This window comes from Eublepharis macularius, chromosome 16, assembly GCF_028583425.1.
Source record: "Eublepharis macularius isolate TG4126 chromosome 16, MPM_Emac_v1.0, whole genome shotgun sequence".
In the NCBI taxonomy this organism is placed as follows: Eukaryota; Metazoa; Chordata; class Lepidosauria; order Squamata; family Eublepharidae; genus Eublepharis; species Eublepharis macularius.
The window spans coordinates 19,024,268-19,096,108 of NC_072805.1; the positions used below are offsets into that span (position 1 = coordinate 19,024,268).

Here is a 71,841-nt window from a genome sequence, read left to right on the forward strand (position 1 = left end):
ACTAATGGCCATTCCCCTGCTCTTCTACAATCTGTTCCCTGCAGCAACCCCATCTGGGTGTTGGTTTTCTTAAAAATTCATTCTGGGTTTACCTGCAGCAGCCTTCTCCTCAGAGAAAGCCAGACAGGTGTGTGCAGGTATGTTGATACACATCCATAGCTCAGGAGTGGCTCAGATGGTCTGCCTGGCATAGAGAAAGTCCCCGGTCCAATCCCTGGCATGTCCAGTTAAAAGGATCAGGGAGTAGGTGATGTGAAAGACCTCGAACTCAGACCCTGGACGGCCGCTACCCGTCTGAATAGACAAGGCTGACCTTGATATGTGATAATTTCATATATTTACATATCTGGAGCTTTCTGATCTCCTTTGGCCTCCACAAGCACAATTCATGTGGCTTGCTCAATGGCACCGTGCCGGGATTTGAACTCCAAGACTCAGATGTATCCACTGGACTTCACCTCTTGCACACATGAAGCATAAACTCAGTTTATTAAGTTGATAAACTGCCAAGCTCAGGTTGTACATAAATACCCACAGAAGGCACGTCTGGCTGCCTGAGCCTTGCCTAATTTCCTTCCACAGCAGCCGCACCAGGCCAGGAACATGTATAGCTGCACGCATTCCGCCTCCAATCCCACCCACATTTCACACCAGGGAAGCCCAGAAGGTCTGCCCAAGGACCCCCCCCCCCCCTCTCATCTGAATGCAGAAAGCAAGATGTTTTCACAGGTTTGCTGATTTGGTAGAACTCCTTTGGATCCCTTGAGTCAGGGTTGTAATTGCAAAGTATTTAGAAGGCTTTCGTGAATGGAAGGAAGGAAGGGTGTGAAGGCTGGTGAGACAGAGAGGAAGCAGCCAGCCAGGGACACCCAAGGAAGGAAGGGTGCCAAAGGTACGCCTCTAGCAGAAATCTCTCAGCCCTATTCTGTGTCCTTCGAGTCAGTCACATACTGCCTATGTGTTTCAATTCTTTGCAGATATAAGCACTGGCTTAAGACATAATAATAACAACATAATAATAATATTTGATTTATATACCACCCTTCAGGGCAACTTAACACCCACTCAAAGTATGTTTTTATTATCCCCACAACAATCACCCTGTGAGGTGGGTGAGGCTGAGAGAGCTGTGACTGAGCCAAGGTCACCCAGCTGGCTTCAAGCGAAGGTTCTCAGGGCAGATACCAAATTCAATTATCAGAAGGCTGTTCTGCAAAAAACCACAGGGTTACCCTTTTCAGCCAGAGATTACAGTTGTATCGTAACATCTGTGCCTTCTAGGAGCCCTCCTAGAAGCTGGACATGAGTCACCCACCTCCCACGCAGAATGTAAGTAGATAGGCCCCAGGTGTAAATGGGGTGCCTGTATGGGGTAGTGAGTATAACCCTATTTAGCTTTTACATTGCACTTGTACGGTAGACCAGTGTGTGCTTTTCCATTTTGCAAATGGGGATTGAAACTGAGGTCGAGAGAAAGTGGCTTGCCTTAGACCCCCGAGGGAGGTTCACGACTGAGGGCCAAGCTACAAACGACAAATGACACAGGTTGGACACTTGTCAGCTTCCCTCAAGTTTTGATGGGGAATGTAGGCGTCCTGGTCTTGCAGCTTGGCTCTCCAACTGCTGTCCAATGGACTTTTCAACTGCCACTTGTCTAACATTCCGCCAAGCTGCCTACATTTCCCATCAAAACTTGAGGGAAGCTGACAAGTGTCCAACCTGTGTCAGGCGTCACTTGTGGTCTGGCCCTGAGCGTCTCTACACGAGACCTCTTACATGAGGACGCTCAAGTGTAGGGAGATGCAATGTTAGCTGGGAGGCGTATTTCAAAAAGACAGAGCCACAGGCTCGATTTCAGCTCTCTACACAGAGCCGGCAGAGATTGCTCCTGAGAGGGTTTGTTAATTTGACAGAGCCTTGACAGAGCCTCCTAGAGGCGAAGATGACATTAACAAACCCTCTCAGGAGCCATCTCTGTGGCTCCCTGTAGAAAGGTGAAACTGACACACTTCAGGACCCTTGTGTAAGATGTCTCCATAGAGACTCTGAGGCAAGACAGGAACCAGGGGACTTTGGAGTTGTAGTGCTGTAGCCCTCAGGACAGAGTGGGGAAACGGCTGCAGCCTACATAGTGCCAACGGCGTTAGCTGAACATTTATAATACAAAATCATATACAAATATATTTATACACACAAACAAACAAATACATATAGTAAGTGACCCCTGAGGGGATGGGCTGTCTTCTCAGAGCTCTTTTCTCTGGGATTTGATCTGCCCGATCTAGGAAGGCAGTTTCATTTGAGCACTGATCCTATGCACGAGGCAAAGATGAGTTGATTGAACAGATTTGTTCAAGGTTGGGGGACTCATTTGTCCTCATTTCCCAGCCCCCTCCATCTTAAAACAGGACCCAATTTCCCTCTCCCTGTCTTTCTATGGACTAAGTTTTGGCTCAGTACCACAAAACAGCCAGGAAAGCCAGCACTTTGGAAAGAGCCATTCCAGAAAGAATCCAAGCTTCGCTCCCTATCAGGCCATCAAATCGATCATCAGGGCCTTTCAATGATTAATCCGTGTGCCTTTTGCCACAGAATAGAGCCAGTTGGGTTAGCTCCTCACCAAAGAGAGAGCGAGAGCTGCACATTATCTGTATTCTCCACACATAGGTCTGACTGTCCCAATCATGTCATGGTATATAAGCAGCCAAAACCACGCGTCACCAGTTAGATTAAGAGGGCCCCCAAACCCAACATCTCTGCTCTGTTTCCTTACTTGGAAATATTCCTGGCGCCCTGAACCTCTCATCTCTCCCCTTGCTCCTGTCAAAGGACATACCTGGCTAAGTCCTTTAACTCCTTCCTTTATTTTAAGGCTGGAGGAAAAAAAAAAGCATTCTTGTTTCATTTAAGCTTCTTGCCCTGTGATTAATGCCAGAATATGTTCCAAAAACACACTGACTCTAAACTAGGGAGCGGGGCTGTGCCTCAGTGACAGAGCATGTAGCATGTAGAAGGTCCTTGGTTCAATACTGGTGCCTCCAGTTTAAAAAGACCGGAGAGTAGCTCATGTGAAAGACCTCGACCAGAGACCCTGGCGAGCTGTTGCCAGTCAAAATAGACAAGACTAACCTTGATAGATTAACCATCTCAGTGAGAAGGCACTTTCATGTATATCCACCCGTGTTTGTATAGCAGCTTAAGTTCTCAGCTGCTCTGAAGTCCTGTGGATCTCACCCTTTGCTTTCTGACTACTTTAGGATTATTTGGAGACCCTGCCTTGAGAACTGGACTTTTGTCTGGCCCTGCCTCTTGCCTCCCCTCTTGAGTGGAACTCTTGCACAATGTGTGGGTACTTGGAATGCAGGACTCCTCTGAGTGGGCTTTCTAGCCTTGGGTGTTACCACCAAACGCTCATGTTATTTTGTCGCCTTGAAATTGGCTAATTCTCCAGCCCAGATCATTACATTATTCCCCACAACAAACCCTGCTTTCTGTTTTCACTCTGTTGGATTCTCCGTACTCTTTCCAATCTTGTAACGGTGTTTTGCCACTTTGTCAAAGTTTACTGCTTATGAGGGTCACTGCCGCACAGGGGTGCTCTTGAAGCCAAATGTAGAACCTAAACCAACAATTCCTTGTTTAGAGTGAATTTGGTTTCAGACTGGAAAGCTGGTCACTTTCATGCTGTCACGTGTTGAGGACACACACAACACAACTTCTGGCCCTAAACAATAACAGAGGTGCCCACAGCTTTGTGTCCAACGTGCCGACTTCAGAAGCTTTTATGACACCAGAGTTTCATCCCTGGTAAACTTTGGTTTTGCTCATCAAATCCTTGTTCCCCTTCCAGAAGTCAGAAGGGGTAGGATTCGGCTTGTTCTGCCTAACATAAACATGAAATAATATGGACTGAGATAAGAGATATTGTGTTTAGATTTCAAGGGAAAGCTACCCTGGGTGATAATAGGAGCCATTCAGCTATGGAGGAGGTATTAACTGGATGGAGAACAAAGGAGAAATGTGGGTGAAGGTGTGGTAACCGCACTAGGTGTCTTGAAGCAAACAGTTCTTATTGCTCTCGAACATGTGAAATTTGCACTTCTGCACCACACATGCTTTACGGGGCTGGTAAGTACGGCGGATCTTTGCCAAGTATTCTTCTTGACGTATTCCATCTTGTCTCAGCCACCAAGCTGTCATGCTGCAGACCGGAATATGGCTGCCTTGATGCCTCTTTTTCAGCCTCCCCTGCAGCTCCAAGGCTGGCAAAAGAAAAATTCTCCTAGCTGAGGTCAAAAGCCGTTGCTGCAATCAAGCAGCTGTCCTGTCCCAGCACCGCAACTGTATTATCTCTCAACCGCAGCCGAAAGGGTCTCTTTGACTGCCAGGTGCTAAGGAACCTGGATCTGCAAATCTTCGTCTTCATCCAAGTCACTGGTGCCTTCGCCGGGGTTGTCGGGGCCAAAACGTGATGCGCGGATCTTCCCAAAGAGGGGGATGTTCTGCTGTCGGCGAAGCCTGTTTGGGAGAGACAAAAGGGACCAGGGCACATAAGCAGGAGGCCAAAGTGGCACACAGTTCCTAGCACTGTTTTTACTGGTTTTGTTGCTCAACCAGCCCCCTGTCCAGAGGTGTCAAACACAGGATCTAGGGAATCTCATCAGGTCCTTTAGGAAACCCTTTCCACGCTCCTCACAAATCAATGAACGGTCTTCAGGGCTTCAGGGGGTTGGGGTGGCTGTTCACTAGGGCATGCCACCCCAACCCCCTTTTATTACTGGTAGAAATTTGTGTGTATCTACACCCCAGTTTTGTAGCTTCTGGGGTCCTCAAGATACTACAAGGGAAATGATGGTACACAGACCTAGGGGTGCGCACTGAGAAAATAAATCAGTATTATTCTGATTTGGGTATCTGGAATACTATATATATATTCAGTGTTCCCAATATTAGGATTCAAAAATACTGGTATAGTATTCAGATTTAAATTTCATTTGGAATTCTGAATATATTTAGCTCCATTATTCCCTATGGAGAAATCTTTCAGGGAGCTGGAGGGACCATTTTTTTCACCATAATTGCAGGGGGCTTAGTCCATCCTGCGCACTAAAGACTCTCCATTGTTTCCTTTGGGGGGGGGGGACCCAAGACTTTCTCCAGGACACAGGAAGCCTTAGCCAAGCACACAACAGCAACCAATGACCAAAAGCCTCCCAATACAAACAGAACCAACAAAGTCCAACAGAACCAGCATCAAACCAGAGAATCCCATCAGAGCCAATGTCAAACCAGAGAGTCGCCACAAAACCAAACTGAAGCAAGGGGCACTCTTACAAGCCCAAAAGAACTAGTGTCACTCAAAGATGCCAAGCAGAACCCAGAGGCAATGCGAGCCCAACAAAACCAATATCGAATCAGAGCATCCCAGCATCTAACATAGCAAGCCAGTAATAGCAAGGTATCAGCTATACCTAGCAATGGCCTATCGCAAACAAGGAACACAGACACAGACGCAGTACTGCTGCCTCCCCCCCCCTCCTGTTGCCTGGGAAGCCTGCAAAGGGGAAGGGGGGGGGAACAAGATGCTGCAACCTTTAAAATGAGATTCCCAGATATCCCCAAATATATATATAGATTATTTGGGAATGTAAATACCAGTTGATCCAAATACACCCGAATAAGCCAGATATGACTGAATAATACCAAATAGGTATTATTCAGCTATATATTCTGCTCAGGAATACCAGATCACATACCCCTACAGAGAACATGTTTTAGCAGTCATATATCATCTATACCAGATAGGTCACCAGAGTGAAAGAACAGTTTCTAATGTCCCCCAATTTTAGTAGCCAGTTGCAGTGAAAGGTGAGTCAAATTCTTCTTCTTCTTCTTCATTTGGCAAATTATTATGGGTGCAGCATCTGCTGGATGGCAAATTTGGCCTTTGAGCCTATCAAATTTTATTCTAACACTTCTGGAGTCTGTTCAGAGGATCAGATTATACCATCTATTAGAAGAGGCTTTCTAAATGTCTGTCTTTGTTGCTTCAGTAATGTGACTAGCTTGCATTTCATTTCTCTGTCTCTCAAAATCCTTGTGTGTCCCTGAGGTGGGATTGATTTCCATTGCACTCTTTCAACCCACGAAACCCCTCTAAGAAAGCAAGACCAGAGAAGGGGCAGGGTTTTGTTGGGCTACCCCTAGCTACTGTAAATGCAAAATTATACCCCTATCTTGTGGGGCAAGAACTTAAAGAGACTGAAGCATTTCCTTCCTACCCTAACCCAGGGCCATAGACATCATTTTTGCTTTGAACATTCATTCCTAAAGAGTCATCCTGTGTAACTTGAAGGCTTGCTTCAAGTTTGTTTGTATAATCACAGGTCCCCTGAGGAACCAGCATGATCGCTACAGAGGTTAACTAAACATCATGCAGAAACTCATAGTATCACCCCAAAATAGAAAAGAGTCCAGTAGCACCTTTAAGACTAACCAACTTTACTGTAGCATAAGCTTTGGAGAGTCACAGCTCTCTTCGTCAGATGCTTTCCATGGTCATATAGATCCAGAGGAGTTAGCCATGTTAGTCTGTAGTAGCAAAAATAGAAAAGAGTCCAGTAGCACCTTTAAGACTAACCAGCTTTACTGTAGCATAAGCTTTTGAGAATCAGTTCTCTTCTTCAGATGCATCTTCTCTTCTTCCGATGAAGAAGAGAACTGTGATTCTTGAAAGCTTATGCTACAGTAAAGTTGGTTAGTCTTAAAGGTGCTACTGGACTCTTTTCTATTTTTGCTACTACAGACTAACACGGCTAACTCCTCTGGATCTATAGTATCACCCAGTGGTCCATTTGGGGGGTGCGCTATTTAGAACGTACAAGTTGATGCGTGTGTTTAACCGTTCCCCTGCACTTCAATACTCAAATCCAAACTGTTCCTGTCTTCTCATCTGCTCTCCTTCATGTCATCAAGCTGCAAACGACTTCCGGTGACCCCGGCAAGGGGCTTTCAAAGCAAGTGAGAAGCAGAGGTGGTTGGCCAGTGCCTTCCTCTGTGGAGCTTTCCTTGGTGGTCCCTCCCTGACCTTGCTTAGTTCAAGACAGCTGACGAGATAAGGCTATACCATGCCGCCTTCCCTCCCACTCTCTTTCATGCTTTACTCTCTCCAAACTCACACTTGGAACCCTACGGACAGGGCTTTTTTTTTAGTGGGAACGCAGTGGAACGGTGTTCCAGCACCTCTTAAAAATGGTCACATGGCTGGTGGCCCCGCCCCCTGATCTCCAGACAGCGGGGAGTTTAGATTGCCCTCCACGCTGCTGAGCGGCATGGAGGGCAATCTAAACTCCCCTCTGTCTGGAGATCAGGGGGCGGGGCCACCAGCCATGTGACCATTTTCAACAAGGGCAATTTAAACTTTTAAAAACTCCCCCCTTGTTCCAGCTGACCCAAAGTGACGTCATTGTGCGGTCCTGAGTTCCACCACTGAGTTCTCTCTACGGAGAGAAAACAGGCAGAGGAAGGTAGATTTGGGGAGGAGAAATTACAGGGGTGGGGGGGGTGAAGCACACACGTCTACCTCGCTACTTCATACCGGCTCCACCTGAAGCATATTTTCTGTAACAACAAACGCAATTGTGTTCTACTACACTCCTGCGTGGGTAACATTACTTTATCTCCCACCCCAATCCATTTTTTACCAGTTTACTGCTGACAGCAAGCTTGCATGAAGTTATTATAACAGAATGTCCTTTCTCCTACCGGCTAATCACGTCAGAGTTTCTCCCTCGGTATGAGACCCCCCCCAGAAGAGTTGAGAGAATATCGGCAGATGCTATGTACATTCTCCACTCTCGCCTCCGCATTGTGTAGAAAACTGTTCTCAGAGATAACCCCCCCTTTGGATTAGAGGTCCCAGCTGGAGTTATTCTGGGAGTGGCAATTTTGCTGATAATCGATATTTCATAGATTTCCCTCTGCCTTTGTTTCACTCGAGACTCTCAGCAAACTAACTTTTCCCCATTAGCGCCCAGCAGATATAAATAAATCTGTTCCCTCCACTTCATGATAGTCGTCTTCCTTGCTTAAACTTCATCCGACTAAGTGGGTTTTCCATGCTGATAAAGGCAAAATTTGACAGACAGTCCCCCGGCGACTGCAAGCAGCACTTAGTAGACTTTTTGATTCAAGCAAGCAAAGTTCGCTTAAAACCTTTTTTCAGATCCAGAGTATTTAATGACAGGACATTAGTATGTGGAATCTTTTATCAAGGACAGGGCAGGCTGCGGGTCGAGGGGCTGAGCTGATGGAATTGTCAGTACCAAAGGCTGCTTCCACACGGAGAATGTTGTCCAGTTTTGTGACCGAATCAGAGCTGGTTTTTTGCAAATCTCCATCTACTGTCATTCCCCCATAGCTCTCCGATCATCTTTTGCCCAGTTTCAGTACAATTTGTCCCAAACCTGCTTTGCTGTGAGCTTCCCAGGTAAATCAGTCAAAATGGATTTTGCCCATCGTGTGGATAGGAAGGTGTGGATTTCTGAAGCACCCTGTTCACAGAGGCACAATTTTCCCTCCCTATCCCTTCACGCCCACTATTTCTGTCCATGCCACCAATGGACTACTTCAAAGTTGTTAACACTATAACAACGTGGCCAGACAGGGCCTCTTCAGTGGTGTGGTATGGGGGAGACAACAATGAAAACATGGAGCACCCCGTGTGGGTGCTCTGTTGCCACTGCAAATGCAGAAGCAATGAGTGCACGACAGGGAATTGTCCCCATATGGAAGCAATGCAGCAGTCTCATTCATTCATTCATTCATTCATTCATTCATTCATTCATTCATTCATTCATTCATTCATTCATTCATTCATTCATTCATTCATTCATTTTCATTCGACGTATACCCTGCCCTTCCCGCGAGTGGGCTCAGGGCAGCTTCCAACAAAACATATTGTTAAAATACAATAAAACATTATCGCAGATAGCATAAAGTCCAATATTAATACACAGTAATACAAACAGCATAAAAATCCAGGTGCCACCAAACAAATCAGGTCACCATCATGAGGTAACTCCAGGGTGACTGCTACAGGAGGGTATGGCGGTCAGAAGAGGAGACAAAATGCTGACCCCTAGTCAAATGCCCGGCAGAACAGCTCTGTCTTGCAGGCCCTACGGAACTGTAAAAGGTCCCGCAGGGCCCGGATCTCTATTGGGAGAGCATTCGACCAGGCCGGGGCCTGGGCAGAAAAGGCCTTGGCCCTAGCTGAAGCCAGCCGAACGTCCCTCAGGCCGGGGACCACCAGAAGCTGTTTATCCGCAGAGTGCAAGGCCCCGCGGGAGGCATAATGGGAGAGGTGGTCCCGTAGTTATGCAGGTATACTAGCTCTCCTCTTCCTCGTTAATAACATAAATGCCATTAATCGTTATTTGAATACTAGCAACTGCATCTGTGGATTATCTGTATGGCTTTTCAGTGATGCTGTGCACAGGTATTCATAACCAAAAGAGGCTTGCAACATTCTCCTCTCCCCCATTTTCCCCCCTCACAACAATCCTGTGAGGTAGGTTAGGTTGAGAGCATATGACTGACTCAAGGTCACCCAGCGAGCTTCCATGGCGAGCTAGGAATCAAATCTGGGTTTCCAAGATCCTAGTCCGAGACTCCAGCCGCTTGTACATACATACATATAAGATGTACTTATTAGAACAGCTACTAAGCTTACCGTTAAAAAAAATACTTCTGAAGCAACTTTTTGGCATTTAGAGCCAACTGTGTAGTAAGTAGTAAATAGAAGATGGTTTCGATCTTATTAGGTAGGCAAAACAGTGTGTGTGTGTGGGGGGGAATGGCAAGCATTAACCAATGGCTATTGAATAAAGAAGAAACAGGTGATGGTACAAGCAAAGGTGAAGGCTAGGAAGGTTCTTTGTTGAAGAGTTGAGTCTTGAAGGGGGGCTTGCAAAGGGGAAATGGGTATGATTTGAGTAGCAGAGTGGGAAAGACTTTCCCAGAGGTAATAGCAGGCACAGAGATGGGGACACGAGGTGGTGATCTCGGGCAATGAAGAGAAAGCAAATAGACATGATGAGAAATGATAAAGAGATGATATTGCCAGAGACCGAGCAGTACTAGAAACATGTATTAAAAAATTGGGAGGTTTCGCACCAGCAGCAGGCAGAGCAGTTCTCAAATCAGGTGTACTTTTTTTTAGGTCTGCCAAAGAGGCAGGGGTACACAATCTCTCCATGCTTTCAAAACAAGCATAAATGTAGTCAGGGCTCATTTTGAGGGGGAACGCACAGGAACGCAGTTCTGGCAGTTCCCCAAAGAGGTCACGTGTCAGGTAGCCCCGCCCACCTGACTCTCGGCCATTTTAGGCCCGTTTTGGCCTGGATTGGGGCCGAAATGGCCCGGATCGGGTGGTGATGGGTGGTGGCGCACTCTCTCTCTCAGCAGCGGCCCGATCCTGACCATTTTGGGCCCCTTTTCGGCCATTTTCATCCCCTTTTCCCATTTTGGGCCACATTTCAACCCTGACTGGCCAGGATTGGGTCCAAAACAGCCAGGATAGGTGATGTCAGGGGGTGTGGCATATGCAAATCAGCTATGCTAATGACACTCCCAGTGATGTCAAGGGGCATGGCATAGTTATGCTAATGAGTTACACTAATGAGTTCCCCCAGCTCTTTTTCTATGAAATGACGCCTGATTGTAGTGCTGATGATCAGTTGGGGTGAAGTCTCTGCACTCCTGCTGTTCCCATCTCTCAGAACTGGAGAGGGCTGACTCTACAGAATCGGGAGCCCAGGTGTTTGCCAGCATCCCCAAGACCGTGAAAGGGTCACACTGACTCTGCATAGGGCACTCAAGAAGGTCAGAGGCAGCCGGAGAGTCCTTGGCTTGGCGACTCTCTCAGCTTCAAAGGCTCTACGGAATGCATCTGGTGCAAACGTCCCCCCAGGTTTAGGAGCTGACACTGAAACAGGTATTCAGCGCTGCCTGCTCAGCACCATTCTGCAAGGCAGGGTCAGGGTTGCAACTAGACTGACTGAGCAGTAGGGATGTTTTCCTTCCCTGGACCAGAAACCAGCTCAGGCACTGAAGAAGTGGGAAGCAAAATAAAATACCGGTCATCAGGGCTTTTTTTCAGCAGGAACGCAGTGGAACGGAGTTCCGGAACCTCTTGAAAATGGTCACATGGCCGGTGGCCCTGCCCCCTGATCTCCAGACAGAGGGGAGTTTAGGTTGCCCTCCGTGCCGCTGGAACTGTGTGGAGGGCAATCTCAACTCCCCTCTGTCTGGAGATCAGGGGGCGGGGCCACCAGCCATGTGACCATTTTCTCCGAGGGCAACCCGCTGAGTTCCACCACCTCTTTTCCCAGAAAAAAAAGCCCTGCCGGTCATGATACCAGCCTGCCCAGCAGATAGAACTGCACCGGACCTCTAGTCTTAGTGGATCCTTCAAAGACTGATGGGCCTTGGGCAACTGCCCATTCTTACCAGGTGTTGGTTCGAGTAAGGCCACTCCCTGGCCAATGGGCATCCTGGATGGCAAGCTTCCTAGATCAGTCACATCCAACTCCTACCAAGTCTTGCTTTTCCTTTGGAGACTCTGAACCTGGGAGGAGCCTGCCCCCCCCCCCAAAGCCTCCCAAATAACCCCACTTCCATTACCCACCCCCCAAACCCTCCAGCCCTTAATGCGGGATAAATTATGCAAGATACATAAAAATATTATAAATAAATAAAAAAGGAAACACACCCATAAAAGATTTAACTTTTTTTTGGCCCAAGAACTATTTCACAGTTTAAAAACTCCCCTTTCTTACAGGAGCACATAAACTGCTTGTGCGTCGAAATCGCAGGTCATAGCCCCTCTCTATACTGCCTTGGTCAGGCCGCACTTGGAGTATTGCGTGCAGTTCTGGAGGCCTCATTTCAAAAAGGATGTTGGCAAAATCGAGAGGGTGCAGAGGAGAGCGACGAGGATGATCAGGGGTCTGGAGACTGAGCCCTACGAGGAAAGGCTGAGGGCCTTGGGAATGTTTGGTTTGGAGAAGAGGAGGTTGAGGGGGGACATGATTGCTCTCTTTAAATATTTGAAAGGCTGTCATTTGGAGGAGGGCAAAGAGCTGTTCCAGTTGGCAGCAGCGGGTAGGACCCAAAACAATGGGCTTAAATTACATGCACAAAGGTACCGGCTGGATATTAGGAAGAACTTCTTCATAGTCAGAGTAGTTCAAAAGTGGAACCAGCTGCCTAGGGAGGTGGTGAGCTCCCTTTCACTGGCAGTTTTCAAGAAGAGGCTGGATGAATATTTGTCAGGGATGCTTTAGGCTGATCCTGCACTGGGCAGGGGGTTGGGCTAGATGGTCTGTATGGCCCCTTCCAACTCTATGATTCTATGAATTAATTCCTTCCAAAATAAATGACTTTAGTACTTTTTAAAAACAAAATACTTTTATTTTCTGTCTCTGCATTCCAGAAGTCCAGCTCTAGAAAACACCCCAACTTCTACCTTACGTGTTCTGCACCAGTACGTTTTCCCGATAATATGGAACTCTAAAATCCAGAGAAAATTAGCAGAGGAGGATTTATTTATTTACTTCATTTATACCCTACCTGTCTCACCAATGAGGACCTCAAGCAGCTTACATCATTCTCCTTCATTTTATCCTCACGACAACCACCCTGAGAAGTAGGTTAGGCTGAGAATATTTGATTGGCTCAATGTCACCCAGCAACCTTCCATGACAGAATGGGGGTTCACACCTGAGTCTCCCCGATTCTGATCCAACACTCTAGCTTCTACACCACACTGGATTTAATTAAGCTTCTTTTGGTATCTGATCATGGAATACCCTGTTGGTGGAGGCATAAGGTGTTGGTTTTTAAATGTCTTCTTATATCCGTTTTTTAAAATCCATTTGTTTTTTTATACTGTTACCTTCCCTGAGTCCTAAGATGCGTTGGAGAAGGCAAGATATTGAAATATTTAAAATAAATATATAAATATCTGTTGACCTATCTGCTACCTCATTTATACCCTGCTGAATAAATCATTTATAGCACAGAGAATGTGGAAAAAAAGTAGAACACATTTTTGTGTCTTATTTTGGGGATCACTTGATACAATGTTAACAAGTGAAGCGGCATAAAATTCAATCAGGTACAAACTGGTTTTTGGTATCAAAGGAAAAAGAAAAACAAAAGCCGCTTGTACTGTAACTGCAGCTTAGCAAGCTTCTGTGTAGTCAGAACTATAAGCTGTCCCTTTAACAATTGGTACTCATGGGAATTGTAGTCCCCCCTCCAATATAGAAGTTTATTGTAGGTCTTCTTGTTAGAGTGTTAAAAGTTGATGGTCCTCTTCCTCCTTTTGTTCGGCTACTTACCCTCGCAAGTAAGGATGCAAAAGCCATCATGAATTTACCGCTAGTCCACGAATAAATTTGGACCAATAAAGATGTACTTTGCTTCTGATTGAACCATGTCTTGTTTACTGGCTCCAACTGTAAGTAAGGATTCCTTTAAAATCTGGGTTGAAAGAGGCAGCGCATTAAAACTACCTGGAAGTCAGCCCCTCCTTTCAGCTGCTTCCAGAATACCGCTTCTGTTTTTCAACACCTGCCATGCAGACAAGGTGGCCTGGTCTGGTCTTGCAGATACTGCTACTCAAGCAGTTAACCCTTGTGGTTGGCTCAAGACAATTTAGTGCTCAAGCAGAATCGGCAAAGGTGCTCCAAGAGGTGCATGTTGAGATCCTTTGCTGAGTCCCAGAGGTTTCCGTGAGGCTTTGCTACATTGCAAGGGACCGTGAGGTGCTGCTTCATTGTTGCCTTGGAAAATACCACGTTTCCTTGGTTGCTTATGAATTTGGACCTGTCCTGGTCAAGTTTCACAGCTCCTGGATTCGACACCAGGTTATGAGTAACAGGGTAGGCAGCAAGACCCTTAGCTCCCTTCATTGGGAGGGGAGGGCTCATTTGTATCATCAATGGAACATTCTCAGCATAATTAACCCCGATCTTCCCAGCATTCCGGTGAAAAAAATTATGCGCCAGTTTTCCAGTACAAAGCCATGAAACCTGAATGGAGCGTATAATGATTTCTGCTACTTTTTACAGGAAAAAGCATGAATTATTTAAAGAAAGAGGGTGGTGGGATTTGCTAGGGAGGGAGGAGGAAGAGGCTCCATTATTCTCATATGATTTAATGGCAACATCACCAATAAAATAAGAAGATAAAAATAATTTTTTTAAAAAATAAAAAAGCTGCCTCCTCTTCAAAGGCTCTTTGGACGGCGCTGGATCGATTTGTCTGGCATGCATCTCAGCATTTTATTGCTAGAGAAGCACACATGCAAATTAAAAAAAAACTTTTAAAAGGCAATAAAATGAAAGTCTCTCTTAAAGGCACTTTGCTGGGCATGTCACTCTAACCCCATCCCAACCCTTCATTTCTCCTGGAAAGAGATATTGCTCTCTAGGCAGTTTTTTTGGCGTGGGAAATTGGAGGCGTCCTTCTTCGAGAGAACTTCATCGCCCCCCAGTGGCAAAGATGAATGTGTGCAAGGAACAGCCCCCACGGACTGTCCACTACACAGCCTCCCAGTGCCATTTTCAGTCTCTCTAGACCTCAATGTGTGTGTTTGTGTGTGTGTGTGTGTGTGTGAGAGAGAGAGAGAGAGAGAGAGAGGTATTCCAGTCCCTTAAATCACTTTGCCTGCAGATGAGAATTTCAACTGCAGTATTCCAAGTCTATTTGTCATTGAAAATAAATAAATCTAGCCCTTCCTCCAAGAAGTTCAGTGCGGTGTATATGGGTCTCCCCTTCCGCCATCTTATCCTCACAACCACCGCCTTGTGAGGTAGGCAAGGTTGAGAGACCAAAGCAGTAAACAGCTGTACTTAACTCATGGTGGTGGATGAGAATACCCTCAAGTTATAGCTGATTTATGGTGACCCCGGTGGGGTTTTCAAGGCAACAGACTAACAGAGGTGGTTTGCCATTGCCTGCCTGTGCAATCCTAGTCTTCATTGGAGGTCTCCCATCCAATTACTAACCAAGACCAACCCTGCTTAGCTTTTGAGATCTGACGAGATCAGGCTCACCTGGGCTATGCAGGCCAAGGCATACTGACCCATGCAAAATCCAAAACAAAAACCAAAATATGGTCCCTTTCATTAGGGCAGACAAAAATGATACAAAACATTGCACAAGCTTTTGAAGTTACCAGGCCAAACATTACAAAAGAAAAGGGACTTTTTTTTAAAGGAGAGGGGAAAGCATATTTTTTCCGGTCATGAACTTAAGCCTCAGTCTTGTCAGCATTTGCTGTTCGATGCCGACAGGCTGGAGATTTTATAGCCACTGGTGCATTTTGGGAAGAAAGAGCAAAGAATAGAGAGCCACCTCATTTGAAAAAATAAAAGTCCAGCAAAGACCAAATACCACACTCAAAACCCCTTGTGAGAAGCACAGTTCTCTTTGCAGCTGGACAGAGGCAGACTGGTTGACGCCCACCCAGTGAACTTTATGACAGAGTGGGGATTTGAACTCGGGGGGTCTATCTGGCCATAGTCCAACATTCTAGCTGCTATATCACACCAGTTCTCCATTTCAGCCTCCAAAAAGACAGCTACAATAGCTTCGAAAGATCGGCTGCCTTGTTTTCAGTCCCCTTTCTCATATTCAAACTGCATGCTGGCTTGGTTGTTGTGGGTTTTCCGGGCTGTATTGCCGTGGTCTTGGCATTGTAGTTCCTGACGTTTCGCCAGCAGCTGTGGCTGGCATCTTCAGAGGTGTAGCACCAAAAGACAGAGATCTCTCAGTGTCACAGTGACACTGTGCCAAGACCACGGCAATACAGCCCGGAAAACCCACAACAACCATCGTTCTCCGGCCGTGAAAGCCTTCGACAATACATTGCATGCTGGCTTGTTTTCATAGAATAGTCTTTGTCATGTTCCGACCTGTCGGTGTCTTTCACATACAGAGCAACAAGTCACCTTAAGTCCAGCCTATAGATGTTTTCTTTAGATCTTAAAAGCCAAATTAGACCCATTAGAATCGTAACTGTTCATGTGCAACAGTGAGTGTGTGTGAGAGTGTGTGTGTGTGTGTGAATGGAGGTGAATGGCTTTTACATCCAAAGAGCAACACAGAGGAAGAGAGATGATCAATGGCTTCTCCGTTCCAGCTGAAATACTGGAAGTTAAGTTTGAGCTGTAACTTACAGCTTTGATCAGAGATAAATCATTGCCTACTTTTTTGGCTAACTGGAAACCCCTTATTGACTTTCTGCGTGAAACGAGGAAAAATGATTTGATGGTTTGTGAGTTTGATTTTTAAGAAGATAAATCTGGGGAAAAAATAAATAGAAGGGAGGCAGTAGCGGAAAAGGGAATTTTGGAGAGATTAAAATTTAAAGTATGATGTTTGCTAAAATTAGGTAAGTGTTGTAGAGAAAAATGGAAAATGAAATATGTATTATTGTTTTCTTTTATTTCTAATTTCTGTTTTTTCCCCTTTTCTGTATGCTTCTTTCACTATTTCTTTCTTTTATTTCTTTGCCCTTTCTATTGGGCTTTTAATTCTATTAATAAAATACAAAAAATTGGAAAAAAATATTGGAAGTTAACTGGGATGGGGTGAAATGCCCAGAGAGATGGAGGTGGGAAGGCACAGCGGAGGAAGTCTATTTACACCCTTCTAAGTTCACTAAAGTCAAATGGGCCAGACTCTGCTTAGGATTTTATTTATTTATTTCATTTACGCCCCTTCTTTCTCACCAATGGTGACCCAAAGTGGCTCCTCTCTCCCATTTCATCCTCACAACAATCCTGAAGGGTAGGTTAGGCTGAGAGTGTGTGGCTGGCCCAAGGACACTCAGTGAGCTTCCACAGGAGAGTGGGGATTCGAACCTGGGACTCCCAGACCTTAGTCCAACACCCTAACCACTACACTACACTGGCTTTTAGGATGGCATTTCGATTCTACCGGTTTGCACGTTTACGCGTTTTGTTTGTTGGATGTCACTTTGCAGATCAACTCTACAATCAACCCATCTGGTTGTTGGGTGTGCCTCTACAACGCACAGTCAGAAAGATGCTCCTTGTTCCAGCTATCCCCTGTGCTCTTGCAAAGGGTCCCAGATCACGGTGCTTGGGATCCTGTACACTTGCTTCAAGGCAGCAAGTTGCTTCTAGGCAGCAAGACACAACATCCCACTTTAGACCATTCATAGAATGATAGAATCATAGGGCTGGAAGGGACCTCCAAGGTCATCTAGTCCAACCCCCTGCACCGTGCAAGAAATTCACAACTGCCTTTTCCTCACCCCCACCCCCAGTGAGCCCTGCTCCATGCCCAGAAGATGGCAAAACACCATCAGGATCCCTAGCCAAACTGGCCTGCGAGAAATTGCTTTCTGACCCCAAAGTGGCAATCGGCATTACCCTGGGTGTGTAAGAAGGAGCCATGAGAACTAAGCACTGATGTAACCTTATGATCTGCCTAAGTTCACAGAATCAGCATTACATTCCGCAGAGGAAGCCATGTTCGACTACTGCAGCAAAATAAAATGGGAGTCCAGTGGCACCTTACGGACTAACCACATTTATCCCAACATCTTCTTTTATGAATTGGACCTTGGTAATCTCTAAACTGTATTGGTTGGGGGAGGTGGAGCCCCCCTATTTAACCTCCCAACCTGCCTCAGGTGAAAGCGACAGAGAGAGATGGTGGGAGGGTGACCGACAACTCCCCTTCACCTGCCTCCCATTCATCACCGTGCTTCTCCGATAAGGCAAGATGTTCCCTCCTGCTCAGATTTCTTTTTTTTCCTTCCCCATCAGCAGCCGACCACTGACAGGTGAGCCCCTGGGAGACAGATTGCAGCAATTTGAAGAGTTCCCCTTGATGCTCCCTTGCAATTTATCAGCAAGGAAAACTCACCCACCTGGCTCCCCACCTCATATCCTCTCCATCCCCTTGACACAATCTTCCTTTCCTGGAAAGGGCTCCGCGGAGAGCTTATCTCATCCAGAGAGAGAGGCGCTTTTCCAATTAGCCTCCTTGTAACAGCACTCGGAGCTAAAACCCCAGCACTCATCTGCGGATCTGAAATTTACACACAACTGATTTGCATGTTGTGCTATGCTGGCAAACGAATACAGAAGAATCACCTCTTCTTTTTTTTGCCTTTGAGTTTGGGATGGGGTTTGCAGAAGGGGCAACAGCAAAATGTAAGAGCTTGGAAGGCAGAAAATTGAGCATAAGAGAGAGGGAGGAATGTCAACACTGAACTGAGGAATCCGTTTTAAAATCTGAGATTAGCCAACTGGGTGACTTTCGTCTGGTCGCTGTCTTCATTAAGAGTTCACATGAAGCTGCCGAATGACGAATTACGAATTCCTCAAGTTTCCTGAGAGTCCCCGCTGGTCTTGTTGACCAGATGTCCCCTGGGCGGTCCCTAATTTGAGCTGCATTCCCAGGTCTATGCAGGCCTGGTTCGGATCAGGACCACGGCACGCTGGAGGAGAGTGCTTAAGTCTCCCCTTGTCAGTTTTCCTGACTCAGAATGTCCCTGGACAGCTGCTGTTTGGCTTGTAGGGGGAAACTTGCATATGTTTCCCAAACAGGGCAAACAGCAACTCCATTGGGCCCTTCCAGGTCAGGAAAGCAACGATGGGGGGAGGGGGGCCTTAAGCTCTCCTTGTCCCTACAGTCCTGAAACAAATGGGGCCATGTGAACCGAGACATTCTAGCTGGAAACCTGGTAACTATGATTGACAGGACCCGGGTGGATATGCAAGAGACACAAGGACCTTGTAAAGTGTGTGATTTGGCCCTTAGACCAGTGGTCCATCTTACCAACTCTGAACTAGCAGTGCCTCTCCAAAGTCATAAGCACAAGCCCTTCCCGGAATCTGCTACCTAATATCTCGGTGTCTCCGGAGACTGAATTTGGATTCTTCTGCACACAGAGCGTATATCCGACCACGCAGCTACACCCTGCAAGGTAGACCCTGTTGAAGAGTGCTGTCGCCATTTTCTACACTGTTTCACATATCAGGTTTTACTTCATGCTTTGTTTCAGACTCCTGTATTCCTCACCCTGTTACATTGCTTATGAGACGCTGCATTGACTTACACTGTGCAGTCCACCTTGAGTCTCAGTGAGAAAGGAGGACTAAAAATAAAGCAAATCAATAAAACGGAAGGCACGTGTACTCCCCCAAGTTTCTCGGAAGAAGGGTGGAATGGCTACTGTCTGACACATGATGTGCTAAGCCAAACGCAGCCCCCTCCAGGGCTGGAGATGTTGGCGACTGGACTGGAACTCTTCACGCGCCAAGCAGAGGATCTGCTGTTGAGCCATGGTCCCTACCTTGGATGTGTCTTGGCAAGCCAGCCCTCCATCAAATTCAGGGAGGGAGGAGGGCAATGACTTTATGGATCCGGCACAAACACTGTGGCCCTGATTGCAGCATTTTCACCAGTCTTCTCCCCCATTCACTCCAAACCCATCATTCCTCGTACCCACCCCTGGGCAAATTTACCAGCTTCCTCGGCTACTTCTATCCTACCTGGACTGCAGGTGGTCCAGCTGCACTTGGAGATTTTCACCTTGTTCCGTCTGCTCGTCGAGTGACCGCTGCAGCTTCCGCACCTGGTTATGGGCCTCATCAAGCTGCAGAGCGGACAGAAGCAGACGTGTGGTGGAAAAAACAGCCAGGCAGAGCAGAATCCGCACCCACCCCCTGTTCCAAATACTCTCGTGGCACATTCAGATACCAGCAGCCACTTCCCAGTTGAGTGCTGGTGTTCACAATCAGTGCTGTGACCCCAAAGTAGTCACTGGTGCATCGTTAAGGGGAATGAAGCGGCCTTCTGGTGGGGGCCATTTCAGAAAAGGCCCCGTAAAAGGCCCTATGTCAAATGAACTGCCTCAAATAAGGAAAGCTAAGCAAGTCTTGACCCCTAGATCTTCAGGCTAAGGGGAGAAAGGGTATTCCCCCAGGTGTGCCCACTCTAATCCCACTAGAGCTTCCAAAGTTATACCCAGTCTTCTGAATCATATTAGGGAATCAGTCAGGAGCCACTGAAATTGCTTTTATTATTGACATTTGCAGGAGGCCTGAGGGCTAAGACTGAAAGAAATCTGCGGGTCACAAGCACAGTTCCAACCAGGGCTTTTTTTCAGGGGGAACGCGGTGGAACGGAGTTCCGGAACCTCTTGAAAATAGTCACATGGCTGGTGGCCCCGCCCCCTGATTGCCAGACAGAGGGGAGTTGAGATTGCTCTCCGCGCTGCTGGAGCGGCGCGGAGGGCAATCTCAACTCCCCTCTGCCTGGAGATCAGGGGGCGGGGCCACCAGCCATGTGACCATTTTCTCCCCTCTGTCTGGAGATCAGGGGGCGGGGCCACCAGCCATGTGACCATTTTCGCCAAGGGCAACCCACTGAGTTCCGCCACCTCTTTTCCCAGAAAAAAAGCCCTGGTTCCAACAGAATCTTGTACACGTGCTCACAGTGAGATTGCAAGGCTCGGTCTGAGCCACTGATCCCCTAAATAAGAGTTACAGGAAAGGGGCAGACAGAGAAGAGGTGGAAAGTCATGGGTTACCTCATCCTCTGCCTGGGCCAGCTCCTTCTTGAGCTCTTCAACGCGCAGGCGCAACTTCTTCACCTCGCCTTCGTGCTGTTCCACACGCCGGTTGGCGTGGGCCAGCTCAGCCGTCTTTTCCTGGTACTGTTTCTTCAGCTTGGCGTGGACGTGTTTCAAGTCAGCCAGCTCCTGAGAGAAATAAACGCTGTGAGCTTGGCTTTCCCAGATAATCAAAGGCGTGCCTGGAAGCCACACAGGCCCATGTTCCCAGTCCAGAAAGAAGCCATGGTCTCAAAAATATGTGGCATGATTGTGCTTATTCAATGGCAGGGGAAAAGTGTTCTGCACTTGCTCAGAAGCACTCTCCAACACATGTAATTCCCGGGCCCAGCCTCGGTGACAATGAATCCCCGGATTAGGTTCAGTTCTTCGATTGGGTGGGATGTAGGTTAATTCACTGGGCAAGGGAGAAACCTTCCTGGTAGACCAAGTTTGCTTGGGGATTTCTGAATTGGCAGCAGGCTTAAGAGCAGTTCTGACATCAGGCGTTCTTTAGGCCCGCCCCTTAGGCAGAGCACTTCTGTGAGTGTGACTACAAGTGACTTTCTTCACGTGGAGAACACTAGATTTTTCTTGCAAGGTTACCCGGGAAGTGAAGTCCAAGTGGTCCTTCCCCTCTCTGTTAGAATCGCTGCCTGAAGAGTTTTCTCTCTTTTTGCAAGACTTCCCTTGGTGCTGCTCCTACTGACATTGCAAGATTCGAGACCAGTGGCACCCTAAAGACCAGAAAGACTTTCAGGATATAAGCCTTCGAGAATCAAAAGCCCCTTCAACAGATACGAGTAGGAATGAATTCTCTGATGAAGGAAGCTTTGACTCTTGAAAGCTTACACCCTGGAAATCTTCTTAGTCTTTAAGGTGCTACTGGACTTGGATCTTGCAGTTCTGCTGCAGACCAACGTGGCTACCTAAAACTGCTGACCTTGATAGGCCAATAGTCTAACAAGGTTTAAGGCAGCTCAGTACAAGGCAGCTTTACGTGTTCACTTTGCCGCCAGCTCTGCTTCCCAGGCATCTGACAAAAGCATACACAGGAGACCTCCCTGGTGGGCTGCATCCATAATAATCCCTTGCACACTGAGCACGGAGCAAGCACGTTCAATATCCCCCCATGGGAAATATTAGTGGGGAGACAGTCCATCCCAATACACAATCCATCTTCCTTCTTGATTGTATTGACTATTTAAGAACATAAGAAGAGCTGTGCCGGATCAGACCTAAAGCCTACGTGGTCTAGCACTCCGTTCACACAATAGAAAAGAGTCCAGTAGCACCTGTAAGACTAACCAACTTATTTGTAGCATAAGCTTTCGAGAACCACAGGTCTCTTTGTCAGATACATGGAGGGTAAGAAGAAACTGGCCAGAGATATATAGGGAGCTGTGGAAGAGAGCTGTAGTTCTTGAAAGCTTATACTACAAATAAGTTGGTTAGTCTTACAGGTGCTACTGGACTCTTTTCTGTTTTGCAGTTACAGACTAACACGGGTAGCTCCTCTGGGTCTGTTCGCACAGCAGCCAACCAGCTGCCTCTAGGAAGCCCACAAGCAGGACAGCTGCAACAGCGTCCTCCCAAACATGCTCCCCAGCAATGGCTATAAACTGGAGAGGCTAGTAGCCATTGATAGCCCCGTCCCCCATGAATCTGTCCACTCCATCTTTAAAGCCTCCAAGCTGGCAGCCATCACATCATTCTATGGCCATGAGTTGAACAATTTAATTAGTGGGGTTTTTTTGTCCGTCTTGAATCTCCCGCCCTTAAGAACCCGTGGCAGGAAGAGGCCACCTGGTCCTGGAGGCCAAAGGCCAACGAGGTTTATTCAGGGCTTTTTTGCTGGGAAAAGAGGTGGTGGAACTCAGTGGGTTGCCCTTGGAGGAAATGGTCACATGGCCGGTGGCCCCACCCCCTGATCTCCAGACAGAGGGGAGTTTAGATTGCCTGACCCGCCTGTGTCCCGGACATTTCATTTCACTTGAAGGCATTGTACTGCCCAGACAGCATTTATTTGTCCAGCTGGGAGCAGGACATTTGGCTGCAGGGCCTGAGGGATGGCCTTTGGGGCTGGTTGCAGCTGTAGGAGCATTGGCGGGGAGCTGTATTAAGGGGATTCCCATAAGGAATCTTGGGAGGGAGTGATGGAGGTGCATGTCCAGCTTGGGAGCTGCCAGGGCATACTCACTTCCAAGTGGCAGGGGAATCACACAGGGGTGTACACCCAGGTGATCTCCCCCTTAATGTCACTACTTGGTTCCTCCCCTCAGCTGCGGTTGGGGTGTGTGTGTGAGGGGTCATCGGCTGGTAGGCGGGTCAGTTGATCAGGCAATCTAAACTCCCCTCTGGCTGGAGATCAGGGGGCGGGGCCACCAGCCATGTGACCATTTTCAAGAGGTGCCGGAACTCCGTTCCACCGCGTTCCAGCTGAAAAAAAGCCCTGGGTTTATTCAGGATTTCCTACCCCCAAAGGCTCCAGATGTCAGACCAGTTTTATCAGTTAAATCCCTTTCTCCTGGACTTTAAGTAACGTCACCTTATTCTTCTCAAAGAGCTCAGTCTGGATGGTCTTGAGATCGGTATCGAGAGCGCTGGCCGTCTGCCTCCGTTTGCGGGCCAAGACCTCCTCCAGATCCTCAATCTGGGCCCGCAGCTTTTTGTTCTCCCGTTCCAGGTTGAGCTTCTCGGTCTCCAGGCGCTCGCGCTTCCCCCATTCGGCTGCGTTCTCGGCTTGCAGGCGCTCCATCTTTAGGAGGCCAAAAGGAAGAGTTAGGGTTGGCTACTGAGAAGCACCTGCAAGAGGCAGGCATTCACACACTAAAGGCCATAACTGGCACGTTGAAGACACACAGGCTGAGGCCAATGGTTCGACTGCACAGTCAATCCACATGGTCAGGGATCATTTCGAGGGGGAACACGCAGGAATGCAGTTCCAGCAGTTCCCCAAAGAGGAACTGACTCCCCAAAGAGGTCCCATGTCAGGTGGCCCCGCCCAGCTGACTCTCGGCCATTTTGGGCCCATTTCAGCCTGGATTGGGGCTGAAACAGCCCAGATAGGGCCTCTGACAGGTGCTGGATCACTCTCCCGCTCAGCAGCGGCCCGATCCTTACCATTTTGAGCCCCTTTTCGGCCATTTTCAGCCCCTTTTTCGCCCTTTTGGGCCCAATTTCGGCCCTAAATGGCCAGGATTGGGTCCCAAACAGCCAGGATAGGTGATGTCAGGGGGTGTGGCATATGCAAATCAGTTATGCTAATGACACACTTCTGGTGATATCAAGGGGTACGGCATATGCTAATGAGTTGTGCTAATGAATTATGCTAATGAGTTCCTCCAGCTCTTTTTCTACGAAATGACCCCTGCACATGGTATTTACTTACTTTGTTCAGGGAAGGGTGGGCCAGCCCAGAAGGACTCTTTTGCTCCCACTGCATCAACTTACCTAAATGCAAAGCTCCATAATCTCCCCTAGGAGTGGATGATGACTATTCACTTACACAGGAGAAACTAAAGATGCAACCACACAGGACTAAACCTACCCTGTCTCCCTAATAAACCCAGAGTTTGATTGAGAGGCAAATTTCAACCCCTTCAACTCTGTCCAAGATTATGAGCATGCAGAATTAAGTGGGAACCATTGAGAACCGAGCCCTCTCCCAGCGACATAGCTCCACCCTTTTATTTGCATATCCCCACCCTGGATTCTGATTCGTTGCAATATGCTGTGATGTAACAGAATGTTGGACTTCTATGGCCTAGTCTTCTTGTTACAGTTTACTACATTGCTGCTTGGCAATGTGAGTACTTGCCACGAGTTAGTAAACCTCATTGTGTGGTGCAAAGGATTTACTTTTAAAAAAAAATTTCCATGCAATGCGAAATCCGCCCCCCCCCCCAAGTGCTGGAAGTTCCATATTCCATAAATCATTGCTAGCTATCAAAAGGAAGTTGTAGAAGCCATTATTTTGAAGGAGAACCCTAGACACACAGAGAATCTCCAAAATAGAAAAGAGTCGAGTAGCACCTTTAAGACTAACCAACTTTACTGTAGCATAAGCTTTCGAGAATCACAGTTCTCTTCGTCAGGTGCATGGAGGGTAAGAAGAAACTGGTCAGATATATAGGTGGAGAGGGGAGTAGATGCAACAAGTGGCTTCTGATAATCAGATCAGTTTGCTTCTGATAATGAAATCAAGTTACTTCTGATAATGAGATAACCATTCATAGTCCCTATTCAATCCAAGCCTGACTTGAGTCAAATTTACATATGAATTCCAATTCAGCAGCTTCCTGTTGGATTTTGTTTTTAAAATGTTTCTGTTGAACTACAGTGACCTTTAAGTCCTTGATGGAATGTCCTGGTAGATTGAAATGTTCTCCCACTGGTTTCTGGATGTTGCCATTTTTAATGTCAGATTTGTGTCCATTTATTCTTTTGCACAGAGGTTGGCTGGTTTGTCCAATGTACAAAGCAGATGGACATTGTTGGCACATGAGGACATATATCACATTGGAGGATGAGCAGCTGTAAGAGCCAGAGACAGTGTGGTTGACGCCATTGGGTCCTGTAATTGTATTTCTTGGGTAGATATGAGGGCAGAGCTGGCATCTGGGTCTGGTACCTGTGTTATATCTGACCAGTTTCTTCTTACCCTCCATGCACCTGATGAAGAGAACTGTAATTCTCGAAAGCTTATGCTACAGTAAAGTTGGTTAGTCTTAAAGGTGCTACTGGACTCTTTTCTATTTTGCTACTACAGATAATAAAAGCTTCTTTCCCAGGAACATAATGCAGATGTTCTAAAGTGCCTTGGGCTGAAAAGATCCCAGGAAATCCTCACAGAATTCTTGAGGTGCTGTGATAGCAAGCAAGCAACTCAACACACCAAACACAAAGAGTCAAAAGGCACAGCGTTGTGCTCTCGTAGAAGCAGAGCCACCCAAGGACATCTCATGCTGAGTTGTCATTAAATTTGAATGAGGCAAGTGGGTATGTGATGGGAGACCGTAAGCGACTCAGCAGATCCAGGACTGAGCGCTCCAGTGAAACGCAACACCCCGTTTCTCACCTCTGACCGCAGCTCGGCCAATTTCTTGTCCATACTTGATCGAGCTCCCAGTTCATCTTCCAGATCTTCTGAGATGCGCCCTAGCTCGTCCTGGTGGATTTCCTTAAGAATGTTCAGCTGCAGCAAGAAAAAAAAAATAAGCTAGATATTCTCTGCTGCAAAGTAAGTCACACACCAGTGCTTTAAAATCTTAACTGGGCAGAAGGCAGGTCCCCTGGCACATCTGGATTTGGTGAGTGCAGAAGGCTGTGCCGATAGGGAATTCTCCTATGGTTAAATGGCCCGTGAAGGACTCCACCTTGTTCTCAGATGCAAATGTTTCACCACAGTTTAAAACTATTTAAAAGGGGAAAGGATAAGCTGCTTTAAAATGTAGTTTTGTATAAATCTGAGCATGGGGGGGCACCTTCTCAAAAATGCTGAATCAAGATAAAAATGACAGTGGAAATGTCATTGCCGGTTGATTTTAAGAACATATTTAAGCACATAAAGGTATTAAAGTGCATAAAGTTATTAGATTTTTCCTTCATTTGCCATCCTCATGCTGACTTAAGAACTGGGTCTAATATTGGAAATTGCAGGGGTGAGGAGAGATATAATTAATGCTTAAAATTGTTTTACTGTAAACCACTTCGAACAGTGTGGAAAAGCAGTATAGAAATGGAATAAATAACTAAGCATCGGGCCATCTCTGAATGATGGCTGGCCCATCCCCCCCGCCCTCACCCACAGGGCATTGATTCCCACCTTTAAGCCTAACATCCTAGCTATGACACCACATCGTTCACTGGTAGCAGACAGTAGAACTAGTAAAGTCTTGGAGGATCGGGAACACTCCTGTTTAACTGCCATCTCCAAAGCTCAGACAAGGCTAGCCTGGACAGTTTTCCCAAGCAAGGTAGTGACCGTATGTGATTGAGCTGTAGGATCATTGGTCTGCTACCACAGTAAAAGAGGTAAAGGTAAAGGTACTCCCCTATGCAAGCACTGAGTCATTACTGACCCATGGGGGGTCATCGCATCACGATGTTTTCTTGGCAGATTTTTTACAGGGTGGTTTGCCATTGCCTTCTCCAGTCATCTACACTATACCCCCAGGAAACTGGATACTCATTTTACCGACCTTGGAAGGATGGAAGGCTGAGTCAATCTTGAGCCGGCTACCTGAACCCAGCTTCCGCTGGGATCGAACTCAGGTCGTGAGCAGAGCTTGGACTGCAGTACTGCAGCTTACCACTCTGCGCCACAGTGCCCTTTTTAAAAAAAATGCTAGGACATCCCACACAGTCTGGAGAGCCCTTGGCTGCAAGGCCGAGAGGCTGCCCACCTGCTTCAACACTTCCTGCTTGTTCTTGTTCAGCTCCTCGAATTTGATCTTCCACTGGCTCAGTTCACCTTCCAGTTTCTCAATGTTCTTGCTGAGGGACAGCTTATCCCTAGAAGAGAGAAGAGAAATGCTCAGAGCCGTACTGCTGGGCTCCAGACCTTTACGGCCTCCCCTGATGGAAAACTTTGCTTTACTGCAAAGGCTCAAGATGCCCCTCCCATCACATGAACAGACAGGAAGTGATGTCACTGGCGGCACCAGACAGGAAGTGACACCACAAGCAGCACTCACTCCCGCTCCTTGAGCAGCACTTTTTGAGACTCATCCAGACGCAGCTTCAGGGCGGTGATTTTGGTGGCGTCTTCCTCAATGACCGAGACGTCCTCCCACAACAGTCGGTTCCTCTCTTGGCGGGTGAAAGAGGAGCGGACGCTGACCGAGCTCCGCTGGTCCCAGCACTCGGAGCCTTCCTGTTTACTTTTTAGAAGGTTCTCCATCAATTCAAACTCCTGCAAGGACTACAAATAATGTGGGAAAGGAGGGCAGGGAAAGAAGGAAGGAAGATGTGAAACGGTCACAGAAAAATCGGGCTTCAAGAACCTACTCAAGAATTTGCGAGCACTCTGTGCTAAGCACCTCTAAAAATCTGCCTGGGATGTGAGGTCACTAATGTGGCCCTGCTGAGAGAATCTTCAGTGTGGGAAGCTAGGTTGGCACATCTCTAGGAAAGAACACCTTTCCTAGTGTTGTGGAACCTTACAAGAGTGGCTTGTTCCAGAGGACCTTTGAAAACCGCTTCCTTCCTGCTGGGTTGTTTTTAACGTTCTCTTTGACAGCTTATCTTGCATTTTCTATTTTATTTTTTACTTTTTATAAAAAATTGTCCTAGGCATTATTTGTTTCATGAATCAGAAATTTGGAAAGTTGGGTTTATTTTATTGTTACAAGGCACAAGGGATGTTGCCTGGAATAAAAAGGTAGAAATCCTGATAACAGCAACAACAATTAAAAAAATCCAGGCGTTGTGCCACTGCTGAGCCTATGAACCTGCTCTCTACCAAGTCAGATTGTTAGTCTATCTAGCTCGGCATGATATAGGGATAGATTTTTTTCCCAGTCTGGCTATCTAATGTCCTTTAATATGCTCAACCAGTGGCAGTTCCCTCAATCTGCTTTGGAAAAGCTCGCAGTGGTGGGTAGGGTCAAGCAACTGGATATACATTTGATAGTTACCAGACAGCCATGCACACCTCAAAATGCTCCAGGAGCTATAGGAATTGGACATAACTTCAGCCAGGGACGATGTGTTTGCAAGAATGAAGCATATTGACGGAGCAATCTGGAGGGCAGGGTATACGGCTGCCTTCTTGTGTTTCTGTAACACAACCCACTGGGAAATCTCTCTTTCACACATCCCACCCAAATTTACTGGACTAGTGCTTGGGTCTGCTCAAGAGTTCGAAGCACAACCAAATGATACCCGCTTTCCATTGATTAACAAACAGAGACAATCCTACCATGCTAGGTTCCTCCATGGGCAGCACAAAAGACACGATCCATCGGGAAGCCCTCTTGGGCAAGCTTCATCTGAACTGAATGAGAGTTACAGTAAACTGCTCTTGAGCAACTTCCATTCATTTCTATGAAGCGTCCTGTGGTGGCGAAGATCCTGGGTCAGCCAGGGAGGGGGTGTCCGCTGCAGAGGTGGGAGCTGGTGACCATCATCCAGCTGGGCAGGCTGGTATTCCCAACCCCCCCGGAAGATCAAGCACCACCCGTCCCATCTTGAGTGCTGGTGGGGAGAGTCTGGCTGTACACGAGTCGTCTGGGGCGTGGCTGGATAGCCTACACCACGATGATGGGAGGGGAAGGTATCCCACTTGGCCTATGGCACAGTCCAGGCACACAAAGTGGTGAGGGCCAGCTGAAGGAGCCTGGGGGTGGCCCTAGCCAAAGGAAGGAGGGGGAGTGACGTCACTTCTGGTTTCTCTTTTTAAAAAATAAAAATTTATATAAAGATTTTGTTTAAAAAGAAAAGATATAACAATAGAAAATGCATAAAAACATACAAGCACTACATTTGAAATTAGATTAAGCTTATAGAAGGATATATTCAGAATACATAACAGCACAACTTAATTGTATTATAGCTCTCAGGGTTCATTTCAAGGGGGAATGCACAGGAACGCAGTTCCGGCAGTTCCCCAAAGAGGTCACATGTCAGGTGGCCCCACCCACCTGACTCTTGGCCATTTGGGGCCCGTTTTGGCCCTCTGACAGGTGGTGGATCACTCTCCCGCTCATCAGCAGCCCAATCCTGACCATTTTGGGCCCCTTTCGGTCATTTTCAGCCCTTTTTGCCATTTTGGGCCCAATTTTGGCCCTGAATGGCCAGGATTGGGTCCAAAACAGCCAGAATAGGTGATGCCAGGGGGTGTGGCATATGCAAATCAGTTATACCAATGACACACTTCCGGTGATGGCAAGAGGCGTGGCATATGCTAGTGAGTTATGCTAATGAGTTCCTCCAGCTCTTTTTCTACGAAATGACCCCTGATAGCTCTCATTCCCTCTCCTTAGTCACTTACTTATACCCAGACTTTAATATCAACTATTTTAATTAATCATTTCTCCTGTGTTTTATCTTTTTATCTTTGTATTGAATTACATTAATTTATCTTAATTTTAGCCTAAGTAATCAAAAAAAATCTTTCCATTTCCCCCCAAAATTCAACTGTTGGTCTATTATGCACATAAATAGTTAATTTGGCCATTGATGCGTATTCGTAGATCTTATCTATCCACATCTGGTTTCTCAAGGTGTGGCACAAAACAGTGTAGCAAGACGGGGCTGAAGCAAAGGAACCTGTAGAAAACAGGTCATGGTTCATTCTGGTTCTACCGGGGCAGGCTCTTCGGACGGCAAGGAATCCCTCTCAGACCCGGAGATCTCCTAGCTACAGGCCCCTCTGAACACTCCACAGGCAGACCCCAGCAACCAAGTCTGAACTCCATCTCCAGAGAGCCAACACACCAGGAACCACCTGAGGCGCCCGGCACCCCATCAGCTCCTCCTGATGACCTGGAACCACCTGAGGCGCCCTGCCAGGTCCTGCGCTGACAGTCTTCTCCACAGCACCAGGATCAGAGAGCCAAGCTATAAGTGATGCCTGACACAGGTTGGACACTTGTCAGCTTCCCTCAAGTTTTGATGGGAAATGTAGGCGTCCTGGTTTTACAGCTTGGCTCTCCATTACAGCTGCAAGACCAGGATGCCTACATTTCCCATCAAAACTTGAGGGAAGCTGACAAGTGTCCAACCTGTGTCAGGTGTCACTTGTAGCTTAGCTCAGAGGTGAAGAGGAACACAATGAAGAAACATACAACAAGTAGACCAAGCTTTGCTATCACTGTCTGAAGAAGTGAGCTGTGACTCACAGAAGCTCCTACCCTACCACAAATGTTGTTAGTCTTACAGGCGCTACTAGATTCTTGCTCTTTCCTACTGCTACAGACAGACTAACACGGCTACCCATCTTGATGTATCTGTGTGTATATGCTATGTGTGTGGGTATACACACATACAAAAAAACCCCAATGCATGTCAGAAATTAGCAGTTACTACTTTTCTTGCTAATTCTGACAATCAACAATAATAGGATTGTCTAAATGTTAACCATCTCCAACTTCGAACTATTTTCAGAAACACATATGAAAATATTAAAAGGTGCTATTACTCGTCAAGCTCACTACAAGGAGCTGTCGTTTGAGCAGCTGTGAAGTCACAGAATATTCATGAACATCCTAACAAAGAAGGAAAAATTGGGGAGGAAAAAAACAGAGCAGCTGCTCTAATGAAATTGGACAATTTGGCTGGGCCGAAAGAACCTACAAAGGGCTCAGGGAGGAGAGGTAGTATGTTGTCAGGATTGGGGTGTGTCCACACGGATACAAGGAGCAAAGAGAAGGGGAGAGGAATATTTCACAGTTGGCCTAAGGACAGGTAGGTTCCTGAACAGTTGCTGGGCAGGAGTGTGGAGACAGCCGAGTTTCACACTCCTGCATATGTAACAAAAGGCAAGACCCAGCTAAATTGCACAGAAACAAGAGAGGGGGGAAAAAACCCGCCAAGTCAAACGCGTATCCAAAATTTACTAGAACAATTTAAAGTGGCAAGTGCTCAATTTCTCATGTGCAACAACAATTCATAGTCAAATACATATTGTGTAATTAACTCCACAGGTACCTTGGAGTTTCACGCTCTGGCTTAAGGCAGATCTTTGTACACAGGTCTCTAGGATAAATATAATGGGAGGGTGAATTGGTCGGCCCTTTAACGCCGATTACAGCTCTGAACCCCCAGAGCTATAACACTCTCGGATCCTACAGCCGATGCAATGTGCAGCAATTCATCCCAGGGTGCAAGCAGGAGGGGGGAATCTAGCAAACCATTAGCTACTTGGAGAACAATGAAGGAGGTTTTTTATTTTTTTTGTGTGTGTGTGGACACTCTATATTCTGCAAATGTAAAATTATCATCTCCACGATCAGCTCCTAGAGGCCTTTGCTTTCGAGGCCAAGCAATTTTCTTTTTATGTCTACCAGCTGGCTCTTTATGGCAGGAAGGAGGCCCCTCCCCGCATTTTTCTCACAATGCAACTGTCTCATTACTTGGTATTCCGCTCCTCCCAGAAACAAATTGACACTGCATGTTATTTCAGGGGCATTATCGCAGGCTCATCTTTCTTCCTCAAATATTTAAAGGGGTTTTGTGTGAGTGTGTGTGTGTGTTTTAATTGGCAGAAAGACATCCAAGACAAGCAGCTTAAGACACAGAAAGCGACGCTGTCATTCTGGATGACAAGAAATCACAACTCCCCTTTTGCTGGCCCTGTGTGAACAGGCAGGGGTTTCAGAAAACGTGAGCAGCAAAATGTTTTGCTTTGGCAACTTCTATCTCGATAAGCTAAGAGACAGAACAGTTATAGTATTTTGGTCCTCAGAGGTTGGTATCGGTTGCCGTGAATGAAACGAAGCAAACTGACAAATGAAATCAGAGCGGCTACTTATCCTGGCTGGCCCCTGGAGACCTCTGTCATCCATTGAAGAGGGTTGTCAAATTTTCCTGACCCGGCACTTAGGTTTTTCACAACAGACTTGAAGGCAGACATTATGCCCCAGGAAACTTTTCTGGCACAGGGATAAACTACAGTCTCTCTACAGGAGACTTCTTACACGAGGACAATCAAGTGAAGGGAGATGCAATGTTAGCCAGGAGGCGTAGTTTAAAAGCCGAAGGCGCGGTCGATTTCCCCTCTCCACAGCAGGGTAGTTTGAAAAGACAGAGCCCAATGGCTCCTCGAAGGATTTGTTAATGTCATCTAATTAACAAACCCTCTGAGGAGCATCTCTGTAGGCTGTCTTTTTAAATGACCCTCCTGTAGAGAGGGGAAATTGACAGAGCCTTCCATCCTGCCTTTGTAAACTACATGTCCCAGCTGACATTGCGTCTTCACTTGAGCATCCTCGTGTAAGAAGTATCGTGTAGAGAGACTCCTAGAGGGCAAAGCTTCACCTGACTAATGTCTGCCTTCAGGGCTGTTGTTAAAAGGTTCAGAAGCACAGCTCAGCATGAACCGAGTCCGTACACTGGTCTATCAAGTACCGTATTGACTACTCTGACGGGCAGCAGTTCTCTAGGGTCTCGGAGGTCTTTCACATCACTGCCGTCCGGATCCTTTTACCAGATGTCGGGGACGGAGCCTGATGCTCCGCCACTGCCCCCTGGCCCCTTATTTAAGCTGCCTTATGCAGAGTCAGACCATCGGTCTATTGAAGTCCCTATGATCTATTCTGTCAGTGGGTCTCCAGTGTCTCAGTTCGAGGTTCTTCCCATTACGAACAATATGATCATGTCAACTGGAGGTGCTGGGACTGAACCCGGGACCTTGTGTAAGCAAAGCAGACTCTCTTCCGCCGAGCTACAGCAAGAGATTTGCCTTCGAGGAAGCAGTGGGCAGCTCTCACCAGCAGCCTGCCATCACATCAGGGCTGCTAAGCAATGCTCTATATTTCCCAATTTCTCTGGAACATGAAAAAACGGGCAGTGAAGATGATGAGATACCAGGAGGATGATCAAAATCTAAGAAGTGTCCCCGGGAGATGCAAGCCAGGCCGTGCCCAAGGAACCCTTGTTTAGGATCTAGGAAGGCTTGCAGTCTTTACAGTCAGAGTACTACATAAAAACATTAAGAGGTCTTTTTCCACTATAGAAAAGCATTTAAAAGGTCTCTGCTGCTATATAAAAACATTTAAGACATCTCTGGTTTTCTTTGGTGTTCTGAAATAAAGAGGAACCTGACTTCTTCTGTGGAAATGATATGGAAGTGTTTGGCAACTGAATGTTGAACTGCCAGTTCAAGTATTGGAAAGGCTGCCAGGGCTGTGTGTCTTTTGTGAAAAACACCAGTGCCAAGCATGGGAACCACTGGATCACAATGTTCATTTTTAATGAACAAACAAATCACAAGTTACTGGTTCTCATGACTGTGGAAATAAGTTTGAAAGCATATGAGCGATGGATCCTAAGCAGCAACAAATTTCTTTGGTCAGGTGAGCCTGATCTCATCAGATCTCAGAAGCTAAGCAGGGTCGGCCTTGGTTAGTACTTGGATGGGAGACCTCCAACGAAGACCAGGGTTGCAGAGGCAGGCAATGGCAAAGCACCTCGGATAGTCTCTTGCCATGAAAATCTTCCCATGGGTCACCATAAGTCAGCTATGACTTGACGGCACTCTCCGCCACCATTTTATTTTGATAAGTTTTTCAGATTGCAGATTTTGGTCTTGCTTGGTACACAGTGACCTTTACGAACCCATGCTACAGTAACCTTGAGCCTGGACTACCATAACACACACTATATGGGGTTGCCCTTAGGGGCAACATGGAAGCTACAATTAGTATAGAATGCAGCAGATAGATTATTGATGGGGTTTAAGCAGGGGTCATTTTGTAGAAAAAGAGCTGGAGGAACTCATTAGCATAACTCATTAGCATAACTCATTAGCATATGTCATGCCTCTTGCCATCACCAGAAGTGTGTCATTAATATAACTGATTTGCGTATGCCACACCCCCTGACATCACCTATCCTGGCTGCTTTGGACCCAATCCTGGCCATTCAGGGCCGAAATTGGGCCCAAAATGGCAAAAGAGGGCTTAAAATGGCTGAAAAGGGGCCCAAAATGGCCAGGATCAGGCCGCTGATGAGCAGGAGAGTGATCCACCACCCGTCAGAGGCCCAATCCAGGCCGTTTTGGCCCCAATCCAGGCCGAATCGGGCCTAAAATGGCCGAGAGTCAGGTGGGTGGGGCCACCTGACATGTGACCTCTTTGCTGAACTGCCGGAACTGCGTTCCTGTGCGTTCCCCCTCGAAACGAGCCCCGAGTTTAAGCATTTTGAACATGTGACCCCCTACACTGATCACTGTATTGGCTGCCAATTTCCTTCCATACTCAGTTCAAGGTTCAGGGTCCTCCCATAGGTACCCAAGAGACAGCTCTGATCGCCAAACGAAGAACTGCCAATAGGGTGGTGAGAACGGTTTCTGCTTTCTTGTTTATGGTCTTGTTTATGGAACAGGAAGGACTCAACCTTGCACAGATTTCAGAGGCGCTGAAAAGCAGAGCTTTCTAACATGTTTTGGGTGGCTGGTGAGTGAAGATTAAGATGGGCTAACGGGATCCTTTGCCCTAACCTGGATGGCACAGACTAGCCTGACCTGGTCACATACAGGCAGCTTAGCAGGCTGGGCGGCCACCAAAGGAAGCCCAGGGTTGCCACAAAGAGGCAGGCCTTGGCAAACCACGTGTTCGTCACTTGCCTTGAAAACTACTTGAGGGGCTGCGACTTGACAGCATCTGACACACACAAATGACCTGCTCTCCTGTCGTTATTTATAGCGTATTTTTGTAAAAGGAGATTTTAGCTGGTTTGAATGACATAAGCTGCTTTGAGTCCTGTTGATCGGGAGAAAAGCGGGATTATCAATACTTGATACAAATAAATCCTGTCAGGCTCTCTGCCCGTCCGTCCCTCCTCCGCTTACCTTGTTTTTCGACAGCTTCTCAGACCCCACATCTCTCACAGGCTCCTGCTCTGGAGAGACCTCCTCGCTCTCCTTTTCCGAGGCAACGCGGTTATCCAGTTCCTTCTCCCCCTCGCTTTCCCCTTTCAGCCGGGCCAGTTCTTTGCCCAGTTGCTCGTTTTCGTTAAGAATTTCCTGCCTCTCCCGCTTGAGGCTGGTCAGCTCCTTGGTCAAGGTCTCCAGCTTCTGGCGCAAGTGGCGCACGTCCTCCCGGGCCTTGTTCCGCTCGGCACGCACCTTGCTCCATTTTTCCCTCCAGTTGGCAGTACAGTCCGACCACCACCGCATCGTCTTCTCCATCTGGGCCGCTCTGGCTCGGGCCTCCTCGAGCTCACGCAAGCGCAGTTCCTCACGACTTTCCCAGTCGCCGTCAAGGCAACTGGCACCCAGTAAGGGAAGCTGAGGTGGCCCCGGGGAGGGGGTGCCACTTTTGGGGGTGGGGGGCATGGAATCAGAGAGGCTCATCCTCTCGGGCTGCGGGCTGCCCAAGATGTTGAGGAGACTGCTCTTAGAAAGCTGAGGTGACTCGGCCAGCCGAGAACTCTGACTCATTTTTCTTCCAGGTCAAGTTCTTGGATAACAGCAACCGCAGTCAAATTGCTCATCAACAGGCATTTGGTGAGGAATCTAAAGCCGCCATTTGCTCTTCAGTAAGAACAGCTTTTTAAAAAATTACACGGAATCCTTTAAGCCTCACAGGCCTTGCGGCCTTCCCTTTCCAAAATCCATGTCAGGAAAAAAAATAGGGAGCTGAGAATCAGGGTGTCCAACAACCCCCAAAAGCAAGCAAAGAAGGCAATCCAGGGGAAGTGACTTTCTTTGTCTCTGAGTGTGCGTCTTAGCGAGTCAAGTTTCACACAACCGTGGAATCCAGAGGATGCAGAGGCCTAAATAAGGAGGGGGAATATGTCACTTAAAAACATTCCATTTACCTTTGATTGCTAGAATTCTTTTCTGAATGAGGGGGTATTACAACTCGACCCTCTGTGGCTGAAATTTCGACCGCACCCAAGAATATGAGTATACGAAGCTGCCTTGTTCCAAACCACATTAGACCACCAAGGTTATTATAGTCTACATCTCCTGATCTCAGGAAGAACGATTTCCCCTATCATCTGGTTCCCATGACCATGTTTAAACACTAATGTCAGGAATCAGGGCTTTTTTTCTGGGAAAAGAGGTGGTGGAACTCAGTGGAGGAACTCAAGACCGCACAATGATGTCACTTTGGGTCCGCTGGAACAAGGGGGGCGTTTTTTAAAGTTTAAATTGCCCTTGGCGAAAATGGTCACATGGCCGGTGGTGGTGGCCCCTCTGTCTGGAGATAAGGGGGCGGGGCCACCGGCCATGTGACCATTTTTAAGAGGTTCTGGAACTCCGTTCAACAGCGTTCCTGCTAAAAAAAAGCCCTGCCATGAATTAAACTTGGGACCTTCTGCATACAAAGCTGATCCTCTGCTGCTCAGCCACAGCCACTACGCTATACGAGTGGACTTGGCTGAATTTCATTGAAATGAAATACAAGAATATGGCTGTCATGTGATAGCCTTGATTTTAGTTTTCCCCGTTCCCTTCCATAATGAAGGGTGGTGAATGGGGGCTGGGGAGAAGAATGGGGGCCACGGAGAAAACTGGAACTCTCATTCCTTTCCTCCCATTAAACTTGACAGGCATTGAGCAAAATAAAAATTAAACCAGTTTCCGCAGCTCAGGTGACGTGGGCAGTGTACTTCTGCTGCAGGGTATCCTCCTGTCCTCTAGAGGGCGTGTGCACACAGCTGTTTTCCTTTCTCCCATAGAAGTGAGTGGGTTTGATTTGCACGAAAGAAAATAAGAGTTGCAATTGGACATAGGGTTGAGACACTGGACCTCCAACAGGGCTGGGTTTGGGGAAATCTGGTTCAGCCACGTCACTTTGGCTGTGACCTTGATTGCAGCTCTCTCATGAAATGAGGCAGGTCAAGAACTAAGGTCTCTAGGACCCGGAGGGGGGGGGGTCAAACGGGGGTAGGGATGGTGGGCAGAGGCTGATCTACTATGAAACTAATGAAGCTTAAGCAACTTTTTTATTAATGAGTGGATTTTTTCAACAAAATTGATGGATTTTTTTAAAGTGTTTGTTATTAAAATAAGGCTATTTTAGCGACAGAATCATAAGCCAATGGGTTGAAGTACTTAATAGTGACCTTAGAATATGCTCTAATACCCATTTCATATGGCCTCAAAATGTCCCTGTAATCGGTCAAATTTCCAAATTTTCCGAGGGTTTTTTGCAGCACCCGAACTGCCAGCTGTATGGGTTTGCTGATCTCGCCAGAATCTATTCATAACCTTCATTTTGGCAGCTGGATCCTTGAATCTTTCATTGGTGCACAGCTTAATAGTTCTACAGCTCAGCCCTTAGCCAATCAGAAACATAAACACACATCTGAATTCTCAGTTCAGGCTGCACTAGTCTCGCTTGTGCATTTTAACACCAAAGTGATTTCGACATGTGAGATAACCCAGTACAGCAATTTTAATCAAAATCTGAGATGAAGTGATTACATTTTTAAAAAATTTATGGTGCTCTGCCATGGAAAAACCCCATCGAATAAGATAACAGCAGTTACACAGACCTCGTTGCTGGTGGGAAGGGGCTCGCTGTATGGCCCTTTTTCAAGGGCTCCACTCCACCACCCCGTTCTCTGCCTTTTGGGCCTCGAGGTCCTTGCAAGGGCAGCAAGGCCCTTGTTGTCCTATTGCTGCTGGTTGAGAAGGGGCCCCATAACAGTTCAAGCTTCAGGGTCCCAAAAATGTAGGTCCGCCACTGATGGTAGGGCATGGAGAAGTCGCATGGGGTGTGAACGTACCTTGTGCATGCTCCAGAGCACATGGGAGCCCGCTTTGCCCCCAGCGCCATGTTCCCACTCCTTTCTTCCCCCTGCCGGCCAGGTGACAGGTGGTGAGGGGGGGGGGCAGAGACTGTGGGCAGGGCACCCCCCCACCCCCTCTTGGGGAATAGCAAGCCTATCAAGAACGTCTGATGGAAACAGAGTTGACAGAGACAGTGGCTGATGACCCAGTAGGAGACTGTCAGTCTACATCCAGCTGGGGGAAAGCACCAGCAATTCTGGATAACTATCCCTTATAGCCCAATGTGAAAGCATCCCCATCTCTCTGATGTGGTAACACCTTTGGACGAGACCAGGGAATTGGGTAATCTACCTCGGAAAGTAGGTGGGCTAGATGTGGTGCTGTCCCTTTGTCTTTTGTGTGTGTACTCTTCTGCATGTAGTGGCAGGTGCCTACAATATACTCACCCGCCAGCTTCTGCACTGGCACCAGAGAGAAGAAGCTGTAAGTTCATTTTAGCTAGTATTTTTTTCTTTGTTCCTTTATTTTCCTTAGCCAGTATCCTTTAATCTGGTACCTTTATGAACTAAAGGAAGTTATTTAGTTAAGGATTATCGCCTTGATTCCTCTAGCATGCCCTGATTACTTGGGAGCAGGAGTACTGCTGGCAGCTGCCCTGGTACAAGGGGAAGTTCTTAAGTACGGGGAAGGGGGCAAATATCCAGGGGTGGTGGCATGCTACACAGAGAGACTCCAGTGCCTACCTCACAGGGACGTTGGAGAGAACAGAGCACAAGCTTCCCAACCTCCGGGTGGGGCTGCATACCCGTGTGAGGGAGGATAACCCTGGGGTGCCGTGGAAGGGCTGAAGAAGCTGATTTACAAATTACAAATCTGTGGCTCCCATTTACATCTACTGGAGAAAGTAAATGGCTGCAGCCCGGATCCTGGCCTGAGCATCTGGGGTAGAAGGAGGGGAAGAGTTTCCCCCCACCCACATTTGATTTATTGATGTCATCAATCTTTGTAACATTTTACAGGTCTTTGCCCTGAGGTCACAGTCTAAAATTCCATAAAGGTTGGAGAGTACAGAAGGAGCGAAGGGCTATGGAGGCAACACAGCATGTTCAGATGAAACGCACATACTTAGTCCTCCTCAGATTCAGTTTCCACTATGGTTGCCAGTCCCCCAGAGTGGCTGGGCAAGTCACTGCTTCAGATCTCATTTCCTGCCACCATTCTGAGCTGCAGTAGGATTTTAAAATGGCCATTGTGCCTATGGTGTAATATCACTTCCAGGAAAAGTACGGAAGTGATGTCACGCCTCTATAGAAATTGCAGGAATCTCCATGGTAAAACCATATTGTTTGGGGCAATTCCTAGAGTGGCATGATATCATTCTGGGGAAACCAACAACTGCCCCTCCCTGCCCCCCTCTCCAGTCTCATGCTGGTTGCCTTGATGGCCTAGCAATCCTTGTTTCCACTGAAGGAAGAAGGGCGGGCAGGTGACACCATGCAAGTATTCTGGGATGGAGGCGCAAACATATATTGTAACAAACAGCAGGGTCCATTAAGGGGAGCAGATCTAGGAATGGCTGAGGATGGTGAGCCGGAGGAGCAAAGTTCCCAGGCAGGAAACTCCATTATCCATTATGAAGACAAAGTGATAGAGGACGAGGAAAAGCAAGTTCAAGGAGGTTCACTGGGAATGAATCCTCTGAAAAGCCAACAACTTCACTTGGTCAGCACAGTTTTGCCTTTAAAAAAGAAATAGCCACAGAAGGATCCTTGGTATAAATTGTGTTATCTTTATCTTATTTTCTCCCAGCATGGTGCAGTGGTTAGAGTGTCAGATTAGGATCTGGGAGAACCAGGTTTGAATCTTCACTCTGCCTTGGAAGCTCGCTGGGAGACCTTGGGACAGTCACATACACTTAGCCTAATTTAACCTACCTCACAAGGTTGTTGTGAGGATAAAATGCAAGATGGCAGAATGATGTTGTAAGCCACTTTGGGTCCCCACTGAGATGAAAATAACTAACTAAATAGATAAAAATCTCAGCCGTCTTCTGAGGACTTAAAAAAAAAACCTTCACCACTCTTTCCTCATAAATCTTTCAGGGCCAAAGAGGGTTTTCTTTTCATAGATAAAACATTACAGTACATATTCCATCACCTATCAGAGAATCTCTCTTGATGAGGCCACCATTTCCTTAACCTTTAACCCTTGGTGAGATAGTTCAAAAAGGTGATCCCCTTAGGAGCTGGCTGAAAAAGAATCTTCAAATGGCAAATGCAAATTGGGCCTCATTTCAATTACTGTAAAAGATTTCATTTGGACTTTTGCAACAGAGTTCTGGAAATGGACCAGCAGGTTTCTCTAAAGAAGGGGCTGAAGACAGCCCCAGGATATGATGTGATAGTCATGTCATTTCTGACTCCTGCAAAACCGACTCCTGGAACTTGACCTGGAATTCATAGGAAGGAGATCAAAAAAACTGGAGGAAAAGGCTAGGAGGTTAAAATTTTTAGCATGGAGGAAACAAACAAACAAAGGGAAAGGGGTAATTATATGCAGGAGGATACAAATAGAGAGAAACACACACATGCAGGAATCGGAAACCACGAAGCACAGACTGAGGCCAGTGCCTGCCAAGGGGCTGTCATTAAACATGCCCACACAATTTCTACACTGGCCAAAAAGAAAACAGAGCGCTCCATCTTGGTTTATTGTTTAAAATGAGGCAGGAGGCAGTTGGAAGTCAGGCAGATAAGCCCAGAGGAAACTTTTGACTATTTTGCAGCATAAATGTTTGTTAAACAAGACGGCGAGCAAGTAGGGAGGAGTATTATGCATATATGCTAGCCTAAAGTTTTGAGCTAAACTACAAGAGATGAATTACACGGGGACACTCACGAGAAGGGAGTTGCAATGGGAAGGCTTTGTCAATTTCCCCTCTCTACAGAGCCAGCAAAGATGGTTCCTCAGAGGGTTTGCTAATTTCCTCCTCACTTTCTAGAAGGGGAGGTGAAACTGACAGAGCCTTCAAGAAGCCAAAGAGGAAATTAACAAATCCTCTGAGGATCCATCTTTGCTGGCTCTGCAGAGAGGGGAAATTGACAAAGCCCGGTCTCTTTTAAAACTCAGCTTCCCGGCTAACATTGCAACTCCCTTCACATGTGCATCCTCATGTAATTCCTCTCTTGTAGTTCAGCTTCATTATCATTATCAGTGCTGACCTGCATGCAGAAAATGAAGTCTGTGAAACACAGCCAGCCAAGGCTATGAATGAAGATTTTGCAAACCGACTGCAGAAAAAACTAACTTTGTAAAAATTAAAAGCCCAACATTTGGTGGTTCCCCCCTTCCCGCCCCCCAAATGAAGCAAATGAAGTCAAATGCAGCAGTAAAAAAAAATTAAAAATCAAAACTTCCAAAGTTCAGGCACCATTTTGGGTTGCCCTGAGAAGGTCAATGTACACCAAGGAGCTCACCTCAAGATCCAGTAAAGACCCTCAGAGGGGATTGGGGGAGGGGGGGAGTCATCAGGTGCAGGAGGGAGGAGACAAGGGGTGGTAAAAAAGGGGAATGGGATTTTCTTTTCCCAGCAATTCCTCATAAGTCCCTCACTTGTTGTCTATGAGCCACCCCCTACTCAGCAGAGCAGGTGTGATGCAACGGAATGTTCATGGATCATCCAACTTCTGAGGAGAAAAGAATGTTGACAAGCAGTGCAGGATTTTTTTTTAGGGAAGCGAATGTTCAGCTCACCCTGAGGAAAAATCTTCACATATGGAGAGAAGGACCTCTATACTCTTGGCAAGTTGGGAAAAAAGAGACAGTCCTGTTGGGAACAGAAGAATGTGGGAAAAGGCCTCGACAAGCCAGAACTGAAGAATGGTAGAGGCAGAAGCCTGAGAGAAAGAGGTGACAGAGGCTAGGAGACAGAAAAGGGACTATTTAAAAAATCTCATACAAGGTCTAGGGGCAAGAGGGATTCTGTGAAACTCTGGCGGAGTGAAGGAATGTGCATAGCCTGCCTGAAATATCACTTTTTCTGGATACAAAGGGAGATCATAGTTCTTAGCCCTGCCAAAATTCACAAGGTAGAAAGTTCAAGCTTTGGGAGACCCAAAGTTTTGACCGAAGATGTGAAATTTTAAAGTTCTGCCCTTTTTTTCAACTGGGCTTTGTTTTGTACTTTAAAAACCCTATTTTTATGTACCCCAACCCTTCAGGATGGGATAGGCTTCATGTGTAAAGATCCATTAATCCATGGCTTGGCTGGTTCCAGATCTCAGCATCTTGGCAATTGTGTGGGGCTTGACCCCCAACCCCCTGGACTCTTGAGCAGCGTAGCCATTTCTCACACAGTCTACATCCACTGGCTGTGCTTTGTTAGCTGGCTGAAGGTCATGCGAAAAACAGTCCCCGCTTTCCTCCCTCACTCACGAAGACAGTCTGGCATTTACGTCCACCCACAGAGGCCAAAAAGACATGGGAGCCTTTCCCAGACACGTCTTTCCCAGCCCAGATTCCTTAGCTGCTTTCCTCTTCTCCACCCCCCAACTAGAAGGCTCCTGCTCTTATGTCTGTAAGGCCACAATGTCTGGAGGCAAAAGCCGCCCTGAATGAGGGCGGGGGGGGGGGAGGCCTTCAAGTCTCAAGCGGTTGAGAGTGGGAACAAGATCGGTAGGATCTTCCCAATTCAAACCCAGCTGTGGCTTACCAACTGCCCACACTGATCATTTTCAGCTGTTCCCAGCTTTTTGGGGGCGGGGGGGGGGGGACACTCTGAATCCACAGGAGAAAGAGCGGATGATCAGATTCTCCTGTATTTAGTTCCGGCTGAAAAGGTGCTTCCAGGGGTCTGGAGCCGTGGAGCTGTTCCATGCAGCCACATCAGATTGCAAGCAGCACACGTGATCCATTTCTCCCAAGGATATTCTCAGTCCATATTGGAATCAGTCCAATTCTGGATGAGTAGACCATAGCAACAGAGTCCGGTAAGCACCTTAGAAACAAATGCAGTGCAGAGCTGCATATATTCTGCAATCCTGCCCAACCACAAAATTTGACTCTGGATTCAGCATCCTGAGGACTTCAGCCTTCATTTGTTTAATATCAAGTGTCTAGTCCTTACAAAAGAGCCCCGTGGTGCAGAGTGGTAAGCTGCGGTACTGCCGCCCATGCTCAACGTCATGATGCGACTTCCCCTCATGGGTCAGTAATAACTCGGTGCTTGCACAGGGGACTACCTTTACCTTTTTTAGTCCTTACAATTAGTTTAAAAGCGTGCAGAGAAATCTTGGTGAGATCCCAGAAGCTGTTAGGTGGAATCCCAGGAACCAAATTGGTGTAGCAGTTAATGTGTTGGACTAGGATGTGGAATCATCCAAGTTCTCTGTCCTAAATCTAATGCCCTTCAACTTCATTGGATGCTCTCCTCCGTCCACCCGTATTTTAGAATGCTTCAGGAAGAAAGAGAAGGCTTCTTAAATTGATGGGGTGCAAGGAGGGCATAAGTCACTAGAGGTGACAGGACAAGGAAGGGGTAGCTGCTGGAAGAACAAGAAACATTCAGTGCAGCAGACGGCTGCAGAGAGAGACGCTGGCTGGGCAGAAAGTTTGAAAATGCATCAACTGTGTCTGCCGAAGGCATCGACTGCATTCGCCACCTGGGGCAGTCAAGTCAACACAAAGCAAAAGTGGGGTCCACAAACAAAAGTGGGGTCCCTGCAGCAGCAACACCAGGAAAGGTGTTGGAGGGTGCCAGGGTGCCCATGGGTGCCACATTGGAGACTGCTAAAGTAGAGGTCCTGAATCCCTGCCTGTCCACTGCAGTTAAATGGCTTTGAGTGAACAAACTGACACTCTTATCTTGACAAGACTGAGCTAACACTAGCTAGGAAGGGAGAAATCTTGAAAGACCTTGTGCTTCCCATCTTCAGCAGGGTTCAACTGATCCTCGCTGACTCCATCAAGAACTTAGCAGTTATACTGGATCCAGGATTACCGTTGGAGAAGCAAGTTAATGCAAGAAATGCCCTTTTAGGTTAGTTTAGCCTGCAAGATGGCCCTCTACCTTGACTTAGCCCATCTGGACCCTGGATCCATGCTACGAGAACTTATGTAATGCACCCTACATAAGTCTCCACTCTAAGTCAACTCAAGGACAAGCTACAAGTGATGCCTGACACAGGTTGGACACTTGTCAGCTTCCCTCAAGTTTTGATGGGAAATGTAGGCGTCCTGGTCTTGCAGCTTGGCTCTCCGACTACTGTCCAATGGACTTTTCAACTGTCACTTGTCCAACATTCCGCCAAGCTGCCTACATTTCCCATCAACACTTGAGGGAAGCTGGCAAGTGTCCAACCTGTATCATTCGTCACTTGTAGTTTGGCCCTCAGAGACTCCAGTTGGTGTAGAACACCGCAGCTTGGTTATCATCAGGAACTAGGCAGACGATACAAATGAGCCCCATTCTGCAGTCACTCCGTTGGCTGTCCATCAGTTACCAGGTTCAATTCAAGGTACTGGCTATCGAATACAAAGCCTTTCGTAGCCTTGGACCCTTACATCAGTTGGAAATACAATGTCTTGTGTACAGAGAAGGAAGAAGACACAGAATACCTGCAAGGGGCAGCGGGTCTGACAGTTAGAGAGATGGCAGAGCAGGATCCTTCTTTCCTCCTCTTTTCGATCCTTCTTGTATGTCTCCAGATTGGTATTTTTAGGCTACTTCCTGCTTCCTCCCGGAAGTCCCTCCTCCCAGTTTACCGAGGTAGTTAGTATCTATTCTGTTTCTCTCCTTTCTGTCAAAGTTGTAGTTCTGAATAAGCGCTCTTCATTCCCTCCTTAATCAGACTCAAGATCATTCCTAAGATATACCAGAGCCTACAACATCAGTGGTACCCCCTCTTCCCCTATGCTCCGCCACAACGGCTTCAACTGAGCAGAGACTTTTGCAGGTGATACCCTGCAGATGGGCAAGATCAACAGCTGCCTGTACGTGCACATGCTCTGCCAGACTGGGTTGCCAGACTCCAGAGGGTGGCTGGAGATCTCCCAGAATTACAACTGACCTCCAGGCCACAGAGATCAGTTCTGCTGGAGAAAATGGCTGCTTTGGAGGGTAGACTCCATGGCATTATACCCCATTGAGGCCCCTCCCCTTCCCAAACTCCACTCTTTCCAGACTCTACCCCCCAAATCTCGGAATTTCCCAATTTGGACCTGGCAGCCCTACTTCCAACTTATAGAATGGCCTGCCTGATAAGGTTGGGAAGGGCTCCACTCTCCCGGCATTTTGCGAACAATGCAAAACTGAATTATTCGGGGAAGCATTTTTGCAAAGGTAACGGGACTTAATTATAACTGAATGAATCAGGAAGAATAAAGGAGAAAGACTGTGGACTATATTGCTGTGCACAGTATGTACTATCTGTTGTATGCGTTATTCTATGATGTAATTTCTGCATTGTTTAATATGCCACATTAATAGTTACTTTGTTTCAGCTCTGTTCCATATTTTTATTTGACTTTTATTACTGCATCCTAATCCTATTACGTGGTTTATAAAATGTGCCATTGTAAGTATTGACTTACATATGCAATCTGCCTTGAGTCTCAGTGAGAAAGGTGGACTATAAATAATGTAAAATAATACCAAGTGTTTGTTAGCCAGAAGGCCTGGCTATGGACTGTCACAGAAGAAAACACTTAACTTCTGTATGCTATGACGATTAGTTTGTTCCTTCAGTACTCTATGTCTTTGGAGTACCGAATTAAGCATGCACCCATCTCATACTAAGAGCGCTCCAGATGTTGCTATCCTGTATTTTCAGAAATGCAACACAAGATCAGGAGAGTGGAGACGAAGCTGTCTCAAAAGGGACTTTGCAAATCCAGGCATGCAAAGTTGAAAGAGGATTTGCATTCCCAGTCAAGCACCACCTGGTCGCCTCCTGTCTACAGGCACAAATATTTAAGCTCGTTAAATAAATCAAACAGGACAGGAGTCCCCATTGTCTCCAAGAGTTTGCTCTAGAGGCAGATCATCTGGGATGGGCTCCGCTGGTTAACGCTTTTAGGATTTCCTGGTCAAAGTGGATGTTGTGCACGGTGGGGAGGAGAAAAGATCCAGAGCTTTACAGAGAGGAGGAATTACCCGTTTGATATGTGAGGAACCCAAGGAACAGCAAGCAAACAACTTATCCCGGACAACACAAACATGTCAACTAGGAAAACACCAGAAAAGGCTGGTTCTCCACTAGGGTTGCTAATAAACCAGGTGATAACTGGAGATCTCCCGGAATCACAACTGATCTCCAGGCCGCAGAAAACGGCTGCTTTGGAGGGTGGACTCTATGCAGGGCTTTTCTTCTGCGAAAAGAAGTGGTGGAACTCAAGACCAAACAATGATGTCACTTTGGGTCAGCTGGAACAAGGGGGGAGTTTTTTAAAATTTAAATCGCCCTCGGAGAAAATGGTCACATGGCTGGTGGCCCCGCCCCCTGATCTCCAGACAGAGGGGAGTTGAGATTGCCCTCGGCGTGGAGGGCAATCTAAACTCCCCTCTGTCTGGAGATCAGGGGGCGGGGCCACCAGCCATGTGACCATTTTCTCCGAGGGCAACCCACGGAGTTCCACCACCTCTTTTCCCAGAAAAAAAGCCCTGGGGTCAACCCATACAACGTCGGCCTTGGGGACATCTGACCTTCCAGCACATCAGCGTTTCTACCATCTGCAAAAACGCCAAGTTCATTGGAGGGAGCCAATGGCAGGAAGTCTCTTTAGGCAGTTCCCTTCCAAAATAACATCCTCTCTTCTGCAACATCTTCTGGAACAAGCAACCCCAGAGGACAAGGCATGACACGCAACTCGTTGCAACAGGTTCTCTTTGCAGACTTTCCAGGGAAGGTCTGCCAGCGAGCAGCAATAAGATTGAGTACAGTAAGACTCTAGTGACCAGTTTGTGCTCGTTTCATAAAAATAACCCACGTGGGCTATTAATTACGGAAGGCATTTAGAATCAAAGACAAGGGCCCTTTTCCCATGGCTTAATGCTCCAAGCAATGAACAGGGACACTCAGGCCACGTTCACCACTCGGAACAACTTCGGGCATGCCCGCACAACTTGTGGCTCACACAGCTCAGTACAGCCTTATTCAGTGGTTTGCCAGTAGCTCAACATATTTTCCTGCTTTGGTTACTCCCCTGCCTGGGACTGTAAAAATGGAGAAGGCCATTAAGACCTGCCTTATATGAAGCTCCTTGGGATACCAAAGTGAATAAAAAGCATAGATTGTCAGTAGGTCAGGGAAAATGGAGTAAAGCTGTCAACTGGCAAAATGGAAGACAATGTCTTGAAGAAATAGGGCTGCTTTTAAAAAGTCCAAAGCATAACCTTGGTGGCTTATCTGTGAAAAACCAAGGTCACAATCCCAGAATAGAAAGCTTGCTTCACTGTGTTGCTCCTATCTCTAAATCATCTTTTCTAAAAAGACTGTTCTTTCTTCAATGAACTTGGATCAACATATATATGGGTCTCTCCTGCTCCATTTTATCCTCACTGAAACCCTGTGGGGTTCGGAGTTATTTTGCACAGGTAGCAGCCCAGTTTAAACTAGACCAGGTGCAACCCCCCAAGGGGGGCATGCTGTGGCCTGTGCCACATTTCGTTCAGGCCCTCGTTGATGAAGGGAAGGCGTGAAGAAAGAAAATAAGAAAATAGTTCCTTGGTCATCACCTGATCATTACGTTGTTAGACTGCTCAGTATATGAAATGAAATCCGGCCCTCAAGTCAGAGTTGACTTATGGCGACCCCTGGTGGGGTTTTCATGGCAACAGACTCAGGGCCAAGCTACAAGTGATGAATGACACTTGAACGGTAAGTGAACAGACTCACGTGTATTCCTCCCTATTCACTTGCGCTCCATTTGATCACTACGTGATCACTACGTGATCAACTGGAGCGCAAGTGGAGTGCAAGTGAACAGGGAGGAATACAGGTGAGTCTGTTCACTTGCCATTCAAGTGTCATTCATCACTTGTAGCTTGGCCCTCAATATACGTTGCAGTACAAAATGCAGGCAGGAAACAGAGCTTATTAATTTGCCCAAGGCAGCAAAAACACCTTAGCCTGCCCATGAAGTTGGGCTCGGCTCTGAAACGGAGACCTACCTACTAAATCCGCTCGCTCTAGTCTTAACATCCTGCAGCGAATGGGGCACCCACACAGCACTTCTGCCCTGATCCATATGGGGACCAAGAAGAGTATGTTGGCTCTGTGTGTGTGTGTGCGCGCGCGCGCGCGCGCATCTTTTCCTCCTCTTTCTGAAAGGATTCTCCAAACGTGGGATTCATCCCACAGCCACAGGAATCCCACGAAGGAAAAGGGCCCTGCCTTAATTGTTCGCAGGCTCACCCGTCCCCAAAGAACTTTGCCCACATGAAAGGGCCCCGATGCGAGCAGCCAGACACCAAGCAGACAGTGGAGGGGGGGGGTGGGGGAGAAGGGGCCTGCCAATTTTCCACTGAGCTGTTCAGAGGCTCTGACACGGCTGCAGCCAAACGCCACAACATCGCTGCTTCCTCCCAAAGCGAAGGCAAGAGAGGCCCTGGCTTTCTACTTTGCTGCTGGCTTCTGCAACATGAGGCCCGCTTAAGAGAGGAAGAGGTCTTCTGCTATGCCGAACCACAGTGCAGCGCTTACAGCTGATGCAAGACAGTCCTGCAAAGCAGGGTCCCTCCTTGGCTTATGCCCCAGACTGAGGGAAGGGACTGTAAGAGAGAGTGGAGGAAACACACCCACACAAGATTCTTCAGCTCCCAGCAGGCTCAGGAGGGAAGAGAAAGCATGACACCCTGCGTGGCTTTCTGTAGAAGTTTCCTGGACCAGAGAAACTCGCACTCAGCAACGCTCCTGTTATCTTCCAACTCACATCCAAAGTCGAACGTGGTTTTCTTCAGGTGTTCACCTCAGCAACGCCAAAAGGCCGGCCCTTTTTCTCACAGAGGAGGCCCTGGGCAATCAGGCAGTCCATGTTGGAAGCTTAGCAAGCTTTGAATGTTCCTAATCACTTTTGCTGTCTGCCAAGTGGTGGCTGGAGATCTCCTGGAATGACAACTGATCACCAGGTGACAAGTTGCCCTGGGGGAAAGGGCTGCTTTGGAGAGTAGGCTGAATACGAGCCCCTCCCCAAACCCTGCCTTCCCCAAGCTCCACCCCCCAAATCTCCAGGTATTTCCTGTCTGGAGCTAGCAACCCTATCTCCATAGGATCTCCCCGTCTGACCTTTTCATTGGCAAGGGAGGTATACGTAGAGCCAGGGCTATTTTTCTGGGAAAAGAGGTGGTGGAACTCAGTGGGTTGCCAGCACAGGGGGTAACTCCTGGTGGGAGGTGGTACCACGTGAGCATGCACAAAGTGCATGCACGTTTCCGGGACCACACAACGATGTCACTTTGGGTCAGCTGGAACAAGGGGGAATTTTTTAGGGTCACCTGGAACAAGGGGGAATTTTTTAAAGTTTAAATTGCCCTCGCTGAAAATGGTCGCATGGCCGGTGGCCCCGCCCCCTGATCTCCAGACAGAGGGGAGTTTAGATCGCCCTCTGCACCACGGTGGGGCCACCAGTCATGTGACCATTTTCAAGGGGTGCCAGAACTCCGTTCCACCGTGTTCCAGCTGAAAAAAAAAGCCCTGCGTAGAGCATTCCCAAACAGGCCAACCTCAAGTCTGGGCATTTCAGTTCTGGCCCGGAGTTGGCGAGTCAAGACTTCCTTCCCTCTCCTGCTTTCTCTCTTCACTCCTGCTTTGCTGCCATTTGCTGCAATGCGTCCCAGTATGAACAGGCTACATATAGGCCCCATTCATCTACCCCTTGGAGCACTGGTGAGAAAACCATTGTGGTATAGTAGTTAATGCATCAGGCTAGGCTCTGGGAGACCCAGGTTTAAATTCTCACTAGATTTGTCATTTGCACCCCCCCCCCTCACTCACACACACACAGACAGACAGACACACGGGGAGGGGTGGGGGAAACAAATCAAAACCAGACTTAAGGAAAGCTTGGGATACTTATCTGTATACTGACAGTACAGAACTACCTCTCCAAATGGATCTGGCGGATCAAAGCATACTTTGTTCATGAAGAAATATTTCAGAAGCAGATACTTTCCTTCAGGTGCCAGACCACAACATTTCTTTTTACCCCATCCTTTAACTGAGGGCTCCCATCTTGTTCAGCAGTTTTTATGGTCTGCTTCCAGCCCGAGGGCTGTTTTACAGATATCATTTTTGATTGCTGAATGGTGGTGAATACTGCTTTTATACCCCTGGTTTTTTTTTAATACTGAGAGTTCTTATGCATTTTTAAAATGATTTTACTGTACGGTTTTTACTGTGTGAGCTGCTTCAAGCAGGTAACTGGAGAGGCGGCACATGAATTTTCTAAAATTAAAAACTAAGATTTCTGCAGGAAGAAAGCGGAGAGGCGTAAGATGAGTGTTCCAGTTTGGTGTGGGATAAATGTAGGTGCTACAGTTATATACCATGTTTAGCACCAACCCAGCTGTGTGAACAAAAAGTATTTTCCTCCCTAAAGAAGTCCTTTGCCTGACAGTCCCTTTCCCTACTTATTCCTCTACTGTTTAAGTAGGAAAATGGAGCAGATATTCCCGAAAACTTTCCTTGCCCTACTACGAACAGCGAGGTGTGTGAATGTGATTCACAAAGCCTGAAGAAGTGCTGGAACTGGGGTGTTTACAAGAAATGATTGAGCGAGGGGAAGTAGTTTAGTCATTTTTTGACATAACACATTCATTTCTGTAGACATTTTTGTGTTTCTGCAGCACAGGTGAGAAAAACTGGACCTGCTGATATCTCCTTTTACACAACGATGAAAGGCGTATTTCCCCCTGTTCCTTGTTTATAGTTTCTCTTCCTTCCAGGGCTGCAGTCAGGGGTCATTTTGTAGAAAAAGAGCTGGAGGAACTCATTAGCATAATTCATCCGCATAACTCATTAGCATATGCCACACCCCTTGCCATTTCCAGAAGTGGTTCATTAGCATAACTGATTTGCATAGGACACACCCCCTGACATCACCTATCCTGGCTGTTTTGGACCCAATCCTGGCCATTCAGAGCCAAAATTGGACCCAAAATGTCAAAAAGGGGCTGAAAATGGCCGAAAAGGGGCCCAAAATGGTCAGGATCGGGCCGCTGCTGAGTGGGAAAGTGATCCACCACCCGTCAGGGGCCTGATCCAGGCTGTTTCGGCCCCAATCCAGGCTGAAACGAGCCCAAAATGGCCAAGAGTCAGGTGGGCGGGGCCACCTGACATGTGACCTCTTTGGGGAACTGCTGGAACTGCGTTCCAGCGCGTTCCCCCTCGAAATGAGCCCTGGCTGCAATACTACAGAATATGTCTACCTAAAGAGGCCAGCTTTTCTCCAAACCTTTAGGGGTTTCCGTATAGGACCGCCAGAGACCAGGGCTCCGCATGGCTGCTTGCCACTCCAAATATGCACAAACGCGCACACAAAGCTACTTTCTACTACGTTAGACACTGGTAACTGGCTCTCCAGTTTCTCAGACAGAGGTCATTCACAGCACCTACTACCTGATTTTTTAAACTAAGGATGCCAGTGGGACCTTCTTCGTGGAAACCATATGCAGTATCACTGAGCTATGGTCCTTCCTCCAGATGACTAGCACAAGTAGAATACATCAGAGAAAATAGGGGAGGAGGGATGCAGAACTATGCAAAATAAGCAAAACCATGCACGGGTGTTAATTTATATAAAGCATGTGCTTGCTTCGGCAGCACATATACTATAACACAGCATGACGGTTACAGGATTCAGTTGTTCGTAGTGCAAGATGTCGGTTACCTCCAGACACCTAAGCCCCGTTGATTGTTTATTCTGTAGGCTGAAGATCAGTAATAATAAATAATAATAACTGTGCTTATATACTGCTCTTCTAGACAGATTAGCACCCCCCTCAGAGGGTGAACAAGTTAGTATTATTATTGTCCCCACAGTACAGCTGGGGAGCTGAGGCTGAGAGGAGTGGCTTACCCAAGACCACCTACCAAGCTCATGGCAGGAGTGGGATTCGAACCAGCAGAGTGCTGACACACAACCAAACCACTTAACCACTGTGCTACAGCCCCGTAGTCCAGGTCAGCCAATATCAGAATAGTTGTGCCTCTCCCATGAGCAGCAATCTCTGCCTGAGAGCCCTTGTTCTTCAAATGACTACCCCACTCATTGTGCTCACGCTGTAGGCTTCCTGCACCGTCCAGCCTCTCCTTGGAGAGCTGCAAAAAGGTTGGACAGAAAGCAGCCCTGTCCTCACACCACTGCTTCTTGGAACTGTGACGGACACTTTAAGAACTTGTAAGCAGAGCAGAGCAGCGAGGGAGTCTGCCAAGCTGGAAAACAGCTCTGGGAAACCTTAATGGGAGGGTGTGGGACAGCCTGAATTGGATAAGTACAGGGCATGGTGGCTGGTCAGCCCACAGATGTCAAGATCCTAATTGCTTAAAAACTGGCTTAACTGCCATACGGGGACTGAGCAGAAGGACAAGAGAACCTGTTTCAGGACACGCAGGTGCCGTCAGACAGATCTTGCCCAAATAGCCTGACTATAGGGCAGGGCTGTTTGGGCAAGCTGGTTTCATACTATGTACCCGACGGAGAAAGTCACAAAGGAAATCTCTTTCTGACATTACAGCAATGAGAAAGGCTTGCACAACCACTCCCTTCCCACAGGGAACAGTCCCAGTATACATGTGGCCCTTGCATGCTCGGGAATGGAGTTCCAAGCATGGTATTCCCAGGGCCCAATTGCTTGATGTCCTCATGGCAGACATGGATGCAATCCAACAAATTTGTAACATGTAGTTAGGCTTTTGGGGTTATGGCCAGGTACAAATTCATCTACATTTTGCTACCCTCTGCCCTCCCATAGGCAGGTATGTGAGTCTTTCATATTCTTACTCCTCTGTGGTCAACAACTCTGGTTTGCAAAGCTAAATGCCACAACAAACCACAGTTAGTCCAAACTGTGGTTCACAAACCCTAGTTCAAAATCCCAATTTGATGCCAAAATCTGCTCCCGCTCCCAGTTTTTTGTTGAACTTTTTATTATTTCATTTTACATCATTTTTATCTTGACTTTCTGCCCTCACAAGGGCCACAAAGGTGGCTAACAAATTAAAACATACTAATAAAAACCACATATTAAAACTATTAAAACCAACCAAAAATCATTGAAACAACTAAAGCCAAAGCTAAAATACAGATAGGCATAAAAACAACAATTAAAGCGTTGGACAGGAAAAGAAGGAACACCAAATGAAACAAACCAAAAAGTCTTCACCCACTAGTGAAAGATGGCAACAGAAGGGGAACAGAAAAATGCAAGATTTGACCAAAGCCACAGTTTATCATGATGTCCGAATGCATCCTATGAAGAAACAGCCGAAGCATGACTCCAATAACCACTTGTACACTGCGATCCTACGAAGACTCATTGCACAATGCTACCACCATCCTGGGAGTAAGCCCACTGATACAGCTTGGGTAGAATTCTACGTAATCCTGTTTAGGATTGCTCTCCAATACCTTTTTAATTCTACTAAAAACAATGGACTCAGAAGGGTGTGACTCCAGCTTGGGGCACTGTTAGATTCTTGGAAAGAAATCAAGCCAATCACTAACCCTGTTAGAATACTTACACCAATCAGAGAGACTAACCCACTATACTGTAGCATAAGCTTTCAAGAACCACAGCTCTCTTCGTCAGATGCATCTGATGAAGAGAGCTGTGGCTCTCGAAAGCTTATACTACTGTAAAGTTGGTTATTCTTAAAGGTGCTACTGCACTTTTTACTATTTTGCTACTACAGTCTAATACGGCTAACTCCTCTGGCTCTCTGACCAATCAAAGAGAATCCATTATCCTCATTCAAGTATTGCAACACTTCTCACACGTTTTAACTGGTTAAAGTCTAACCAAGTAATAAATTAAAATGCACCTTTTATTCCCAGGCTTCCTGAACCTACGTGCTCTCTCTGGATCTTGGGACTTACTGCCCCCAGACTGGAAAAAACCAGCTTTACTATGGGATCACAAAGTGGCCTTCGCCCCAAAAGGCCTGCTAAGCCTTCAGATGCCGGGCCATTCTTTCAAGCACAGTAGGGAACTGTGACAAAATATTTTCTTTTAAGAGATCCAAGAGACAGAATTGGAGCCAAACTTGGGTTTAACGCCAAACTTGGGTTCTAAGCCAATCAGATGCACTAAACTACTAACTGCTGTGTACAAGGAAGGTTGCCAACTTTCCAACCTGACATTGCGGTGGAGTCTTTATTGCATTTTAGCCTAGCCTTCCTCCATAGCAAGGAAGGCATCGTACACAGAGATCTCATGTGGATTTCTAATTCAGGAGCCATCAGACGGTCAGCCCCACTTAGCTTCAGTATGGCTACTGTATTTACATCAGCACACATAAGCAGCAACCTGCTTTTATTTACAAGTAAATAGTTTCAGGATCACACAAATGATGATAAAAATCCAACAAATGATTGGGGGGGGGCAAGCAAGGCTGGCTCGTTGTTCCTAGTCACTTGGCAATCCAATGTACAAGAGGAGGGAAAGGCTGTAGCATAGTGGTTAAGTGGCTGGTCTGCAAATCAGCACTTTTCTGGTTCGATTCCCACTATTGTTTTGCAGGAGGCCTTGGGTAAGTTGGTCATCTCATCCCCAGCTGTATTGTGGGGATAATAATAACACTGCTCCCCATTCTGAGTGTGGCACTAATCTGTCCAGAACAGCGGTATATAAGCACACTGTTGTTGTTACGTAAGAGCAACATGTCACGCAAAAACAAGACTGGCCAAATGCTAAAATTGCCCCTCCCTTGCAACTACAGAGCATGTACAGAGCTCCTTCCTTCATGGGATCTGTTCTGTCTAGTAAAATCAAAAAGAGTCCAGTAGCACCTTTAAGACTAACCTTTACTGTAGCATAAGCTTTCGAGAATCACAGTTCTCTTCATCAGATGCAAGTTTTGATCAAAGCCACAGTTTATCATGATGCGATTTTCGAAAGCTTATGCTACAGTAAAGTTGGTTAGTCTTAAAGGTGCTAATGGACTCTTTTTGATTTTGCTACTACAGACTAACACGGCTAACTCCTCTGGTTCTGTCTAGTGATACCTTTCCATCAAAGCATGATCATCTCCTGTCTCCCAAAGTTCAAAAGTCCCAAACTTAAACCACAGGACCACCTTTTCTCTGAGCCTTAATAGAAGGCAGACTGATTTAAACATGCCTTAACAGGACAGGACGAGCATACCTTTGCATGTACCCAACATCGCATTTAACCTGGGTCCACAGTGTTAGTGCACAAAGAGATTGCACAGCCGTGCCAGACATAGTGTTGTTGCTGTGTTAATGTTATACATGGTGGGGAAGGGCCACATCCCACCTGTTTGGCATGCAAAAGGTCCTAGGTTAGCATCTCCAGCTAAAAAAGGATCGAGTCGTAAGTGATGTGAAAGACCTCTGCCTGACATCCTGGAGAGCCACTGCTAGTCTGAGTAGACCAGATGGACGAACGTCCTGATTCAGTATAAGGAAGCTTCATGTGTGTTCATGTGTGTACCTGATCATCCAATTTAAGGCTAGATTTGGGTGAGATCAGAGAATCAGCATGTGATATTTTCAGGTCTCATTTGAATCAGGCTAGTATTGGTGCAAAGCAGTTACCTCTGTAGTGGTTATTTATGTTTTATTTACGTTATTGACTCGAGGCAGATTACATAGTATGTCAATATGATCAAAGGCTGGGACATACAATATATACAATAGGTTAAGGATTGCAGCAATCTGAAAACAGCAGAGATCTGATACAGAGCTGAAATAGACATAGGTGGATTGATATAACGTATGGGATATGGAACCATCCAATAGGAGCATACATACAGCAACAGACAGTACCCAGTAAGACAGTCTACAGACTGTCCTTTTACCACTGCATCTCTCTGAACCATTTCCTTACAGCATAGTCTGATTACCTGTGAAAAAATGCTCTCTTGAATAACCGTTTTGCATATTTTGCAGAAAGTTAGGAGAATGGGCATTTTCCTAACTTCAACAGGCAGACCATTCAATAAGGTGGGGGCTACCACAGGGAAAGCACACGTATGGGCAGCTGTTGATTTTGCACATTTGAGAAGGCCTTGTTTAGATGAGCGAAGCTGCCATGGTAGAGCACAGGAAGAGAGGCAGGCTTCTAGACATGAAAGACCAAAGCCATGGAGAACTGTGTATGTGACAGCCAAATCTTGAATTGAGCCAAGTAATTGATGGGTAGCTAAAGGAGTGACTGCGGAATGGAAGTAATATGCATACTCCGCCCAACTCTTGATAATAATCGAGCTGAGGTGTGTTGAATCGGGATCAGAGAGATTTGGGGTCAAGGCCCCACTGTGGCACAAAAGCAGCTGGGTAGCTTTGGCCAGCTCTCTCTCTGCCTACCCCACAAGATTGTTGTGAAGGTAAAATGGGGTAGGGAGGCCAATGTTATAAACTGCTCCTTGGAGAAAGGGCAGTTCATAACGCACCTGGCAAACACAGATAGATGAGTTTCTTCAGCTGTACCTGAGGTGAGCTGTGACTCAGGAAAGCTCATATCCTAACACAAATGTTGTTAGTCTTCTAGGTGCTGCTGGACTCTTGCTCTTTTCCACTACTACAGGCAGACTAACACGGCTCCTCATCTTGATCTATCTTCAGAACACCGCAAATCTGCAGCCCAGCTGGATGTCACTGCTAGCACGCCAACTCCGCAGACAGGACTGCTTGCACTGGGCAATGAGATGCGGGACCCATGCAAAGTCAGCAGGCAGAAGTCGCACCAGTTACCCAGGGCTGCCAGCTCCAAAGTGGGAAATACTTGGATATTTGAGCAGGCTTTGGAGAGAGAAGAGACCTCAGTGGGGTAATACCATGGAATCCGCCCTCTAAATCAGCCTTTTATCTCTGTGGCTTGGAGATCAGTTGCAATTCCGGGAGATCTCCAGCTACCACCTGGAGGTTGGAAACCCTAACAATTACCCCCACAAGGCCCCTCCTCCCCCGGAATGCACAACCCGCCCAGGAGCTGGGCAGCAGCCCCTTCCTTCCACGAGTCTCCAGCCGGCTCAGCCGAGGAATCCGCCCCTTCCCCTTCTGGATTGGCTACAACCGTCTTCCCTTGGCCGCACGGATTCCGAAAGCTCGGGCACCCATTGGCCGGGCCCGGCCGTCAATCGCCAAGAGCGACCACCTGGAAAGTTTTCCTGCCCCCCCCTTGGGGAAACTCCAGTTTGGAATGCCCCCCCCCCCTCCCCAGCATAAGTGGGCCCGCCCCCGCTAGCAAGCGGCGCTTCCTCGCCCTGGAGGGGGAAAAGGCGCACGCCCCTCCCGCGGGGACCCCCCCCCGGCCTTCTCCGCCCCGCAGGCATCCAAGAAAGGAAAGTGCAGGGGGGGGGTCCAGCAAGCCCCCCTTCGCCGGATTTAACCCCTTCCTCCCCAACGCACCCAGCAGCGCGTCCCCCTCCCGCCGAGCACAACCCAGTTTCTGAGCCCGGGAATTTGGGGACAGACCCGGGAACGTCGCTTGCTGGCCGGGGAGGGCTCCCTGCGCTCCCTTGCGAAGAGCTCGCGCGCCTCTCACCTCGGGTTCCGCCGCCGCCGGGCGCGATCCGGGGTGGGCTCGGTTGGGAGGGCTGCGGCTGCAGCCATCTGGAACCGGCGGACTGCCGCTGCCTCGCCACGGCCGAGAGGAGAACTTTGAGTCTCCTCCCCTTCCCAACTAGGGAGGGGAAGGGAAGGGGGTCGTCGGGGAAGGCTCGGCACGGCCCAGGCGGGGAGGAGGGGGCGGCCGGGGAGTGTCTGCCCAAACATGCAGACGTGACTCCCTCCCTGTTGCAAACCGCTGCTCTGTACCTGTAGAGTGCCTGAAATAAGCAGCGGGGGAACGACTGCAAGTTGGAACACTGGAAGCTTTTTAGTAAAGAGTCCAACTTTTAAGACTAACCAGTTTTACTGTAGCATAAGCTTTCGAGAGCGACAGCTCTCTTCGTCAGATGCACCAGAGAGCTGCAGTTCTCGAAAGCTCATGCTGCAATAAAGTTGGTTAGTCTTAAAGGTGCTACTGGTGCTAAGTGGACTCTTTACTATTTTGCAACTACAGACTAACACGGATCTAGAAGCTTTTTGAATACTCTGCAGTTTACTTCCAAGGAAGTGTGCAAGGGTCTTTTGCACATGTGAAGCATAAGTCATTGATATAAAGCTTTATTTTTTAAAGTATTTATTGTGTTCTCTGAGGTTGAGCTTGCACTTCTGCAGGTAACTCAGAGGTGTTTTTTGAAGTTGTGAGCAGCAGTCTGGTGATGTGGTTAGCGTCAGACTAACAGTGAAATCTTAAGAAGAGTTAGACCAGTCTAAGCTCATTTATTTCAGTGAACTTAGACTGGAGTAACTCTGTTTAGGATTTCGCTGAAAGACCTGGGTTCAAATGTAGACATGGCAATGATAAGAACAGGGTGACCTTTGGGCAGTCACACACTCCAGACTAACCTACCTCACAGGGTTGTTGTGAGGATAAAATAGTTATGGGAGAAACGAGCACCACCCCTAAGCTACATTGTTGATAAGATATTTATTTATTTATTTCAAATTTCTATTCCGCCCTCCCCGCGAGTGTGCGCAGGGCAGATAACAACATATTAAAATACAATTTAAAAATTCATCTACATTAAAACAACAGTGTATTAATACACATTTAAAACAGGATGGTGGACAGCCTTCACAGGCAGGGTTTTTATACACCTTTTTTTTTCCAGGCTGGCGGAGGCCCAGCTTCAGCCATATGCTTGGTGGAACAACTCTGTCTTGCAGGCCCGGCAAAAGGATAGTAGGTCCTGCCAGGCCCTGGTTTCAGCAGACAGAGCGTTCCACCAGGTGGGAGCCAGGACCAAAAAGGCCCTGGCTCTAGTCAAGGCTAGGCGGGCCTCCTTGGGGCCAAGGACCACCAACAGCTGTTTGTCCCCTGAACAGAGTGTCCTCTGGAGAATATATGGGGAGAGACGGTCCCATAGATACGCTGGTCCCAGTCCGCACAGGGCCTTATAGGTCAGTATCAGAACATCGAATCTGATCCAGTACTCCACTGGTATGGCGTACCAGATCCATATGATAAAAATGTACTAGGCAGTAGGGTGAGTTCTTGTGAGTGTTCTTAACGGGCATAGAGTGAAGAAGAGGCACGTTGAAAGTTTAAATCTAACATTACACAGGCAAGGTAAGTTTTGGGTGTGAATTTCAAACACAGCAATTGGAAAATCTGATTTCCGGCTACTAGGACCCAACTACTAAAGACACACACATACATATGGCGTAGTGGTGAGACTAAGATCTGGGCAAACCAGGTTCAGATCACCACTCTGCCACAACAGCTCAGTGAGTGACCTTGGGCCATCGCTCTCTTTCAGCCCAACCTCCCTCACAGGGCTGTTGTGCCACTTTGGGCATCCATTGGGGAGAGCCAGGGGCGGCGCTAGGGTTTGCCGTGCTCGCGGCTGGCTGGCCAAGCGCCCCCCCCCCCCGCGCGCACGAGCACGCGCGCACCTGCCTGCGTGATGATGTCATGTGTGACATCATCACGGGAGCGCACGTGCTGCTGCCAGCCCGATCGCTGCGGCGGGCAGCCTCCAAGCTCTCCCGCTCGGTTGCCTCCGCCGCAGCAGATGCCTGCCCACGGTGGCTGCGCCCGGCCGGGGGCTTGTGCTGGCGGCGGCGGCGGTGCGGGGTGGGAGGAATAGGAGGCTTCTGCTTTGGGGGGGTGCGCTCTCGCCCCCCGCGCCTCTTCCAGCGCTCCCTCTGGCACCCCGCGCCTTCGGCCACCGCCTACCTGGCCTCAATAGGCGCGCCGCCCCTGGGGAGAGCGGTGGGATATAAATGAACAGCATGTATGAGAAAGAGTCAAGAAGCTAGCTGCTTGCAAGGGCATTCCAGTGGGCTGACGTATTTGGCATTAACAGTGGTGGATTTATGATCGGCAACGTTCTGAAGTTTCAGTTGCCCATTTCCACAGCTTAAGCATCTGTTAAAGGGATGGTGCACTTTTCTCCAAGTTTCTTGGCAAATATATCTGGAAACTGTATGTTTCCAGCCTTTTCTGGAATACCTTGTACATCTATTTAGCCCCCTTTAATATTATTGAGTAGTATTTCAGTAGTACTGAAAAATGCAGGGGTGCCTTATGGGAAAAATCAGCTTGAATGCCCAGCTGAAAGGCCTGTGCTCTATGCAAACTACTTTTCTAGCTGCCAGATTTCCAAAAAAAAGTAAGAGGTTTCCACTGAGGGGCCAGCCACAGAAAAGACAAATGGATGAGAATAATCAACAGCATTGACTGCGGAAATTGCATGTCCCAGATGAGACATCCCATGGGGCCCAAACAGTATCTTTCAAATGGATCCGCGTGGTGGTTCTTTTAAAGTTTTTAAAAATTTGATCTATATTATCAACAACGATAATTAAATAAACCAATTCATTATGGAATGGTTCCCCAGTTCCACCCAAATCCCACCCTCTTCTTAAGAAGCTTTGTAATGAAGAAACACCTTATATAATTGTTCTTGATTACTCTCCCCAAATCTACCCTTGTCTAGAAAGGAATATCACTATCCAACAATAGTATACAAAGAAGCAAACACACTATAGTAAAATATCATGATGAAAGTTCCAATTTTTTTTTAACCTTGGTGACTACTTAAGAATATTAACTTCAGGGCTTTTTTTCTTGGAAAAGTGGTGGAACTCAGTGGTGGAAATCAGGACCGCACAATGACATCACTTTGGGTCAGCTGGAACAAGGGGGGAGTTTTTTAAAAGTTTAAATCGCCCTCGGCAAAAATGGTCACATGACCGGTGGCCCCGCCCCCTGATCTCCAGACAGAGGGGAGTTTAGATTGCCCTCCGCGCCACTGGTGCGGAGGGCAATCTAAACTCCCCTCTGTTTGGAGATTAGGGGGCAGGGCCACCAGCCATGTGACCATTTTCAAGAGGTGCTGGAACACCGTTCCACTGCGTTCCCGCTGGAAAAAAGCCCTGATTAACTTTATATAAAACTTATTACCCCTTTCCCCTCTTTCCCTCCCTTTTATTGATTCGTTCTGTTACATTCCAGTGTTTTATACTTTTATATTTCGCGTGGTTGTTCTTAAGAACAGTGGAAGTTTGGATTGTGCATGGCAGAAGTTTGAAAGATTATGGCTTCAACCCTAATAATACTTTCTTGGGAATCAGCTCTATTGACTAAAATGGGATTTACTTCTGAGTGGTAGACCTGCTTAGAGTTGCTCTGTTCGCTGTTGTGAGTTTGGCTGGCTTTAAAATGGCCAGTAATCATGAGTTTTAACTGAAGTTCCTTAAAGATGGGGGGGGGGGTGTATTTTCCCCGATTACTTTGATTACTTAGAAGTAGAAGCAGAAAAGGGAGAGGCAAACAGCTATCTGCCAGCTCTGGGGCTTGTATGTTAGAGAGCTGGGAATCTCTTGATTAAAATTGGATGCATTATGAGCGCGTGTGCGCTCCATGTAAATCTCTGAGAATCTGATGCAACATTAACAGTAGGGTTGCTGTGTTGGCCTCTGCTCTGTTCTGCTGTATTTTTTTAAATACAGTGAGTTATACAAAGATATTATTACTATCCAGTGATCTCCATCATTTTCCCACTTGGGGATTTAGGAGTGGTAAACTGCAGTACTGCAGCCCAAGCTCTGCTCACGACCTGAGTTCGATCCTGGCGGAAGCTGGGTTCAAGTAACCAGCTCAAGGTTGACTCAGCCTTCCATCCTTCCGAGGTCAGTAAAATGAGTACCCAGTTTCCTGGGGGTTAAAGTGTAGATGACTGGGGAAGGCAATGGCAAACCACTCCATAACAAAAGTCTGCCAAGAAAATGCCGTGATGCAACGTCTCCCCATGGGTCAGTAATGATTCGTTCGGTGCTTGTACAGGGGACTATCTCTACCTCTTTGTTATTATGGATGTATCATAATACACACCAATGTGCTAGTATAGAGATACTTCAGTTGTTTCTCTAGCAATATGTTGCATATTATCCTAGCTTTTTCAATAGCTGATATCAGCTGGTGGAATGTTATTTCTTACTGATGTATTACAGTATTATGTGTTGAACACATACTCGTATGCTCATGAAGTTGCATGGAGCATTAGTATATTAAGGTCAGCATTGTCTGCTCTGACAGGCAGCTGCTGTCCAAGGGCTGTGAGTAGAGGTCTTTCCCCGCATGATGTAGTGATTAGACTAGGATCTGGGAGACCCAGGTTCGAATCCCCACGCTGCCATGGAAGCTTGCTGGGTGACCTTGGGCCAGTCACATTCTCCCGGGCTAATTTACTTCACAGGAGATAAAACAGAGGAAAAGAGAAAGATGTTGTAAGCTGCTTTGGCTTCCCGATGGGAGAAAAGCAGGGTATAAACAAACAAACAAATATATCATGTACTACCTGATCCTTTTAACGGGGAGGGGGATTAAAAAAAACCTTCACTCTCGTTTCCACTGAAATATTAATATATTCCACCCATTCCCATGTCATGGAATGTTTTTGGTTGGGGGTTGAGCAATTTGGGTTGCCATCCAACTGTATTATTATTGTATTTCATTATTCTAATGTTGTTATTGAAATTTATTTATGTTATAATCCGCTCTGAGCCCGTTTATGGGGAGAGCGGATAATAAATCCAATGAATGAATGAATGAGTGAATGAATGAGATGCTGGGAATTGAACTAAGGACCTTTTGCGTGCAAAGCTGATGTCTACCACGGAGCCACAGCCCTTTAAAGTACAAGCTGCCTTATAGTGAGTCAGAGCTTTAGACACTATGGTCTACTCTGACTCTGGCTCTCTGGGATCACATTACTTACTAAATTAACCCCTAGTACCAATGCTAGTATATTTGTTACACTGTCGAACATATATGGTTTTAGAATTCTAGCAAAAATCACGCTTTAAGCATCAGGTTGCCAAAGGAGAGCTTTGAGACTCCCGTATCTTGTCAGGCTAGGAGCAGCAGAAATCCCCTGAGTGGGATCTCATTCAAACAGGGGCAACCGTCTGCAGTAGCCTTCCCAGCAGTTTCTACTGATTTGTACATGCCCCAGGGGAAGGGAAGCCTTTTAAAAACTTGCCATCTGGCCTGGACTGAATTATTGATAACGGGAAGTGAGCAAAGTGGGAGACGGCTTTAGCAACTTTCTTCCCGACCCCAGCCGAAACATTACAAGGAAAGACGTCTGCTTGCCACGGCTGGGTCAAGCTTGATGGAGCTAATGGCAGGTCAGGCTTGGATCAGCGGTCTCTGTTGCCAGCTTGGAATCTCCGCACAAAGTCTCCGAGTGCTTTGCATAACACCAAAAGAAAAAGGTGCGGGTCCTTCATAACTCAAAACAAACCAAAGAACCCAAAACAGTATGTTGACAAACTGAGCTAGTGCAGTTACCATTGTCGGTAACACTGCTAGAGTATCAGTGTTTGCGGTCCTTCCCATTGTTTGTTTGATTTTGCATTTTTTTAAAAAATGCATTGTGTTGGGCTGTCATACCTTGTACTCAGGGCTAAACAGGGCTTTTTTTCAGCAGGAACACGGTGGAACGGCGTTCTGGCACCTCTTAAAAATGGTCACATGGCCAGTGGCCCTGCCCCCTGATCTCCAGACAGAGGGGAGTTTAGGTTGCCCTCCATGCTGCTTGGCAGCATGGAGGGCAACCTAAACTCCCCTCTGTCTGGCAATCAGGGGGCATGGCCACAGGCCATGTGACCATTTTTGCCGAGAGCTATTTAAACTTTAAAAAACTCCCCCCTTGTTCCAGCTGACCCAAAGTGACATCATTGTGCAGTCTTGAGTTCCACCACCTCTTTTCCCAGAAAAAAAGCCCTGGGGCGAAAGATATATGATGGTGGAATGTCATGTTAGAACAATTGTTGTCCAGTGTGGTCCTGAGCAATTACACCTTTCCAAGGCCAAGGAAGTATATACTGAACAGAAACTGTATGTGCATGCACTGTCATTTGTGAACAGGGTTTGTATATGTGGGGGTATTTAAAGCATGTGATGCGCATGTGCCACCTGCCACTTTCTGTTTCTCCCTCCCTAGCTGTTTTTCTTCCCCTGGGCTTTGAATCAGGAGGTCAGCGGAGGACGGATTCTTTCAGCACCCCCTTTCTGCCCATCTTGCCTGTGCCTTAAATTGTCAGAGGTGGTCATAGGCATGGAGCATCTGGGGTAGTTGCCCCAGGCCACGTGCTGAGGGGGCCACCACCCCTGCAGCCTGCTGCCCGCTCTATGTGGGGGAGAGGCACCCAGCCAGTTCTGTCTCCCTCCCTCTTCAGGGGACGGGCCATCACAGTGGAGATTCCAGGGGCTCCACCCTTGAGTTCTAAACCATCCCTTGCTTGGTACATTTGGCACCACCTCTCATCAGCCTCCGGGTAGGCAGTGTCGTTCTGGACTTGCTAGTATCAGATCCTAAGTCCTCGTTCATGCTATGCATTAGTGGAAGCATTACTTTTTCTCTGTACTGGCAAGTTGGCTAAATCAATGGGTTCTCAAGCCAAAAAGTTTACTATTTGAGATCCCCTGCTAAGCTTAACTGTAGTTTTCAGGACCCGTATACAAAATAAACTCTGCATTACTTTTACCCTCCCCAGTACAAAACACACAAATCTCACATCAGTTAGCAAAAAACAAGTTCATAATTTATTTTTCATATTTGCTGCATATAAATACATAGTGTTGAGTGAGTGGTATGCTGTATTTCACGGCCACTTAGCAAATGATAGACTATTCTAAATTTGCCGTTCGGCTTCCCAGAGACTCCTCCCCCAACCCACCCTGTTTCTCTTCTTCCTTCCTTGGCCTTGTGACCCATTCATGAAAGAGTTGTGGCCCACTTTTGGCCCCTAACCTACAGTTTGAGAACCACTTGGATAGATAGCTGAGTGCCACTGTTTGCAAAGGGACAGCCTTTGTTTGTGGGACAGTCTGCAGTTTGTGGGTCAGGTTTGTGATAGATCAAGGGGCATTTTTCCCCTGGCAGGCTTTTCGGAAACAGTTCCCTTGTTTGGAAGATAGACACTCCCCCAATGCAAAAATCCAGTAGCCTTGTTCGTATGTCCCAGTGAATGCACATATCTGTATGTGCATACATACATTTGTAACAAACAACGCGTGTTTACTTTAAAAATAATATTAATAACATTTAATTTATATATCACCCTTCAGGACAACTTAATGCCACACTCAGAGCAGTTTACAAAGTATGTTATTATTATCCTCATGACAATTACCCTGTGAGGTGGGTGGGGCTGAGAGAACTCTAAGAGAGCTGTGATTGGCCCAAGGTCACCCAGCTGGCTTCCAGCAAAGGAGTGGGGAATCAAACCTGGTTCTCCAGATTAGAGTCCTGCCACTCTTAAGCACTGCACCAAATGAACCACTACACAAATGAAACTAGGGACCAGGGCCTGAATAAATCTACAGTTTCAATCCCACATTCAGCTTCGCATGTATTTAGCGTGTATATAAAGACAACACAAATGTACACTCAACGCTGATTGTGCATGTGTTCAATGTGAACAGGGCTACTCTGCCAGAAAGCAATGACCCTAGAGGGTTGAGCTTACTCAGAGAAGTAGCAGCATTTGAGAGGTCATGCAAACAATTTTTAGGGTTAACCAATAGAATGGTCTGCATTCATTTTCAAAGAATTGTGAACAAACCTCTGGATATAAACCTGATCGTAAAGAAAACTCCAGGCCCTTTGCTAAGCACCAGCAAAACTGGACTTTTTGTTGAGTTACTGACTAGTTGTTTTATTTTCTGACTTGGCTTTGTTTTGCATTCTGAATGTTATGCGTTCTGACTAGTTCCCTGATTTTTTGGTGATGAAGCCAGAACCTTAAGAGACCGCCATATTTTAGCATGCACGCTAAGGCTTTTTAGTTTGGTTGCTGCACATGGCGAATCTCTGTTGCATGAGGTGTCTGCCTTCATGCATACCAAGATGTACACCATAACAGTACTTTGCTGTGAATGCAAATAAAAATTATGGCCACCGCATTAGGATGACTCCAGTCAGAAGCTGAGCTTTTAACTTTTTTTGTAAATACGCCCTCTTTCTCGTTCATGGGCAAATAGGCTTTCCTCCACCCCCTGCAAGGCTCCATCTCTTAATTTTTTAAACTAGACTTTGATCACATTATTGCGGACCCTGATTTGATATAGGCTTTGTTTGATTGAACAAAGGCAAGCTTGACAATTGTTCAGTTTTCATACTGGCAAAACATGTTCTTTTTTTCCTGATACGTTCTCGCTGTACATCCTTAGAAAAGATAACTTAGGCAAAGACTGGAAGAATGCCCAGACAAATTTCTGTACAAGTTAATCTCTTTGTTACATGCATTTCAATGGGAAAATTTCTTCTAGGCTGGACAAGGGCTTTCTCAGTTCATCAGAATGACAAATCAAAGGATCATGGCATAGTCATGTCATTAAGTCTGTATTAGATAGCTACACTCAAAGGATTCCTGAATCTGTTATATTCGGGTTGCATGAGAATATCTAATCTATCAGAAAGTATTTTGATGGGAATCTTAAAATCGTATCTTATGTCTTAAGATGAAATAGATAAGGGGTAATGACTAGACATGGGCACGAACAGAAAAAAAACTGAACATGGTGTTCGTTGTATTGTCGAAGGCTTTCACGGCCGGATAATGATGGTTGTTGTGGGTTTTCCGGGCTGTATTGCCGTGGTCTTGGCATTGTAGTTCCTGACGTTTCGCCAGCAGCTGTGGCTGGCATCTTCAGAGGTGTAGCACCAAAAGACCATGGTGTTCATTGTTCATTGCCATTGTTCATTGCCATCCACGAACAACAAACACTGACGAACATGATCCTATCATGAACATGTTCGTTGTTTGTGGGGGCCAGCAGGCTCTCCTCCAGCCATCAAGATCCCTACTGCACCACTCCCAGAAACCCTACCTGAGCAGGCAGCAGGAAATGTACCGGTCTGCCCACTGAAGCTGGCCCAGCAGCTGCCTCAGGGCGCTAAGGCACCGGAGGGGTGCCGGTCCAGGAGCAGGGGCGCATGCCATGGAGCTGCTGCCACCAGCCAGGAGCATGTGCTGGTGGCAGCAGCATGGGGCAGCTGAGCGGGCAGCCTCCCGTTCAGTTGCTCTGCGGGCCAGGCACAGCTAGCAGCCAGGGCAGCCGGCTACAGAGCAACTGAACGGGAGGGCTGGAAGCCCCAGCCCCACGCGCGCACCAGCCCTGCGTGATGATGTCACACGCAATGACATCACACAGTCCGACACATGCACATGCTTGTGCACACGTGCACAGAGCAGCTGTTAAGCTGCCTCAAATGCCGGCAACGCTGGAGCTGGCCCTGGGTGCCAGACTGTCTGACTTGACGAACAGCAACGAATGAGGCTTGCTACGACCACCTGTTTGTTTAGAATGGGGCCTACGTACAGCTTATTCGCGAACAGCAGATTGGGCTGTTTGTGGGTTTTTTTAGTTCGTATTGCTGTTCGTGCCCATCTCTAGTAATGCCATGTATGGTTATCTGTTTCTGATCTTTGATATAAAGAATTGTCTTTTGTATTTTATGATCTTTATATATTGTTAATTTTAAGACTGGTTAGATTGATTTTTAATAGAAAGTCTCAGAAGGCAACGAGTGATTATTGGCTGGGAAATGTGGTTCTTGCTATATTCTTGAATAACCTTCTGATTCCTCTTTAATCAGTAGGCAGTTAAGCCTGTAAGAAAGCAGCTGGGAAAGAGAATGGCCCTTTTAATACAGCCCTGGAGTTTAGCAGTTCAAGTGCTGCTTTGAAGAGACTCTTGTTTCCATGTTCATAGTGGCACCTGGCGTGGGCTTTCGGGGACCACAGATCTCTTTGTCAGATGCATCTGGCAAGGAGAGCTGTGGTTATCGAAGGCTCATACTGCATTGGAATTGGATGGTCTAGCTGTTTGGCTGCTACAAACTAACAGGGCAAACTCCTTTGAAGCCAACTGATCCACACACCAAAAGGAGATGTTTACATACACTAGCAAAGGAATGTTTTGGTTGCACCCTCCCCCTCCCCCCCTAATTGCCTCTTCTCTCTCCTCCCCTTCTCCTTCCTCCTCTTCTATATTTGACCAGTCTCTGTACCATGCATCTGACAAAGAGAACTTGATTCTCGAAAGCTTATGCTACAATAAAATTGGTTAGTCTTAAAGGTGCTACTGGACTCTTTTTGATTTTGTTTCCATGTGTTTATTTTAAAAACAATGCTCCCCCAACAGGTGAGATAACTCACGACAACAACATAAGAAGAGCCCTGCTGTATCACACCAGTGGTCCATCTCGTTCAACATCCTATCACACAGTAGCCAACCGGTTCCTAACGAGAGCCAACAACAGAGAGAACTATGCACATGTGTTGAACAGGGGAAAGGAAACCTAGATCTCTCTGCCTGTTGTGTGGACAGGCAGGTGTGCATTTTTGCAGGTCCTGACCATATTGGTGCCATTTGCTTTGCAGCCACCAACTCCACCAGCAGAGGGCTTGGGGGGGGGGGGCTTTAAAAAACCTGTAATTGATATAGTGCTCCTGTAGTGTTGCAATATAGCCAAAAACTCCAAACCACATTAATATCTATAATTTACTGTTTGGTTTCTGTACTGTGGCTCCTACAGCTGTAATAACAACAGAAGTGTAAGAACATGGGCATCGTTCTTGTAGAGGTTTCCTGGACTATCTGTGTCATCGTACACTAAGAGCCAAGCTACAGGTGATGCCTGACACAGGTTGGACACTTGTCAGCTTCCCTCAAGTTTTGATGGGAAATGTAGGCATCCTGGTCTTGCAGCTGTAATGGAGAGCGGAGCTGCAAGACGAGAACGCGTACATTTCCCATCAAAACTTGAGGGAAGCTGACAAGTGTCCAACCTGTGTAAGGCATCACTTGTAGCTTGGCTCAGAGTTACTCCTTTCCAAGTCAGCTGATATAAGTGGACTTAGAAGGCTGTAACTCTGCTTAGGATGGGGCTGTTAAACCGCAGTCCTAAGGCTGCTTCCCTGGGAATAGGTCCCTTTGAATAAGAAGGGATTTACTGCTGCATACATCTGCTCAGGATAGGTCCCTTAGACATGGATGTATGCATAGGATTCTGTGCATGGGCTGTCCAACTTCCAAATTCTGCAACCTTGAATGTATTGTACATATTGAATAAATTTACATAGGCACATAACATTAAAAAAGCAAATTTTGCATAATTGTCTGTTTCCCATATGTTGCTAGGTTCTGGCTTTGTTAGACCAATGAATCATGCAGAAGAAATAATGTGTGGTCACTCTAGATATTCGTGCATGCATTTCCAATTTCTGTGAATGAATGGAATTCATTACACAAACTGGAAATTGTGCAAATATGGATGACATGTCTGGATTTTCCGGTTAATACATTTTAGCTATTTGTTCTACTTAAATCACCAGTGTTTTCTCATCCCCAGGAAATCAAACCCTGGAAGGGTTTCCCCTTGGACTTCTCACTAACTGGGCAAGTAATAACAAGGGCATAAAGCAAAGGACATTTTAGAAAAGTGAATGATTCACCTTTCGTATTGTTGACTGCTTCATCAAAATCCCTGGAAAATCAAAATGGCAGAAAAATCCTTTTATCATATTTCTAAAAACCAAGTAAGATCACTCACGAGGAGAAAAGAAATCTGTGGAGAGGGGGGACTAAGGGATAAAAGCAGATATTTCTGCAAACCCAGAGAAATTCCCAAGAGTGCCCAAAAATACAAAATGTTTGGGGGAGGGGGTTAAAAAAAGATGCATGCACATCACAAACACAAAATTGTTCCTTCACAGCCCAGATCTCAAGAGGACATCTTGTTTGTGTTTGGCAGTTTGTGTAAACATGTTGGGTTTTGGAAAAACCTGGAAATACTTGCTCTAGACAATAGCACTGGGCTGGTTCTCACATGAATCATGCGGGTTCTCCCCTTGAATCGTTTGCCAAGTCCTGCAGCTCCCACTTGGGTTATGCCGAAGCAAAACACTGGATAGCATTCGATAACCTCTGGCGCAAGCATTCTTGTATTACTTCCCATTTGGCTATGAGCTACTATAACCTACGCTAAGATATCTATGGGGTCAAATTAGGAGCTGAACTAGCAAGACAAATTAATTTAAAACAGCATGTCTTTTAACTCAGAACCCTCCACCATGCAGAACAATGCAATAACGATTTATATTGCTAAACACTCAGGTACAGAAAGTTGCAATAGATCCGCCTCTTAGAGTTCAATTAAACAACTGGTTCTGGTTTGCAAAAACTTGGTGGTGGGCCAAGTGCAACCGCTCTGATCCTCCAAAGTGTGCTGGATTCTTTCAATGCCCTCCTTGTGCAGAAGGAATTCAGTTCCATCAGATGGGACAACACAGGCTACAATCTTCAGCTTGAAAGATACCCTGCACAAGCAACAGGAGTGGATCCAGGTTAAATTTACCAGCGGTAGAAGGCCCTTCCATCAGCAGAACAGACCTTTTCTGCCTCCCCCGTACTGTGGCAGCCCACTGAGCTCCCCAAAACGCTGCTTCTAGGAGGACGGGGGTCAGTCAGGAATAGCAGCAGGGGCACATCGGGGTCTGCAGCAAGAAGGGGAAATTGGAGGAAATCATACCTCCCATTACATCGGTGCGAAATATGATTATGATAATGCCACACACACACTAAGTTTAAATCCTTGTTTTGCACCTGGACTGCTCACATATGTCGTTTCCAATAACCTTAAACAAGGTGAAATGAAATGAAATCCTGCCCTCAAGCCGTAGTTGACTTATGGCAACCTTTGGTGGGATTTTCATGGCAAGAGACTAACAGAGGTGCTTTGCCAATGCCTGTTTATGCACGCCTGGTCTTCACTGGAGGTCTTCCATCCAATTACTAACCAAGGCCAACCCTGCTTAGCTTCTGAGATCTGACGATATCAAGCTCTCCTGGGCTATCCAGGTCAGCAGGGCTTTTGTACTGGGAAAAGAAGTGGTGGAACTCAGGACCGCACAATGACGTCACTTTGGGTCAGCTGGAACAAGGGGGGGGGTTTAAAGTTTAAATCGCCCTTGACAAAAATGGTCACATGGCCGGTGGCCCCGCCCCCTGATCTCCAGACAGAGGGGAGTTTAAATTGCCCTCCACGCTGAGGTGTGTTTCCTGAGTCTCAGATGGAAGCAAGTGCTTAATCTGTGAAGCAGTGTGGTGTTTTACTGATGAAAGTTTGGCCTATAACTTCATTGAGTGGCAGTATTTCAATATGAGTAGGAAAATCACTAACTATTTTACATCATCACAGCCAGCAAAGAAGTGTAAAGTGAATGATGACTCTGTAAAAACAAAAGATGCGACAACGGTGTTGTGTGATACAGCGTTTGCTGTAGACCGTGTGGAGAGTGGGCACACGGCCCCGTCTTCTGTTGACCACGTGAAGAGTGAGCAGGTTCTTGGTAATTTTGTCCATTGACTGCATTTATTTTTTTCCAATTTGAACTGTAAAATGGTGATTTTCTTGGGTCAAACTGAGAGTACCCCTAAACATTTTTAAAGAAAAAAAGC

General features: G+C 46.9%; 1 protein-coding gene across 1 annotated transcript; it reads right to left on the reverse strand.

Annotated features, from left to right (window-relative positions):
- Positions 1 to 335: 335 nt before the first annotated feature.
- CCDC102A (coiled-coil domain containing 102A) lies at positions 336 to 57,892 on the reverse strand. The gene is made up of 9 exons (XM_055000139.1): positions 57,799 to 57,892; positions 35,181 to 36,106; positions 27,364 to 27,590; positions 27,073 to 27,181; positions 25,746 to 25,862; positions 23,214 to 23,423; positions 20,645 to 20,815; positions 19,605 to 19,708; positions 336 to 4,518 (listed from the first exon to the last, which is right to left on the reverse strand). The coding sequence occupies exons 2-9, from the start codon at positions 35,769 to 35,771 to the stop codon at positions 4,392 to 4,394; spliced, it is 1,656 nt and encodes a 551-aa protein (XP_054856114.1). The 5' UTR covers positions 35,772 to 36,106; positions 57,799 to 57,892; the 3' UTR covers positions 336 to 4,391.
- Between the last annotated feature and the right edge of the window lie 13,949 nt (positions 57,893 to 71,841).

Coding starts and splice junctions, on each gene's coding strand:
- CCDC102A (XM_055000139.1), bottom strand. CDS start 35,771: ATGAGTCAGAGTTCTCGGCTGGCCGAGTCACCTCAGCTTTCTAAGAGC. Junction 20,816..23,213: donor AGCTCTTTGAGAAGAATAAG/GTGACGTTACTT, acceptor TATTTCTCTCAG/GAGCTGGCTGACTTGAAACA. Junction 4,519..19,604: donor CTGGACCACCTGCAGTCCAG/GTAGGATAGAAG, acceptor TCTCCCAAACAG/GCTTCGCCGACAGCAGAACA.